This window comes from Chenopodium album, chromosome 24 (assembly GCF_948465745.1).
Source record: "Chenopodium album chromosome 24, dcCheAlbu1.1, whole genome shotgun sequence".
NCBI lineage: Eukaryota > Viridiplantae > Streptophyta > Magnoliopsida > Caryophyllales > Amaranthaceae > Chenopodium > Chenopodium album.
This window is the reverse complement of record NC_137857.1, coordinates 14,482,674-14,554,762: the sequence shown is the minus strand read 5'-3', so window position 1 is coordinate 14,554,762 and position 72,089 is coordinate 14,482,674. Positions and strand designations below refer to the sequence as shown.

Sequence of the window (72,089 nt, the reverse complement as noted above, 5' to 3'; positions counted from 1 at the left end):
ATTGTCAAGTTAGCACCACGGCACCACCACCATATTGTTCCCATATGCCCCCCTTTAGCCAGTTTAAGATATATACAGTCTTATTCTCACAAATAATAAGGCAATTTCCGATATAACCACCTTCTTACAACCAACTACTTCTCTTTTTCCTCATATTAATTGGTAAATCCTCCTTACTAATGTAATTTTGCACAGCCTTTCCCGACAAATACTTGTAAATCAACATATTTCAAAAGTACAACAGTTAAATATTGCATTCAAACAATCCATTTGGTAGTGGGTTATAAATACTGTGATGTTAAGTACAATTTAGCAACTAAAGTAGCAACCTAATGTCAATACTAATGCAATCCCATCTCCAAACTTGTATTTTTCTTCACATATCTCCATTAAACAACTAACACCCACTGACCCACCAATGGCAAGCAATAATACATAGTAATTAAAATTTGTGAATAATAACATTGATTTTTCTTACAAATTTATAAGTATATAAATCATTCTCATCACCATAATTTATAACGGCTTATAAAAAGGGTCTTTGTTAAAATTCATAATGCAATTGACAGTTCGAATGTATTATCTAATGGAATTGACAGAATAATAACGATTACATATGTTAAGCAAATCAAGAAAAGAAAATACAAAACCCAAAAGCAAAAGGCTAAATATATAAAAGAAGGAAAAGAGAAGAAGAAAACCTGAATGATGAAGAAGGGGTGGAAGTAGAACGAGAAAGAAATCTGAGCTCAGAATTGACGAGACGAAGAAGAGTGCCCTTGCAAGAGGCAGTGATTTTGGAGAGTGGCAAGTGCTGGATTCTGTCCAACACTGCTTCGCATCTTCTGGTTGCTTCCATTGATTTGCTTTGGGTCCACCAAACTGGGTTCATAACAGAAACATGTTCATAATCGCAAGGGTTCCTAAATATATATATACCACCTTGTTTCACGTTATTTGCAATTTTTGTCAAAAATATCCACTATTCCCTCCCTTATTTACTAAGCCTATTTTCTATTTTTTATTGGAATTAAGTCACTTAGAGATTTCTTAACAAGATTTAAGGCATGTTCTTATACGTTGAAATTCAGTGAAATTCAGTTCAATTCAGTTCAGTTCAACTCAGTTCAATTCATTTCAGTTCAGTTCAGTTCAGTTCATGTCTAATAATATTACTAATGATATAAAGCCAAATTTCATTCTTTTAAGCTCTTATTACAACGACGATAATAATAATAATAATAATAATAATAATAATAATAATAAATAAATAAATAAATAGTAGTAGTAGTAGTAGTAATAATAATAATAATAATAATAATAATCAATAAATAATAATAATAATAATAATGATAATGATGATGATGATGATGATGATGATGATGATGATAATCAATAAATAATAATAATAATAATAATCAATAAATAGTAATAATAATAATAATCAATCAATCAATAATAATGATAATGATAATAATCAATAAATAAAATAATAGTATATTTTTCTTAAATATTTTAATATGTATATTTGTATATTTACATATGTATAATAATAAATAATCAAAGATCACTAATCCGTAGTTAAATATCACTAATTAATAAGTTCAGTTCAGTTCAGCTCAGCTTAGCTCAGTTCAGTTCAGTCAATGAAAACAGGCCCTTAATTGGTCTTTGTGATAACAATTTGGCAAGTTGGTTTTGGATGCAGATCGGGTCCAATATTATTTCAAGCTTATTCTACAAGCACCTTCAAAAATGTGAACGACTTATGAGAGGATGATTCCGACAAGCAATTATCAGATTGTTCTGTTTTAGAAATCACAATAATGTTCTATTTTGTTTAGTTCAAATCACCTATTATAACTCTTATTGTTCTTTTAGGATGCATGTCCTTTGTAGTTGAAAGTTGGTGACATATTTGTAATTTACAAGTACATCATTTTCTATATTTTATAATTGATGATGTAGATCGATGTCGATTAAATTGGACCTTACGTGGTTTATTTAGATTCATAATCATTGTATTTATTTAGATCGATGTCGATTAAAAGTACATCATTTTCTATATTTTATGGTGCTTCACATTAAAAAAAAATGTAGCGTGGGTAATGGCAGTAGGGTCATATGCTACTTCTGCAATTTTTTTTTAAATAAAATAAAATGCTATTCCTAATCGACGTTAAGATTTTCCGGTTACCAATAATATACTTCCTCCGTTTTCTTTTACTTGCAACATACCTTTTAGGCACGCAGTTTTAGGAGATGATTAGTGAGGGTAGACGAGCGATTTTATCAGTATAATTTTTACATGAAGATTAGAATAGGGTTAAGTATCATTTGTAAAAATTATAATTAATAATTTATCCGTTTACTTTACATAAACCCGACCTCAAAACACGTGCCGCAAGGCTGTGTTGCAAGTAAATAGAAACGGAGGAAGTATATCCATATTGTAACCGGCATAACTTAATGCTAGTTCCGAATAGTATTCTTTCTAACTTGGAATATAAACTCTTTGTAACTGCCGTTAGGTTAAACCAGTTACGAATAGTACGTTATTTGTAACTAACATTAGCCGGTTATGAATAATTTTCGCTAGTTGTAATGGTGGCATTCGCAACCAACAATGTCAGTTACAAAAAGTCGACAATTACAAATAGTATTTTTTTTTTCTACTAGTGGTGACAATTAGATTTTTGTTTAGTATTATAATGTCTATAAAACTGTATTATGTAACACCCTAGAAATTCCTTTCCTTAAAAATACCTGTTTTACTCTTTTTTTAAAATACGAAACAGGAAATTCTAAGACATTACCGCCACCGTGAAAACAGCTAAGGCAATTATCAAAGTCACACAGCGGAAGACTAAATTCAAAACCAACCAAAACAAGTCAACTTAAAAGTAAACCAAACGAAAGTAAAGTTAAAACCAAAGTCAAACGAAGTCAAATTAAATCAACCTACAACTTGGAACCGTTATAGGCCCTTATTAAAACCAAACCAAATCCAAAACTTTGCGTTAGTCTCACACATAACAATAATATCATAAATAATCAAAGCATAAAACACATCATAAACTAATGGAAACTAGCATTATTCGCTCTTCGCTCTTCACTCCTGCCCCGTCATGAATATGCTTCAACACCTGAAAAGTTTATCTCTACTTGTTTCCACTACTCTCCATTAAAAATGGGTCATTATAGGGCCAAGGTAAAGATATGGCCAAAACAAACACACACAATCTGCAAAGCTAAGTACGTAAGCGCAATTAAACACACTAACATGCTTTCACCTATCAACACACACTTACCTCAATGCACCTGTTTACTGGCACACACAACATTCAACAAGACTTTTCTACTAGACACTAAATTATTTATTTAGCATTGACTACGCATCGAACGGGTTTCCCACTCTACCTCCCCCAAATAATTGAGGTTACTGACACGGGAGCTAACCATACCAGCATCAAAACCACACATAGGTGGTGGAATTCCTGCGCATAATAATAATAAAAAGGAATGTACAGCGTCCTGTACTCCAGTAGAAGTTATGGTTAAATATAAACCCCCATAACTCCCCCCATATGTTCATACTCAAGGTATATACGTTCCAAGAGTTTTGGTGCGTAATCTCTTTCAATTTACATTGTTTACAGATTATTAGACTTGGTGATGACTCTCAAACCATAATCATTCAATCAACAATAATTATTCAATCAACCAAACACACCAATTTAATTCTTGAATAATTAGTGACCACATAATATTTAATGTTGAACCCTTTTTAAATATACCTCGGTGTCAAAGACACCTTAAACGCATAAAGACCACAAATCCTATCCCTCGGTGTTGGAAACACCTTAAGTGCACTAAGGCACCAAAAATATAATTTAACCATCGTGTACAAAGACACTTAAATAGCTCTTTCCTCATGCTTAAAGCATCAACAAAATTATATGAAAAATTATATGAATCATGAATAAATTCCTTTTCAATATCTCAAACAAAATTAAACATGTAGTTTAATTAATCATGCATTCTAACATGCCATAAATAAAAGTATGGTTCATACACAACATGCCAAATAATAATTTTTCAACCATTAATCCATCACAAATAAATCATGCTTTCCAAATTTAATCACCAATATCAATAATCCACAATTTCCAATCATAATCTTAGCATGATACTACTTGGGATTAATTAATTCAAGTCTAACATGATACTACATCATCAACATATGTTAAGTAGTACCTCAATTAAGCTCTTAAAATGGCCAAATACACTACAACACCTCTCCAATCAAGTCTCCTACATAAAGGGACAACAATAGTACAATACTACATTAATTACCCTTGTATACACAATTTCCAGCAACTTAAATTCACTTTAGACTACTTAAAATAATCTGAAAATTATAGTAAAACCCTTAATTAAACTCCTCTTAAATGGGTAATTAAGGGTTTGTTTGGCCAAGCTTCCGAAAAACAACTTCTGTTTCCCAGAAGTAGTTTTCCAGATTCTATTTCTAGGGAAACACTTGTAATTGTAAGAAACAAATTTGTTTGGCCCATCAAAAATCAGAAGTGATTCTTAGATTGAGAAACTATTTTACCTTGTTTGGCCCATATCAGGTTTTTTTTTTAAAAAAAAAAAATTATTTGGGAGAATAAACTAGTATTAATTTCTTGTACATTGTTATTAATAGTAGTTTTTTTTTTCTTTTAATTTTTGGTTAGCAAATTGTTTATAATTGCTTGTAAGATAAAATTTTAATTTAAAATTTTGAACAATTCATAAGTCTAAATACTTAGATTTTTAAATTTCATATTAATAATTCATATCCAAAAGTTTCATACGTTCATAATTACAAACATAATGTCTAATATAATTATTCCTAATAAAAGATCCAATAATGTTACAATCAACGACTCATTAGAGAAGTTGCAATATTGTAGCGAATAGACTCCATACTAAAATTATCCATTGATCCATCATGTTCTTCAAGAGTAGTTACCGGGTTGCCTCCAATATCCACATCCCCTTCAACTTCAGGTATATAATAAGGATCTGCATCACATTTATCAAATTCCAAATCTTCAAGCGCATGTCTTCTTATATAGTTATGCATAGCCATAGTAGCTGCAACAAGTTTCTTTTGAGTTTCCAACGGAAAGCTGGGCATAATTGATAATATCCTCCATCTTTTTTTCCAGACACCAAATGTTCTCTCTATAACATTTCTCAACGACGAATGTGAATAATTAAAGACTTCATAGAAACCATTTGGAGGTTGTGTTGAACGACGAAAATCAGGAACATGGTATCGTTCACCTTTGAAAGGAGCCAAAAATCCTTTCATATTCGGATAACCCGCGTCAACAACATAATATTTTCCTGTACATTGTATAATATTAGATAATGACACCATAGTATATAATAATGGTAACGATTATACACATAATAGTTTCATAAATATATACCTTCGGGTGGATGAGGGAAATATTTCTTGGGGTCTTCCATTGCATCCTTTAAGATTCGATTATCATGAACAGATCCCGGCCATCCAGCAACAAAATATGTAAATAACATGTCAAAGTCACAAATTGCTAACACATTTTGTGTAGGGATACCTTTGCGCCCTATGTAAGGGATTTTATCCTCCTCCGAAACAACACATGGAATATGAGTTCCGTCAATGACACCAATACAATCCTTGAAATGTGGCCAATATTTATAATTATTTTGTATCTTGGTTGGAACCTCCTTGAAGTTTGGATTAGAAGGTCTTACAATATCTATAGAAAATCTTGTCATTGCTTCAAGAACTTCATTGAATTTTCTACTTATCGTTTTACCAGAATGTTTAAAGCGATTTTGCATATTACGATTAGATTGAAATTGTGCACATAAATATATATATATTCCGAGTGCTTCTTCAGCAGGCATGGTTCTAGTTGACTTTAATCCATATTTATCCACTAATAATTTTGCAAGACTATAAAACACATGGGGTTCCATTCTTAATATCCTATAACTTTCACCTGGTGTAGATAAAACCTCTTACAACCATTGCCATCCAGAACATAACGAAATCCTAGTAGGTTGTTTACATAAATATTTAAGATAGTATTTGGTAAGTATCGTTACCCCTGTGGCAGCATATAACATCATTTGTTTACCCCTCAGTTATTCTTGAAGTACTAACTCTTCATCGTCTTCTTCTTCGGAGGAGGATTCATCCATTACATCATCATAAGTACTTCCATTTGAACTAATCTGATTTAAAAAAAACAAGGAACCAATTAAAATTGTTTACTTTAAAGTAAACCTTATATAACAAAGCAACTATAAAAAGCTAATATTACTCAAGAAAGTATAATAATAATGATATATAACAAATACTAAGAAAATCAAAATAACTGATATAAATAAGAAAGTTAGTCTGTTACAACACGGTAATTAAAGAGAGTAGCAATAAAAGCATAAATACAATGTTTCATAACAAATAAAAAAAAAAATTAACGTTGAGAAGCTTTTTTCTCCCTTTCCAATTCTTGCTCAAGCCAAACACTCCGTATATTTTCATCATCTCTCTATATTCTCGTTTCACAAATAAACGAGTTCCTAACATATAAAGCTCACTTCCTATTTCAACCCCTGGTGTTGTAGCAAGCAATGTTAGACACTCTCCAATGCTACAACCAGGAAGGTCAGTTCTTTTTGAAGTTACAGTAGCACTAGATTGAGAAAAATTCTCCATCGCACCAACAATACGTTTTAGCTCATTTTGCATGAGCTTAGCTGTGCTAGTTAACTTTAGATTTCTTTCCTTTTTGTGTTTTTTTCCACTTTCTTCCGATGTTGTATTGACTTTGGTCTTGTCAATGCTTTCACTTTCAAATTGTTGAGATACTGTTTCATTGATACTACCATCCATAGTAATATCCACTTGCTCCTCATCTTCTATTTCTTCGTTGCTTATGGTAGACGAGTCTTCTATTTCAGTATCATCTTGTGAATAAGGGTTCCATGAAGTTGTAGCAGAAACGATTATTTTAGCAAACATGATCTCTAACTCTGTTAAATTTTGGATTTCAGCTTCACGAAATTTAGCAACACCCGGACTGGCCTATACAAATAAATAAATGTAATTAGTTACAACTAACTACTTGAAAAAGGAAACGTAGAAATCAGATTATTGTTATGCTCACCTGTTCTTTGAGTGCCCACCACTGATCGGATGCAACAATTGTATTTTTCTCATGATCCCATCCTAACCCTGTCTCCTTTTCTATGAGATTCTTCCATGTAGTGTACTCCGTTTTTAATTTCTCCCACTTGTTTTTTAATTGTTTCTGGTCATACATTTTACCAGACCTTTGTTGGAACTTTATAACCACATTATTCCAACCAATTTTGCTAAAATGAGTGTGTGGTCTATTCCTTGCATGGACCTCTTCAGCACAAACCTCACAAAATATCTTAGTTGTTTCATCAGACCAAGTTGCTTTTGACCTCTTTACTTGTTCGTTAATCTAAAGACAAACAAAGCCATGAAATGTTGTGCATTACGCATAAGCTTCACCAACCATACACACAAAATAACAATGCAATCTGCCTCCCAATGTCACACTTTATAAATTCTACTAGCATTATATTGACAAACCTTACAACAAACAAGCATTTATCATAAAACAATAATTTACCTTAGACATCATATCAACCATTCCACTATCACCATCCAAAATAATTTGGCACCAATACAAGCAATTTGAAAATGAAAGAATCCAATTCGAAAAATTCTAAAACAATTAAGAAAACTTCATAAAACAAAGAAATTGAAATAATTAGTCAAACCTGTTGAAGCTAATAAAAGAAATAAAGAAGAGAAAATAGTTTTAGAGAAACCGAAATAAAATGATGGTCATATTCCACACACTTGTATAAACAGATACATTACATAAGACATCTACCATTCCAAGAAGCTAAAAAAGTAAACAGAATAATAAATTGCTAACTAAGGATATTAGTGAGGAATAAGATCACTTCAAACCTCCATTAAAACACTAGTGCCTATCATAAGAAATGAAGTATCAAACTTATAAAAATTAAAGAAATAAAACTTAAGTACTTAACATATTTTAGGGCTTAAATTATGTAAAATTGATGAGTTATTTACCCCATACTCTTTCATCCAACAACAACATCTCATGATTAGAATGTATAAACATAGCCTACCTAACCTCCCACTAACAACATACTCCTAATTAATTTATCCTCACAGAAAATGGACCCTTTAACAACAACTAGCCATAATTGGTTTGAATCAATCATCCAACAAAACCATGTCATTTGAAATTCACTACGGCACTACCCAAACACTTGTAATATTAATCCTAGTTCATCCAACTCAATTGAATCAAAATTGAAAATACAGAATTTGAAATGAAACGCCTAAATTGAATCAAAATTGAAAATTTCAATACCTAAATTTTGGACCAAATTCACTAACCTCATTGGCAGAACTTCTTGTTCGTGACATATTGGGATGATTTGGATGAGGAGAACCACTGAGATTTATATCTTTCTCCTATTTCAAAATCAATGCAAAGAAATTAGGGTTCTACCCACAAAAGAGAAGAAATTTCCATAAATAAAAAAAAATTAATACCTTATTATTGCTTGGTTGTGTCCTCTTGGGTGGACGAAATGGCGGCGCCGGTGGTCTAGGAGGACCAGATTGCATGTCGTCGGTGATGATTTTTGGCCTTGAGGGTTGAGGGGTTTGTGTTTCAGGAGAGAGAAAGAGCTGATGTTTATGAGAGAGGAGAATAGAGAAGAGGGGTTTCTTTTTTTTAATGGGATATAAGAGGTCTTTTTGTGAAATGTTAAGGATATTTTTGTCCAACAAAAAGTTTCATTAAATGGGAAAATAGCTCCCCGAGAAACTGATGTAGAGAAGCTCAAAATTGGTGCTTCTCATTTTGCCCACTCTAGAAGCTGTTTTGGGCTTCTTGAGAAAGTGTTTCTGTTTTTTAAAAAACCCTTGTTTGGCCCAGTTTCTATTTCTTAGATAAAGAAACCCTTGTAGAAACTAGGCCAAACAGTTACTAAACCCTTTTTCATAAAACCATCAAAAGTAGTACTTTAGGCAAAATTCCAGCATTATAATTTAATCAAAAACCCATTAAAACTTCATCAAAACTCCATAAAGATACAATCATTAAGATCTTATATTACTACAATCAATGGGTTTTTTAAACCCCCAAATCAATTGTAAGTTAGAACCACAAAAACCAACACTTTAATAATTAAAACCCTACTTTTAATACTTTAGAAAACATGACAATTAAACACTTTATAATCCAAAATTTACAATGTTTAATCATCAAAACATAATTATAAAACATACTAATCATGTTTAGACAATTAAAATCTATACCCAAAATATAAAATACATACATTAAAGGAAAAATTGTCAAAAATAATACAAACTTTCACCCATCCGCTAAAAACTAGTTGAACTTTTGACTTTTTCTAAATAATACAAACTTTGGGGGGTATCCGCTAAAAACAAGTTGTGACCGGCTAGTGACTTGATTAATAGGTAAATGATACACATGTCATTGTTTTATTGGTTTGATAATTTAATTTGATTGTTATATTTATTTAATGTTTTTATTTTTAATAGATTAAATTTTTTTTTATTATTATTATTTAAGAAAAAAAAATTCTCTCCCCACCAGCCCCCTCCCTACTCATTCCCCTTCCCCGACGGTTCAGTCCATCAATTTTGCCGGCGTCTCAATCCCTTACCCACGCCGGCAACCCATTTTCGGCATTCCCACCCCTATTGCTCCCTTCCCCGACTCCCAACCACCACAAAAACCCACAAAATCCCCCTCCCTCCCTACGATAACCCACGAAAAGGTCGAAAACCCCAAATTGCTCCTTCGACCACCGTCAAAACCTTATCGACTGAGGTTTTCAAGGCTGGGTGAAGGGGCAATTGGGGATTTTCGTGGGTTTTTGTAGGGAGGAAGGGGATTTCATGGGTTTTCGTGCAGAGGGAGAGGATTTTGGGGGAAGGGGCTGCGATTATGGTGGTTTGGGAAGGGGCAAGGCGACGACGGGGCGAAGCTGCTCGGCTAGCGCTGCCAGAGATGGAAGTGGAGAAGGGAAGATGCAGGTGGGGGGGGGGGAGGGTCGATGGTGGTGGGGAGGAGAAGTGGCTGGTGGTGGGAAGAAGAAAGTTGTAATACCCTAAATTTTTTTTTTCTATTTTAAGTTTCGGGACGAAACTTGTTTTAAGGAGGGTAGATTGTAATACCCGTATATTTTATGATTTTACAAATTATAAAATTAGAGTTGTATACTTTAAATTTTATTTTCTTATCTTATTTGATAGTATTTATATCCTTTAACCCTACATTATTATTTTATAATAAAAAAAAGAGCCGTGTATTTCCTTTGGCTGTGCGTGAAACAAACCAAACCAAGTTATTATTCTCTTAATAAACCTTGAGCCTTTTGATTATTCTCATGATTCTTCCACCTAACTTTATCATGTAATTTTAATGTAAATATCCAAGCCCTCACGTACTATATATGTAGGCGTGAATCGCAAGTCAGGAGTCGAAAGTTAGTGCAATACTTTGCTATAATATTTGCCTAATTGTTTCCGGAAAGGTAATCACACGCATATTGACGAAGTTATTTAATAATTAATTATTGTTGTATTGTTTGTATTTTGATGTGTAAATTTAAAATTTTGTTATTAGTATGATCAAGATTTACATATATATAAGTGCGTGGTATTATATGATTTGATTGGATATGAGTATTGTATTACTTTTACTGTTTATGATTTGTTATTTCTAGGGTTTTAATGTTGTTGCTATAGGGAGTATTGTTTTATTGAGGTTTTAGGGTTATTAATGCAGAATATTATTTTTGGGTTGAGATATGATTATATGTGGGTTATTAGTATGTGTTTTAAGGGTTGAGATATTATGAACCGAATTGTTTGTTATTTATTTGGGAACATGTGCCATTGTTGAGATTGTTTATGAATAATTATTTGATCGATGTGTGAGATCAAAAGGTTGCGAATTACTATATTTTATTATTGGTTTGAGGCTCGGCGTTATAGACCTTAGTCCTTGACATGTTGGTAATGAGATAATGATCATAAGTTAAGAATGAGTTACAATCTTTATTAATTATTTTTCTATGGTCCCCTACAGTGGGAATTGGCCCGTATGTGGTCTGGTTTAAGGTATTTTCTAGTTATTGGGAGTATTCAAGTTTTTATACTTGTTGGTTTTATTCGAATTACCCATGTGCAAGGCTAGGTATTGAACAATGAGCATGGTACACTTATGGGTTATATGAGTTGATGATTGAGTAAAGGTTCGTATTATTATTCGAGGTTGAGTTGATCAATGGTTACTTTTCTCAGAGTACAATGTGTAATGCAGTTTGAACTACATTGTTTAATTGAGCTAGTAATGTTGATTATTTTGCTATACTCTGTATTCTGATATGTGGTGATTACTCAGCCTTTTGCTGACGTGTGTGTGTTATTTTGTTGTGCTACTTGTGTTTGCGGCCATGTCTTTTTCTTATGATGGCCCTGCGACGATCTATTTTAGAATTTGTCCTTAATGGTGAGCAGAAAGATTGTTTAAACAGGTTGATCAAGTGATCGTAGCTAAAGGAGCTCAAGTGTTTCGATTAGTTTGTTATAACGAGTTTATAAAATTGTACAAATAGCTCACTTAGATTTATTGGGTTGTAATTATTGGGATTTTGTAAGCCTTAACACTTGACAGGTTGTCGAGTGTGGCGGTAATACCTCCGATTTAGGTGTATGCTTCCGCAATTGTATTTAAAGGTTGTCTATTTTTTTCCTCTATTTATTGTTTATTATTAGTTAGTAAATCGGGGGTGTTACAAAAGTGGTTTTTTTAATTGCTTTTTTTTTTTGCTGCAACCTTTGCTGTTAACCTGAGTGAGGTGAGAGAGGAGAGAGAAAGAGGAAGACTTATGTTGTGCGACGGCAAAGGCAAATGTTTTAATTGCTTTTTTAATTATTAATTAACTATGGTTTAAGTGTTAATTATGAGTTAACTAAATTATTAAATGAGTGTTTTTTTTTTAAAAAAAAAACAGTTTACCGGTCATTTAGGTTGTAGGTCAAATGTCTCGTTTAGAGCGGATAACCCAAAAGTTCGTATTATTTAGAAAAAATTGAAAGTTTGACTTGTTTTAGCGGACCGGTGAAAGTTTGTATTATTTTTGACAGTTCTTCCTAAATTAAATTAAAAACAAGGAGGAGAGAGAAGGAGACCACCGTGGGTGGTGGCCGACCGGCTGGGCGGCGGCAGGTGGCCGGTGTGGTCGCCGGTAGGGATGACGTGGCACATGGTGGCAGAAACTTAGGGTTGTGCATGGAGGGCCATGCGTGAGGTGGGATTTGCTTCCCAAAATCCTCACGTAGCAACAACTAAAACAAAGGAAAAGAAAGGAAAAAGAATTTGAAAAAGGAGAAAAGAATAAGAAAGAAAAGAAAATAAGGAAAAATAAAGAAAAAGGAAAAAAAGAATACTTACCCCAAAATATGATTTCTAAGTCTCTTTGTGTGGGAAAATTTGGGGGTTTTGGGAGGTATTTATAGAGTAGAGAGTATAGGGTTAAGTTTAGACTCAATAAATAAATGGGCTTGAGTTGTAAAATATTTGACCACAAGATTTCAAATGAGGGTTGGGCTTTATAAAATTTGTGGACTTGAATTATAGAATAGGTAGCCTAAATGTATAAATAGAATGATTGAGTTTACTATGAAGATGGACTATATTCGCATTGAATAATTAGTAACCCAAACATTAAACCTTGTATTATTTAAATCCCATAATAAAATAATTTGACCCAAAAATATAGTTTACAAAAAAAATAAATAAATAAATTATAAAGTACATTAAAAATACGGGGTATTACACATTATGTATAAAATGTTTTCGATCTAAAATTATTTATTTAACGAGATGAAGTTGGAATTACTCAGTTTATCTGATTTTGGGAATTTTCTCTCTTTTCTTGTTTCTGATTTATTTTGCAGGTTATGTGTGAGGAGACTTAAGAATAATTACGTAGCTAAGACAATTTAGTTTACTTTTGAACTTATTTATTTTCTTTTTAACTAATGTGGAGCTTGTGTGAGGAAACTACAAAAGCTTGTGGAGCTTCACTATTTTTGCTTCATTCTCTATGTGCAGTGTTTTGTACTTCTTTATTGAATTTTAAATTGGAAAAATTTTTAAATACCACCAACAAGTGTACCCATTTCTTATAAAACCACCAACAATAATTTTTTTTAATTTACCACCAAATATTTTTTAAAACCTTAAAAATTACCACCTGTTTGCCCAATGATGTCATAGTGGGCCCCACTCCCTTTCTATTTTCTCGATTCTCACCTCCATTATCACATTTTTGATAACATATATAATCATGGAATTGGTGGCTGCATTGTTGTTTGGCATGAGTAAAAATGATGAATTCAAACCCTAATTGCCGCACTAATCGCAATTTTTTTGCAAATTAAGTAGAGAAAGGGAAGAAGAGGGAAGAACAAAGGTGATAATTGAGAGAAGAGAAGGAAGATGTGGGAAATTGAAGAGTGGGGCCCACTATGACTTCACTATAGAGGAGTTGGGAAAGTAGGTGGTAATTTTTAAGGTTTTGAACATTTGTTGGCGGTAAATTACAAAAAAAATTGTTGGTGGTTTTGTAAATAAATGGGTATAATTGTTGGTGGTATTTTTCAAATTTTCCTTGTAAGTAGTATTACGTTTTTTTTTTAATTTTTTTTTTTTAATGTGGGGGGACAAATGTCCCCTCTTGTCCCTGCCTTCCTATGCCAGTGCCTGCGTGGCTCTTTAAGACCTGCAACGCTTTTCCCCTGCTCTATTCAAACTTCACAAGATCCTCATCCTTTACTTCAAGAGCCTTCCTCTTTTCACTTTGACTGCTTTCCTTGTCTTTAGACACGCTTGAACCATCACCATAAGATTATAACCCCATCTTCTTCCCCTTCTTAACACTACTTTTCTTCCTCTCCTTTCCTCTCAGGTTCTTCTCAGGTTCCTCCACAAACATGATAAACAGTTGGGAAACAATTCAGACCAAAGCCCCCCCCCCCCTTTTTTCACCTTAATCCTATTTGTCTCAACCACTTCTCATACTTCCTCATCTTTCATGACCTCCTTACCCTTGTTATGGTTTTGGTCTCTCTATCATTCTCTAAGCTAAAACTGCAAGCTCAATAGGTTATGATCCTTCTAGAGTATCTAATTTCCTTGAATTTGTCCTCCTCATATACTCTAGGTGCGGTGATTAGACCCTTGATTCGGATTATTTCAGCCACAACTCGATTACCCAAGGGGATGGGTAGAGATTGCACTTAGTTGAATGAGTTGTTTGAGTCTAACAAATTTGGAGGGTTTAGATTTGACTTTAATGGATTTACCCTAGTGAAAACATTTGAATCTAAGCAAGGGAAAGAGAAACTTGGGTGAAAGAAATTCAGAGTGGATAAAAGTTTGAGGACACCCGAATAGAAGAAGGTTTGATAGGGATTGATAATTCTCCATATCGGAAAGCAACAACTCATGTGTGTTAGACAGAATTGGATAAAGACTAGGGGGAGTTGAAAGCATGTTGGGACAGGAGGGGAAAGAAAACGAGTATTTTGAATAACTTGGGAGTAGAGCTAGGTAAAGTGGTGAAAAAACAATTAAATTAAGAGAGAATAAGGCACTGGGACAATACAAATTCCTCATATACTCACTCATCATAGCTTCTAAGAACTTAAAGAACTCATATAAAGATATCTTGAAATATAAATAAGCAACCATGTAGAACCACCATAAATGAAAGAAAATTGTAATTTGCATGACCCAATAATTAGGGGAATGGAAAGCAAATTATAAAGAAGCGTTGGGTCTAACGTTAGCATTCGATCAACCCTCAATATTGACGCTAAGAAAGTAAATTTACTAAATAATCCTTGACAGGTTGACAACTCACTAGAGGTGATCAACATTGACTCGACCCAACAATAGGGCAGGTTTAGACAAGCATAAAAACGCATTTTTTGTTATAAAGCCTGAACTCGGCCCAAGAAGCCCGCTACTTTTTTTGCAGATTTGTGCACGAGGAATTGTGTTGTAGCCTGCCGGCCCGATTTTTTATCACCTCTACAGCTCTAATTAGTGAACACTAGACCCTAGTGTAGGGTCTACTACCTACACCCCCATGCAAGTTGCTCCCACTAACTCCTCACTTCCCATATACTATCCACTTGCAAGTTGCTACGGTAACCATCTATACCCCACACACTACATTATGTAAAAAAAATTGAACCACCATTCAAATTCTCTCTCTTCATTCTTTTCATTTTATTTCTCCATTTTCTCTCTCATCAAAATCTTCAATATTTGCAAATACATTTCAGTAAAAAGTTATAATTCTCTATAATAGTCAAGCACAATGTCTAATATATGAGGCAAATTTACACAATCGCTAGAAAAAATACCAAAGCAAAGTCGAAAATCGAAATTGTAAGTGTTTTTGTTGATTTTTGAAATGAAAACACAAGTATAATATCATAGTTTTTTTTACTGATTTTTGTTGCAATTGTGTTTTCATGAAAATAAAAGAAACATCCAGCTTGAAAATGTATAAACATAAGTATGATGATATAATTTTACTTCTTTTTGTAAAAAAAAATGGGGAAAAAAGTAAATTTGTGGTGTGTTATTAATTTAAAAATTGCTGGACTCAAAAAGTTAAAAAAAAAAAAAGAGTATAATTGTCACAAATTTCTGGATGATTTAATCTATTTCATATGAGTATAGATTTGTAAATTTAGTTCGTAGTAGAAAGTTCTATTTTTAATGAATGTTCATTTTCAATTTGGTAAATGTTCATTTATATATTAGTACGATATTATTCACATGTTAATAGATTATTAATACAATTAATGTTCATTTATATATTAGCACATGATCATTCACATATTAATGTTCGTTCGTTTTATATTTTGAAGTGGAAAATTCTTTGATAAATGTTCATTTTTTATTGGTAAATGTTCAATCACATAAAATTATATGATCAAATGCATATTAAGATACATTTATTAGAATTTTGATATATGATAAACATGTTTTTATATTACTAATTAAAGCACCCAATTATATCATGAAGTAGTTAATTTTACAAATTTAATAAGGAATTTCAATAAGAGTGTGTGCTATGTTGTAGTTGTCATGGAAATGATTCTTACATACAATTACAATAAGGAGTGTGTGCTACCTTCAAAATTTTTCAATAACAAGTACAAAAATAATAACTTTTATACATTTTATCTATGATAATGCTCCTTAATTAAATGTTCAATTATAAATAATTGTATGTTCAGTTTTGAAATATTATATGTTCAATTACAAATATTAAATAAATATGTTCATTTTTGAAATATTATATGTTTATTATAAATAATTGTATGTTCATTTACAACTATTAAATAAATATGTTCATTTTGGAAATATTATATGTTCAATTATAAATAATTGTATGTTCATTTACATTTATTAAATAAATATGTTCATTTTTAAAATATTATATGTTCAACTATAAAATTATACGAGTTATTATGATATTAAAGGCGAATGGAAGTTAGTGAGAGAAAGTTAGTGCTCTGTTCTTGCTTGCTCTGTTTTTTATCTTTTTGTTTTTCCCCTCCAATGGAGGGGGATCCCTCTCCCTCTACTGCTGCTCTTAGTGCTAAGTTAGATGCTGCTAATCCTGTAAAGGAAAACAAAAGTTTCAGGGAGGTGGTAGCCACCTCTTCAGAATGGTTTGATCAAGCTCGGAAGATAGTCATTGCTTCAAAGGAATGGGATGATCATGAAGATATTGCCCCTGATGGTAATCTGACAGTTCAATTCATCAAGGAAACTCTATCGAGGCTTCGACAACCATGGAATTTAACGCTTATGGGTAAGGCTGTAGGTATCAATATAAGGCAAGAATTCATGGCTAAGCGTGCACAAATTATGTGGAAAATCAAGGGTACTCTTGAAACGATTGACATGGGCAAAAGTATTTTCTTGTTTAGATTTTCATCTCAGGATGATTATGAGCGTGCGCTCTTTGGTGGTCCCTGGTTTATTTTAATTTGATCACTATCTTATGATCACTCAATGGAAGCCAAATTTTCGTCCTAATCAATCCTCCTTTGAAAAAATGGCGGTGTGGATTCGTTTCCCTGAGCTACCAGTCGAGTATTATGATAAGGCTGCCTTGTTTGAGATAGCTAGTGTTGTAGCAAAGCCGATAAGAGTGGACTATGCAACGGATAAGCTTACTAGGGGAAGATATGCCAGAGTCTGTGTTGAAGTGGATTTGCAAACACCTTTAGTCACAAAGGTGTGGGTAGGTGGCGCGTGGCAACAAGTAATATATGAGAATTTGACTTCGTTGTGTTTCATCTGAGGAAAAATTGGCCACGATTCTGCTAAATGTTCTGAGCTCAGTTGTGGCAGAAAAGGGAAGCAACAACAAGCTTATCCTGTTTTAAATCAAATGACACCTATTAATGTTAATGGGAGTAATTTAGATAAAATTTTGGAGGGTAATGTTTTCAAGGAATTAGGCCAAACCTCAAAGTCTAATGAGTTGGACAATTCTGATAAGATAGAGGTGGTTACTTTGTCTGCAGCCCAAGTGTCATCTCCAAAATTAATCCAACAAGCCCAGCCCAATTTGGAGGAGTATGGACCTTGGACTATTGTGTCCAATAAGAGGAAAACCAAAAAAGTTCAGCCTAATCAAAGTTCTAGTAATATTCCTGTTAAAATAAATAATGCAAAACCTCTTAGATTAGAAAATAGGAGTGGTCCCCCAATTTCAAAATGGTTTAAAAAATCATCAGTGCATGAAACTACTAGTGAATCAGCAAAAAAACCTTCCAACTCCTCTTCGAATGCCGTGCTAGCCCCTATCACTAGCTCTGTTTCTACTCCTCTGCAAGAAAATAATCTTTTGGATTCTTCAACTTCCAAATTTCAACATGCAGAAGATTGTGCTGAACAAGTGTCAAAAATGGTGGTTGATGACACCTTTCCTTCTTCTAATACTATGCCTTCTAATTATCCTTCTACTATACATACTACTTCTCCTAGTGTTAAGCAAAGTCAAGTCCCTTTCAAAGAAAACCCTATCACTGTTTTGCATGAAATTTCTGTCAAAAATGGAGTCGAACAACAATTCAAGCAACCCTCCCAACAATCAGAATCCGCAAATTCCCACCTCTCACCCACCATCCTTGAAACCGTGGGAGAGCAGGAACATAATGCCGGTGACGAGGTATCAACGATGGAATTCACCACCACCAGCATCATCCCCGATGCGGAGAGTGACCCTAGGCCTTCCGAATTACGGTGCGATCGAACCGGAATTGATGAATTACGCTCGACAACGCAAACCAGACAACAATCCTCCCCTGCTCAACCTATTTCCGGAGACACGGGTGTCACATTTCATCCCACCTCCGGCGCAACCTCGTCGTTATCCATCCCCCCCGACGGAATTGGAGGGAGCACTGAGGCTGCTGGACTCGCTGCGGCGGAGGGAGGAACAATTGGTTCAGACTCCACCAAGGAATCCGGTTCACGGGGGTCTTCCACTTCCAAAAAGAATGGAGGTCGTGCCCTTGGTGTTCGTCACGCGAGGGCACAACATAGAAGTTCCGTGTCGCCGTATAGCAATGTTCGTTACCAAGGAGGAGGTAGTCGGGGTTCAACTTCAAGTGAGTTATTTCCCTCGCTCGAACGGTTGCCCGGAGATTCCGTGCTGCTAACCCCGATCAAATTGGAAGATGTTGGTCCCATGCAAGCAATGGAGTATTCGGAGGATTGGAAGAACTTCTTCCTCCCAACTTCGGTTCAAACGTTTCCGACTAGTTCATCTTCTTCAACCCTCGTTCGATCAGTTCCTGCTCTTAACATGAAAATTATAATTTGGAACGTGCGAGGGGCAAATAATGAGGAATTTGTGCCTCATGCAAAGGACATTGTAGACTCTCATCACCCAAATATTTTTGTTTTCTTGGAAACAAAGGCAAATTCGTTACGTGCTGCTCAAGTCTTTAAGCAATTAGGGTTTGACAATTATAAGGCAATTGAACCAAATGCAAGTAGGGAGGGTGTTTGGCTATTTTGGAAGGATGGAGTGGATCTTCTCTTCTTCACTGACAAAGGTAATTTGTTTCATGGCCTCTTTCATTTTCGAAATGATACTCCGGAGGTTGTCATCACCGGCATGCATGCATCTAGTGTGCCTAAGGAAAGGCATTTGGATTGGCAGAAATTGAAAGATTCAATTCCACCCGAGGATACTCCTTGGCTTCTTTTGGGAGATCTCAACGAAGTGACCAATCAATCTGAAAAGTCCGGTGGTAGGCCATTTAGGCAAAGTCAATGTAGGGATTTCAAGGAGTTTTCTAATAAGGCTGGAATGGTGGATCTTGGTTTCAACGGAGCTCCTTTCACATGGACAAACACTAGGCAAGAAGGGGCTTGTATTCGACAAAGGCTTGATAGGGCTCTTGGGAATCTTTCTTGGTTGGATATTTTTCCACATACAAAGGTTTATCATCTCACTCACACTAATTATTCAGATCATTGCCCTCTTTTAATTGATTTATCTAATCCCACTGTCAAAGGTCCCTTCCCCTTGAGATGTAAAGAGGTGTGGCTCGAGCACCCTAATTTTGCTTCCTTTTTTGTTAATAACTGGAACTCGGTTGGTTATAATTTCCTAGAAGGTTTAGGTAATTTTACTAGTAAAATTAGATCTTAGAATCATAATATTTTTGGTAGCATTAAAAAAGAAAAAAAGAAAATAATTGCTAGATTAGATGGGATTCAGCGGTTTTTACGATATAATAAATCTTCTTTCCTTGAAAATCTAGAGCAATCGTTATTAAAGGATTTAGAGGATATTCATAAAAAAGAAAGGATAATTTGGGCGCAAAAATCCGGGATTAATTAGAGAAAATATGAGGATCATAATACAAAATATTTCCATATTTTAGCCAAAATAAAAAAAAGTCAAGGTAAAATCTTAGCACTTAAGGATAATAATGATGTGTGGGTGAAGGATAATGCTCAATTAAAGATCTTAGCAACAGATTATTTTAGGGATATTTTTTGTACCAAGTTACATCCGTGTATATCTCATTATAATCATGTTCCTAATTTTTGCTTAACTGATTCTAATCGTGTAGCAATGACTAGAATTCCTTGTTTAGATGAAGTTAAGGAGTGTTTATTTAGGATGAATCCTATGAAATGTCCTGGTCCGGATGGTGTTCAACCAAGATTTTATCAAGCGTTTTGGTCAGATTTAGGTCCTTCTATTCATCAGTTTGTGTGTGACTGTTTTAACTCGGGTGAAGTTCCTGCTTGTGTCAATCAATCTTATATTGCCTTAATTCCCAAAATTGATAATCCCTCGAAAATTTCTGAGTTTAGGCCTATAGGATTATGTAACACTAGTTATAAACTTATCACCAAGCTGATTTCGGATAGAATTAAACCCTTTCTGTCTAATATTATCAATCCCCTGCAATCGAGTTTCATTCCTGGAAGGGGTATTGAGGACAACATAATTGTGGTCAAGGAGGTGGCTCATGTTTTTAAAAAGGCAAAAAAAAGGGAAGAATGTTTGTGCTCTTAAGTTGGATCTTACCAAGGCATATGATAGTTTGGAGTGGAAATTTATTGAGGATACTCTTTATTTTTTTAAATTTCCACCCTCTCTCATCAAGCTAATACTTAACTGTATCTGTTCCCCTAGTATTGCAGTTTTGTGGAATGGTGAGATTTGTGACTCTTTTAATCCTTCTAGGGGTATAAGGCAGGGTGATCCCTTATCTTCATATATTTTTGTGCTTTGCCTAGAGAGATTATCAATTATGATTGAAAATCAAGTTAGAAATGGTGTGTGGAAACCAATAAAAATGACCTCTTCCATTTTCTTATCTCATATTTTCTATGCGGATGATGTCTTTCTTTTTGGAAATTCCTCAAAGGAAAATATCAATGTGATGCTAACAGTTATCAATGCTTTTGGTGATATCTCAGGTTTGAGAGTGAATCAAGCAAAGTCTTCTATCATCTTTCCTCCTAAGATGAATCATGTAGTTCGAATTAGCACTGCTCATTTTTTTGGTTTTAGATGTACCACTTCTTTTGGCAAATATTTAGGTATTGAGATTAGTCCTAATAAGCTTAAGATTTCACATTATTTGGGACTTTTGGACAAAACCATAGATCGAATTAAAGGGTGGCAAGCTAAACTCCTAAATCTAGCTGGTAGATGCACCTTAATCAAATCGGTTTTAAGCTCTTATCCTGTTTATAACATGCAAACAAATCTTATTCCCTTTACTGTTTTGGATAGGATAGAGCAAGGTTGTAGGAAATTTCTTTGGAATAAGGTTGTCAATATTCATTATAGCCCTAGATTAGGTTGGAAGTATGTTACTATGCCTTTAGCAGCAGGTGGTCTTGGTATAAGAAGGCTTAGGGATTGGAATTTGTGTTTTATGGCAAAATTGGGATGGACTATTTTGAATAATCCTTCAAAGCTTTGGGTTCGAATTTTTAATGAAAAATATTTAAAGAATTCTGCTTTATTTGATTGTGTTTCCAAAGCTTCCCATTCACAATTATGGAAGGATATTCTTAAGGGTAGAATGCTTCTTGCTTCGAGACTTAAGGTTGGTATTGGTAATGGTACTACTACATCTTTGTGGTATCACCATTGGGTGGGTAGTGGTCCTATTTTCACTAGAGTTATAGGTGTTATTTCCCCCCTCATGGCCAATTGGTTTGTTAGTAATATTATTGTTAATGGTGTGTGGCAGTTACAGGATATTGTTTATCTTTTGCCTGATGATTTAATTGCTGAAATTTTATCCACACCTATCTCAACTGTCTCGAATACAGAGGATTTTATTCATTGGACTACTTCAAAATCGGGTGAATTTACCATAAAATCAGCATATCATTCTCTTATCTCATCTTCTTATTATCCCTTCTCTTATTTTTCGGCTTGGAAATCACTTTAGAAAATTACTGTGCCTTCGAAATACAAAATGCTAGTATGGAACATAGTGCATAGTATCCTTCCCGTAGCTGAAAAATTAGCAATTTTCCTCCCTCACATTTCTCCCTTGTGTGCTAGATGTAATTTAGGCAATGAATCTCATATGCATTTATTTAGGGACTGTATTTCTTCAGCAATTTTGTGGAAAGATATTTTTCGCAAAATCAAACTCCCTGCTGCTTTCAATTTTCATCTTTTCTATGATATGGATTGGTATGAGTGGCTTAATTATAATATCAGTTTGGATAATCATTGGAGGATGACCTTTGCTATAGCCTTGTGGCATATTTGGAAGCAAAGAAACACTACTGTTTTTGACTTAAAAATGTACAATTCTAGAGTAGTGTTTAGTCGTTTTATTATTGATTACCAATATACTAACCATATTATGCAGGGTAAAGCCATTGCAGCATCTGTTGCAAGCAGTTCCAACCAAAGAAAGCCATGGAATCCACCTCCCAAAGGTTGGGTGAAGATCAATACGGATGGTTCTTGGGTAAGAATTAACGTTGCTGCAGGAGGAGGAGTGGTGAGAAGGGATGATGGTTCATGGATTATGGGGTTTTCGAGCAAATATAATGCAATTTCAGCCTTTGCTGCAGAAATTCTAGCTGTTAGGGAGGGTCTAGAGATGGTGAAGAGGCTTGAGATGAAGGAAGTGGAGCTTGAAGTGGATGCCTTATCAATTGCTGTCATGTTGCGTTCTGCTGGGAACAATCTCCACCACGAGCTTGCTGCTGTGATAAAGGATATTGAGAAGACAATCGAGTACTTTGATGTTTTTGAGATCATTCATGTGCAAAGAAACCATAATGCTGTGGCTCATGAGTTAGCAGCTATTGGTTTACAGATGAGTGTTGGTCACTGCATTCACATGGCATGCCCTGAGGTTATTCGCCCAATTTATAATGTTGAATTGGCTGCCATTGCTGCTGCACAGGAGGAGCTTCAGGAGGTGCAGGTGGATGATTAACTCCCCTGCCAAACTAAATCAAAATTATATCCTAGTCAATTGGTGTAAGTTTACTTTTAGTGCTAAGTTATTTTCTGCTTTAAGGAGGGGCACTGGTATTTTAGGAGCAACAATTTCTAATTTTCTGTTTCATCAGTTTTTGTTTGCTTCTGCTGTTCAGCCTCAGATTTTGTTTTCGGATTGGGGCTTTGTTTTGTTAATGTGGATTTGTGTTGTAAACATTATTATAAAGTGATATATATCGTCTTTTATGTGTTAAAAAAAAAACTATAAAATTATACGAGTATACTGTTTATAAAAAAATTTAAAAATTATACACTTCTTATTAAAATCAGAAGCAAGCTTTTTATCAATGGTGATATGAGTTTCTTTATATTTTCCTTGTTTCTTAATCCTTTGCACTTTCCCCCTCTAACCCACTCAACTAATTAAGTCACAATAACCATTGTTGCCTCATTGCCCCATGACCACTGCTGTCTCGCTGCTGCCTATCACCGCTGCCGCCTATCACCGCTGCCACATAACCACTATCATCTCGCCACCACCGCTGCCATAACAATTGCAATTTGTTTGTAATTGCTTCGAATAGGCTTGCAATTTGCTTATTGAGTTGATTGCTTGTGAGTTAGGATCATTAATTGCTTTTTTAATTTTTTGAAACAAAAGATCATCAATTGCTTTATTATAATTGGTACCATGGAAATCTCTTCACACTCTTTATTTTATACGGGTATAACAATTTTTACATGGAATCGAAACTCAAAACATTGAATTAACTTGCAATGGTATATAACAAAAAAGAAAAAAAGTAAACACAAAAAAGAACAAAATGACGTCACTTGGGAAGGGAGGTGTAGGTAGCAGAAGCTACACCTACACCGGGGTGTAGTGTAAAATTTTCACTACAGCTCACCCGAAAGTACATTTTTACAGCAAAAGAAGAGTGGGCTGGGCTTTCCAATTCCAATTGTTTTGGCGCGTCCACTTCCAAGTTCCAATTCTCCTTTTACATCGATTATATCGTCCTCACTCTTTTATTCTCCCTACTTCCTAACAACTTCACCTCCCTCTTCTCTCTCTCTTTGAATCTGCAACTCCCAACTTCAACTACTTCAATTACTACAAACTTTATCATCGAATTTGCGAACTCAAATTTCACATTGTAGAGATCTCTCATTGTTCTTCTTCATTGACATATTCTCTTGTGGTTAGTTTTATTAATTTCGCCTCACATTGTTTGTTTTCTATTTGAATTTGAATTAAAATTTGCATACTTCAATTGATTTTGGTTAACTATTTTTATTAATTGCAGGTATTTGATCGGTGAATATGGATGCATTTTTGGTTTGCAAATCTGTAACTGCGCCATTTACTACTAAACCTGTAAGCTCAAATTTTTAATTTTTCATGTTTTGATTTTGGCTATGATTTTATCGAAATTTTGATTGTAGCTTTATTTTGCCGTTTCGAGTTCTGTAGAATGAGAAATGATTTGCCCTTGAATTGTTGCACTTGGGCATGCTTGGATTGAGGGAAAATTATGAAATCGAATATAAGGAAGGAGGAGATAGTAATGGTGTGATTGTAAGGGAAATTATATAGTACTCATTTTGGGTATTAGTTACACTAGTGGAGGGTGGGTAAGTATTACCCTCATTATGAGGATAAAAATTCTTCCATCTCTCTTTTTTCTCATGGCACAACTATCTTATTTTATTTGTAAATATCTTCTGTCCTACAAAACCAACTGCTAATTACTTGTGTTTTTTCAAGTTTGACTTTTATTACTCCTTAATATATTACCTCCAATCCAAGCATGTCCTTAGTATAGTAATTAGTATTCGATGAGACAAGAAGTTGGTGTCACATGTATTGAAATTTCGTGTTTCTTTAACTATTTGTATTAGTAACTTAATACATAGCATATCATTGGACTAGGTATGTATTGTATGTGATTAATATTTCGGGGCTATCTCTTTAGCCACCCGACATCTTCAACATACAATTGGTTGTACCTTGCAAAACTCTTAGTGGTTTGCTGATTAGCATGAATGAGTAAATTGGTTTTTGCTCATTTGTACAAATGAAGGAGTTAATTGATTTTGCTTTAAATACCCATTACTAGATTTGCTCATATGCTAATTAGAGAAATTAAGCGAATTGAGCAAAATTAATTATCTCATTTTGTATGAGCAAAAAAATTGCTCCAATTGTGCAAATTGACGTATACGATAATTGGCTATACATTTACAACTGGTGAGGAGAGGGTGAAATGGGAGAAATGTGTTTTTAATTGTAACTTATTTGATGTATGAATCTAGAATTGAATTAGTTGCCTATTATATTTATCACTTTGGAAGCAGCTTCTGGACTAGTATAAGACTATTAGGATCGATTGGTTAGGGGCTTGGGATAAGGCTGAGTACACTCTGACTAACCAAGACTCTCCTCATGTGTTGCTCATAATGTGTAGTCTAATTTTTGAAGTCTTTGTCATATAGTTGGAAAATATAATAATACCATGTGTTTGTTTTTTAGATCAAGCATTTGAATGTGAATTTAATGGTATGCTCATGGCTCATGAAAATATTTGGTAAATGGTCTTTTAATTGTAGGGCTTATGGATGAACCAGACCAAAGGATTCAGCAGTGCTCCATCTAACTTGGCGATAGGGAGCCGGGTTAATTTTCCTGGGCAGTCAGTTAAGGTTCTTAAGATTAATCGTAAAGCTAGAAAGTGTGGTGGAGCTCTTGCAGCAACTTGTCGCAGTGAAAAAATTTTGGTAGCTAATAGAGGTGAGATTGCAGTCCGTGTGATCCGAACTGCTCATGAGATGGGCATTCCATGTGTTGCAGTCTACTCAACCATAGACAAGGATGCACTCCATGTGAAAATCGCTGATGAATCTGTTTGCATTGGTGAAGCTCCAAGTAATCAATCGTAAGTCACTTACGATAAGATATGATTCTGCTCTATATTTTTAACTTAATTGTTGTTTCTTTAGTGGCAGGGAGGTGCAATGTGATTCATCTTTCTCCTACATATCCATGATATAGGGTCTAAGTAATCTGTATGTTGTTATAATAATAACAAATAGCTATCTTCTATTGCATCAGTAACTTGTATCCCTTTTGTTGGTACTGAGGGCCTAGGACTTTTGGAGAACATGCAATATTTGAATCACTTAGTAGAATAGCAATGTGTTCCAAAATTTGTTGATAAAGTAGAATGGAATGCTAATATATTCTTTGTATGGCGTCTTTGATTACTTATCGACTTTTTGGATAAAGCAAAAAAATAGTGGTACTAAAGAGATAACTCTTTTTATGGTTTATCAAATTATGAACTTCAGTTTGAATTGCAGCCCTTTATGAGAGATTCACTTGTCAATTAGTTTGTTTGCTCACCCGTAAAAGCTCATTAAAATATACATTTAAACTTTTAAAATGATCACTAATATACATTGGACATATTGAATTTGGATCCAGAATTGTTATCCTAATAAATTATTTACTGGTTAAAGTATTTTAAAGGAACCTAATGAACATCACTCCTCCCCTTAAAAATAAAGAAAGAATGAAAGATAGGTAAATAGGTAGATAGATAGAGAGGGAAAGTGGTTGGAGAGGGAAGGAAGGAGGAAAAATGATATATTTTTCTAATTTAATAATCTTTTGTTACTAATTCATTTCCTACAGATATTTGGTGATCCCCAATGTTCTATCTGCTGCTGTAAGTCGTGGATGCAGTATGTTGCATCCTGGGTATGGATTTCTTGCCGAGAATGCTGTTTTTGTTGAGATGTGCAGAGAACATGGAATAAATTTTATTGGACCAAATGTAAGTTGTCCTAATCATATTATGTTTCGATTTGTTGGTTTTTATTGTATAGATTTACACATTATATGTGCATATTGCTGAGAGTACTTTAATAAATTCATGTATCTGTAAAAAGTTTTAAGAAAAAGAAATTATAAAAAACACTAACAAAGATATTTCTTGACTCTTTTTTCAAAAAAAAAAAAAAAGATTATATTAGTTGTATAAAAGAAAAATATTATTCATGCTTTATTTCATTATTCGGTTATGTGATGGGGAAAATAAGTTAATAAAGATTGGGATAATGTAATTAGACAAGATCGGATATATAAATCTTATAGCTTCATTGACTTGTCTTAATTTTTGATAAATTGTTATAAACTTGTTACTCGCATTTAATCACTCAACAAGGAACATTAGAAAGCTTGAAACTTCGCATTGATGAAGTGAAAGTTGATTACAAAAGTAGTATTGTTAACTTACAAATTTTAAATTTAATAATTTTAGGCTACTTTAATTTATCAATGTCCTAATTGTAAGATCTGAATACAAATATGATTAATTGTTTCTTAAACGCTGCAATCCTAATACCTTTTGCGTTCCTTTAATCATTGTCAACTCTATGTGTGCATATGTCCCCTTCCTTTTTCTTATGTACTTTGTGTATAAATTATTTTTCCTTTCTTAATGTTCTACTTTAATCTCTATTATTATATAATTTTCTTTTTTTGAATTTTTGTTAATTTTTTTTCTTCTTATATTCTCTTCATTAGTTTCAACCATAGAATTATGATAATTACTGTAATGATAAATGATTTACTATTAAAGATTTAAAGGTGTAGCCATAATTTTAAGACTAGAGAGCTTTTAGTAAAATGTAGAAAAATAAGTATTGTAGATGATCTTATGTGTAAAACTTTTGATAATACTTCCTACCAATTTTTTTATCAACTATTGAGTATTTACTTGCAATTATTTGACTTTTAAAGATTTTGTACCAATTGTTTATATATTTATATTTTACTTTTTTGTTTATTGTTTAAACTTTTTCTATCATATATAAATTTTCAAAAAGTTGATATTTGATTAATGGATAAGAAAGAAAGAAAAAGAAATTAAGAGGTGGAATGAGTTTGAATCTTTTAAATGAAGTACTTTTTTTTTCAGTTTGTTTTTGTTGTAGATGAGATATAATGTTATGGATATATATAAAGTGTTGGTTGTAATCAGATTTGTTTCCAAGTGTTGCCACTTGTAGCAAAGTCGTGTATACTCTTTTTCTAGTGTGACAAAACTAAATGATTAATACAATAAGACAGATATTTGTTTTTAGTTCCTTTAAATTCTTTTGTATAGGGACTAACTAAAGAAATGATTGAGATGTGGAGTTAGGTCGTGGAGATCGGGCCTCTACCAGCCCACTTGTGGCTTCAGTCGCTTCACCCCTGTTTATAGAGAATTGTATCTCTACTTATTTCTGCATATCATACCAGCCAACATCTAAGTTCAGTTATGAGTGATGATCATAAAGTTTTGAGGGGCATGCTATATAGCTATATAAGTTACCTGTTGGAATATTATTTACTTTTGTTGGCATTTGGAAGCTTGTTGTAATATTTCATTGCAACTTTGCAAGAAACACTGATTTCAGGAAAATCATATATAACATGTCTAAACTTTTTGTTCTTTTATTTCGATTGCAAATCTAACATAAATTTACTATTTCATGAAGCATTCTTACTATTTTGCAAGTATAAAGAGGTTCAAACTTTCAAATTTTATTATATACAAAATGTGAACTTCCAAACCCTTAGTCTAAGGCTAGCTGTAGAAAGTAAGTTGCTTTTCCAGGAACATGTATCACTTAAAATCCCTCATTTTTCCCAAAAATAGTATTTGAAAATGCATCAGATACCAAAGTTAATTTTATTTTATTTTATTTCCTACCTGGATTTCAAGATTTCTAAAATATTATATCTTCCCTTTTTTCACTGATATCTCTCGTTTTGAATTAACAAGCTTCTTAATCTGATGAAAACATTTTTTATATGTTGACATTTACATAAATTGGTTTAGAAACACTCCAGTACAATTGATACTTTAGAATTATCTATATGCTTTAAAATTAAAACTTAGATTTGACCGAATACAGTTGACCCCTGCACCGCTCAGATTCTGCACAACGAGCAACGAGCTGTTAAAAAGGGGTGAATTTAAGGTTTTAAGCTCTATAGGCTATATTGTGGGCTTTTAAGTTGTTTTGGCCTATACAATACTTCAGATGTCATATGTGTCCTATCAATTCATACCCTTTTCAAAAAGGTTCAATACTAGTAGTATGGAGTGGAATGGAGAAAATTTTAGTTTGACACAAGGTGACCTTCTCTTTGTGGACAACATATTAAAGGAAGAGCCTGAAATTATGACTTAAGTTCTGTATAACTCTTATATACAGGGAAATGATGTGTCTCATTTAATTTCTCTTTAATCCTTACATGTCTTTTGGTGATGCTTGTTTAATTTTATCTATGTAAATCTTGTAACTGCCATCTTCCACCTCAACACTCAAGAAGATACGAAGTATAAACTTGTTTTACACTCTAATACTATTGAAATTATCCAGCCAGATAGCATCCGTGTCATGGGTGACAAGTCAACTGCTAGAGAAACCATGAAGAAGGCTGGTGTTCCAACTGTTCCAGGAAGTGATGGATTGTTGCAGGTAAAATTGATTGCCATTACGTTTCATTGTACAATTGATTAAAACTACTTTGAGTTCTAGCACTTGGTCATCTTTTCTTGCAGACTTAGTTTTCTAACATGTAGCTATGTCTTTTGTAATAATGTGCAGAGCACAGATGAAGCAATAAAGCTTGCTCATGAAATTGGTTTCCCTGTTATGATTAAGGTACTACTTTGCATTTCTGGAATATGTTAACATATCAAATTTATTTTGAACCCTACACTGAGAGCATGCATCTGTATGTTCCATCCTTTTCTCCAAGAATAAGGGTTTTTTTTTTTTTTTTTTTTTTTTTGGGTGGTAAGCCTCTTTCTTACTAACTCACAGCAAATATGCTTTTGGGTTGTTGATTAGATATTATGCCCATGCTATGTACGTAATATGTTATATTATGACATTGAAAAATTAATAGCAAAAGCATTTAACTAATTTGATTCTCCTCCTAGCCTACTAGGTGGCATTGGATATGATGTTGTCAATTATGCTCCTATTAAAATGGAGATATGAGTACTTGTGTGGTTTTTTAAAGCACAAAATTCTTTTCTGTACACCACTTTTCACTTTATTTAAATAAGAGTGTGATTCTATGATTGAAGTTTTTGCTTTTATTTATCTATTTAAATTTTTTATTTATTATATTATGCTGGCTCATTATTATTCAGGTGTCAGATATGAACATAAAATTAGGTTGTCTTCATCTTCAAATGTTCAGATATTCATCTTGAATGGGCTTTGTTTTGAAGACCTCTACATCTAGTTTTTGCCATATGTATGATACGATGCTAGAGAATTCCAATTTCTTTCATTTTTCTTAAGTATTGAAATTGGAGGATCTAAAAATATTCTCCATCAAAAGCTCAAATATCATGTAGGTGTATTAAAGTGTTGCCCACTAAAGCTTTTAGATCTTATACTCATGTTGATATTGTATTCTCATTGCAACAGATACATCTGTTTAGTAATTGTATTTGCTGAAATTTTATCAAATAGTCTGTGCTTTGGTATCAAATAAATATGTTGTATTTTGTACCTTATGCATGTGGTTTGGCTTTATTCATAAAGTGTGTGCTTTGTAATTTGGTAACATCATTACATTCTATTTGTTGCCCGGCATACAATGCCAAAAAATCTTCATTATTCCCAGAGAATCTTAAATTTTTTTGTTGGAAGGCAACTGCAGGGGGTGGTGGCCGTGGGATGCGTCTTGCTAAGGAGCCGGATGAATTCGTGAAGTTGCTGCAGGTGATAATAAATTGCTTCTTTTTTTCAAAATATTTGTACATTTTCATCGACCAACGCTGTTTTTTTAAAAGCTGTAACAACAGTCCAGTGAGTCTTCTATTTCATGCTTGAGAGTTTTTATTTACTCTGTGGATGCCTGATATTGGTGTATGTATGTCCAGACAAAAATTGGTATTGTTGCTTCTTTCTTTAACTTTTGACGATTTTCGTACCAGCAAGCTAAGAGTGAGGCTGCAGCTGCATTTGGAAATGATGGAGTGTACTTGGAGAAGTATGTACAAAATCCAAGGCATATTGAATTCCAGGTATTCAACAAAAAAATTATGGTGTTTTGGTTGGTTTATATGCTGCTGTTACAACTATGACATTTGCTCTGTATTGCTGGGGCATATATGAGTGCCGGATGCTATTGATGTTTTGCTTTAGGACCTAGAACACAAAATCTTATCTATTTTCTTGTAGGAGGTTTGGGTAGGGTTAGTGAGCCTTGAGAAGATACACTCATTTTAATCTATGGCTCAGGCCAGAAGCTTAGTCAACCTGAAATTAATATTTTTTTAAAAATTTATTTCATTTTTCTGCTCAGTGGATGGCTTTGAATAAATTAAATATTTTATTATTTATGATTAAAATGATACTACACTAACTAAAGAAAAAGTATGATTTGATGTGATACAAAGTGTTGTATTGTTGATGGGCTAAAAAAATTCAGAGATAAGTAAATTCTGGGGCTTTTGTTTGGACACTTGTCTTTCTCTCCTTTTATAAATTTAAATGGGAGGATGTAAGTTAGTTTTCCATTTCAAGGAATACATGTAAAAAATTCTATTGATCGAATTTGTGTTTGTTAGTCTTCCTTTTTTGTCTTCCAATTCTTATCAAATAATAAAGTCTTCAACATCTGCTACTGGTAATAAGTTACAGATCTGTATACTTATTTCACCAAAATAAATAAAGTGTTGTGGAAAATTCTAAATAAGTCGAGTTTAATACTTTCAATAGGAGTCAAATGAGGATGCGTCTTTTTGGATAGGTGGTTTAGTTTATGAGTTAAATTGTATGAGTCGCCAATAAGGCTATTACGTTGCATTTCACTTACTCATTCTAATTGTATATTGCTATCCTTAACAGGTTCTTGCAGATAAATATGGAAATGTTATTCACTTTGGAGAGCGTGATTGCAGTATTCAGGTATGTCCTTTGATTTTAATTGCTTCCTTCCCGCATGCAACCAAGTCAATTTTTTTTACTTCTTTCCATGTAGGCTTCTTTTGTGCTGTCAGATGTTAAGCTATTTGTTTTTTGATCTGGATTTATTCTGCCTTATCTTTGGGATGGGTTGAATAAAATGAATTCAAACTTAGTTATTTGTGGTGAAACTAACTCATTGCCAGGTTTTCTTAAATCTAATACATGGACCTTAAAACTCTGCTGCAAATTAGAAGAGAGAAATATTTTGTGGCGCTAGTCTGGAAGTTTCTGATTCATTTGTGCTGTAGTAAAAAAGCAAAGAAGAAAAGTGAAAGCATGTTTGAATAAAATGTCAACGAATAACTAAGGGAGTTATTAAATTATCAATAGATGCATTTGGGAGCAAATCATAATATAATTTCTCTCTTGTGCACAAAATATGAAGTTGTCTTTGGGATTTTTTTGGTTGTTATGTCTTATGTGTGGGCTCATATTGCATTAGCCCTTAAGAGTAGGAACTTTTCATTGTGCATGTACTACGTTGGTGGAGCATTGTGTCATTTCACCATTTCACGTGAAGACATATCATCTTAGACATGATCTCTCTCCCATTATATATATTTTTTCTCCCTCAAAGAAATTGGACATGTAACTCGTGATATAGAGGTGAATGTGTTGATTTTGTGAACGGATATTGCAACCTCCAGCTTAGTTATCCCTGAATAAATGGGAAACAAGGTTTTGTATCAAGTTACATGAGGGTAATTTAAGTGATTTTAGTCGCCTCCCTCCACCTCTCTCATTTTACAATCCCTATTGACCTAATTTTAGGCTCTATCCCATGACGATTGACAAAACCTCCTCCTCTCTTCTTATACTCCATGGTCCCCATTTCTTCTTCTTCCACCTTATTTTCCCTCTTGACTCCTCTAGCTCTACAGCTCTTTATTGGAACCTTATCCCTTTTGTCAATGGTGTTGGTTTAGATTCAAAACACAAATGGTTGAATAAGGCAACAAGAGTTTTCGATCAAAACCCATTATGGCCTAAGACCTATAAAAAGATACATTATTTGGACATAGGTTTGAGTATCCAGTACAGGTATGGACAATTTCGAGTGTGAGGTAAGTCCAAAAATTTTGGACACAGGGTCGTTGTTCAACTTTGGACACGCATACAGGGATACAACTTTAAAATTTTTAATAATTTTTTAGTTAATAACTATTTAGATAAATTATAAGTTTATAATTACTCCCAAACGAAAAGCCCTTCCAGCTTCTTTGTTGTCCTGCATGCAAGATTTTTCTTTTATGTGTGTATTAATTATTAGCTGATGACTTAAAAGACACATATCACTCACACCTTAACCGCAATTCCACTCATTTAAAAAAGTATTACAAAAATTCAGCTGTTGACCACTTATAGATATCTATATATCATCCTGATCACCTACTTTCGCCTTGATGTTCCTTCAAACCTTCACAAGTGTAGGATTTTTTATTTTTATTGCTGGGGGGGGGGGGGGGGACTGCAACTACAGTAACAAATAACTTGCTTTCCCTCTCTACGTCGGCAGCAAATCACTGGCGATATCATCTTTCCTCCTTAAATATTTCTCCTCCGCAACCTTGTCTTTGTACAGTTGTACCTGATGACAACATGGTGTGTCCTGGCTGCATGCCATACCCTGTTCCATGTCGGGACAACTTGGGTATGGCAGCATTTTTGCCTTGTCCGAGTAACACACAGATACAAGCAAGGGACAAAACCAGTAATAAGTGAATATGGAATTGTGGTTAGGGAATATAAACTTACAAAGAAGAGGATATTAATTGTGGTTGAATGATGAACCTGTTCCAAACCTGTTCTTTATCACACAACCTTGACCAAGCGAATGCCTGGATCCATTTTATCAATTTCCCTCTCAACAAGTTTTAAGCAATTGGATAGATACTTATACAAAAGGGCTACAATTCTGGATGCATAACAGAGAAAATGAGAAGCCCCTGCCTGCCATAATTAAGATCCACCCCTGAATGGAGGTAGTAGTACCTAAATCTTATGTATTCTATGAATCCACCACTTGCGCTGCATATTTTCTTATGAGAATAAATTGAGTTTGGCTGAAATCCTCCGATCTGCATATGTTTCCACCTTACTAGTGTGCTAATGTTTATTTGGCTGTCTTTCTATCCAGAGGAGAAACCAGAAGCTACTTGAAGAAGCACCTTCTCCTGCATTGACTCCGGAGTTAAGGAAAGCCATGGGTGATGCTGCTGTTGCTGCAGCAGCATCTATAGGTTACATTGGTGTAGGAACAGTGGAATTCCTTTTGGACGAAAGAGGTTCTTTCTACTTCATGGAAATGAACACCCGAATCCAGGTAGACAGAAATCATGAAATAATACAGTATATAATATCTTAATTTGATAGGTTTGGTGTATTACTTGATTTTTATCATTCTTGTATGAAGGTTGAGCATCCAGTGACAGAAATGATATCGTCAGTTGACTTGATTGAAGAACAAATTCGAGTGGCTATGGGAGAGAAACTCCGCTACAAACAGGTATATATCATTATATTTCTGTAAGAATATCTCTGCATAGCTATTGTGGTGCTTGATTAATTATCACTTGTCAATTTACAGGAAGATATAGTGCTAAGTGGACATTCAATTGAATGCCGAATCAACGCAGAAGATGCATTCAAAGGATTCCGTCCTGGACCTGGTATGGAATTTTTTTTGTTGCATTGCCTAGAGTCATACTTAGATCCGTTCTATATTCCCATTCAAGTTATAAATATAAATACTAGCATTTCCAGAATCTGTAATGATCTAATTTCTCAGCCACAAGACCCCCTTACCCCTCTTTGTGTAACTATTTGCTCTCCTCCAAGTCTAAGTTGGTTGGGAAGGAATGGCTATCTACATGCTTTCAAACTTGATATTTACTGTCAGCACCACAGTGGCCATGATTGATGCATGTGCATGTTGAAAACAATAAGGATGAGTTTATATTTTGAAATTCTTCAAAATTATATATATAGAAAGATCTTCTGTCATTTTCAATGAACTGTCATGGACTAAGAGATAAAAAATTATGACCAAATTGGTGTCAGTTCCCTACTAAGATGGATACATCTCTTCTATCCTGTTCAACAAGCTACACCAAGGTACAAAAGATTGATGCTGACTTATCATTTTTATTTCAGGAAAAATTACCAGTTACTTGCCTGCTGGAGGACCGTTTGTGAGGATGGATAGCCATGTTTATCCTGGTTATGTTGTTCCACCAAGCTATGACTCTCTACTTGGCAAGGTATGTCTACTAGTTCAAACTTTCTCTGTGTGACATCGAAGATTCTCTCTCCCTTACCAGCTTTAAATTTATTCAAAATTTATTATGTTGGATATGCCGGTTCTCAATTTTTAATACGGATTTAAGAGTTTTTTATGCTTTGTGCTTGTGGAAGAGATCAGTCCATCTTAAGGGTCTTTTTAGTTTCCTTTCCCTATTTTTTAAGTTATCCAAATAGGAAAATAATTATATTCTGCTCTTCCCCTCTATCCTTTTCACCAAAATGGTATCTGAAGTTTATGGTTATTTCTATTATACTTCCTCTGTCCTTTTTATTAATTGTACCATTTGGACTTTTTCACTATGCATACATGTCTCTTTGACTATCTTTTGTGTTTAATACGCAAGAAAATATTTAGTCATGTGGGAATGGGATCTTATTAGATACATCTTGATTCATGCTTTCTAAATATCAAATTTTTATATTTTTACAAAAGCAAATTGAAGATATTAATGAACAAAGTTTTGCATTGGCAAGTGTGAATTTTAAATGGCGCAATAAAAAAGATATTAAAAAAAAAAACACTGGAGAAAGTATGATCTTCGAAAGCTCACAATACCTTTGCTTTTTACCAATCTTTTTTCTCTCCATTGATGTTAAAATTCTCATAAATCCTTTGTATTTACCTTCTCTATCTCCAATGAAACTCCGAATTTTCCATTTTATATATTCCCTATGATATTGCCGACCGTTTGAGTTTCTGGGTTAGGTCCACCAACTAAAATATTGTTTTGTTACCTTCTTTTCAAATTTTTTATTCACCTTTAGTCAACAAAGGGCCACCTATCCTCTGACCTGAAAAAATAAATATTGTTTATCCATTATAATTTACTTTCCCATCACCAAATTTCTCCCATATCTATGTGCCCAAGAGAAGTGAGAATATCTTTGGGGGACAGAGGGTAGTAGTTTTGTACCCTAAAACAAAGTATTTAACTTGACTTTTGTTGATTTGATAAGCATGTTTTTCTAACTCTTTCCACTTTTCATGTATTCCCATGTTTCTTACAATTCTACCTTGGATAGTTTTATGTCACAATGTGCTTGATATCTTCACATTAGTGTCATTTGTATTTAATTAACATATAGCATCTTTATTTATTGTAGCTGATTGTCTGGGCTCCAACTCGAGAGAAAGCAATTGCACGTATGAAGAGGGCTCTCGATGATACAATTATTACAGGTATGTGTGAAGTAACTCTGCTGAAGATGTTATAAAATTCAGCACATGTTTGTGGTTGTTTAAACATATTTGGCTTGGTTGAAGAAATTAGGACTTGGCAGGCTGCCAATAATGCTTTAGAGAATCTCATACTTATGTTCTGGCAAGTCTTTTCGTATATAAAATTTGTGGTCTCATCCTTTCATCAGTAATCAACTGATATTCTACATGCAGGGGTCCCCACAACTATTGAATACCATAAACTAATTCTTGATATTGAGGTGAGTACTTATCTTACAAATTTTGCTATCATTTTTGGCATTATCATTTCTTCTTCATATTGAGGTGAATTCATCTTACAAATCCCATCTTATCTGATTCTTGTATCTTTGCTTATTTACAGGATTTTAAAAACGGAAATGTAGATACCGCTTTCATTCCCAAGCATGAACAGGAATTGGCTGAGGTAGGACTTTTGAATAAACCCCATTAATTTTTTTCAATGTTTTATCATGTGTTTCCCTTTTGACGTTGAAGGGCTAATTATTTATGCTAATCCATTATCCCAATGATATTGGTCACAAAAGCCGAGAGATCTATTGAGTGAAAGTAAAAACATCAGCCTCACACTTGCCAGATTAGATATAACAGATGATTTTGTAATTTTTTTTTATTTTTTATTATTATTTTTTTTCGGTAGGGAGGGTGGGACACAGAGAAAGGGTGGGGGCCTGGGGATGGTGGTGGGGTGGGGTGGGGGGTGGGTGGGAGGTGGGAAGGAGTAAGAATGGCTCTAAGTAAAAGAGTTAAGAGTGATATTGCTGGGACTTCGGATGAAATTTGAAGGATAACAATCTTAAATTGGCAAATGAAAGCTATATCTAAGGGACTATGATTTAGTTTTCTCTTGTTGTGGGCCTACTCTATTCAATGAGCCATACCACATAATCGTTTTATATTCATCAAATTAATGTCTGTAAGATGAAGGGACCTTTGACGTAAAATTACACGTATTAGGTATATTCTTTAATCTCTGAGTAAGTGAGTAGCACCATAAACCTCTAATCTATAGCATCAATCTGTATAGGGGGGAAGGTGAGAAGGAGTAAGAATGGCTCTAAGTAAAAGAGTTAAGAATGATATTGCTGGGAATTCAGATGAAATTTGAAGAATAACAATCTTAAATTGGCAAATGAAAGCTATATCTAAGGGACTATGATTTAGTTTTCTCTTGTTGTGGGCCTACTCTATTCAATGAGCCATACCACATAATCGTTTTATATTCATCAAATTAATGTCTGTATGATGAAGGGACCTTTGACGTAAAATTACACGTATTAGGTATATTCTTTAATCTCTGAGTAAGTGAGTAGCACCATAAACCTCTAATCTATAGCATCAATCTGTATAGTAGGGTTTCTAATGAAAATTGAAATCCTGGCAATGGATTAAATTCCAGTTGTCCAGGTTAATTAGCACTAATAATCTATAGATTTAGTCACTATTTGGAGAGAGTTGTTTGAGGTCAAAGTCATCTATATGGTACATGGGTGTTTTGCGTCATATTATCGTTCATATAGGGTGTAAGAACATGAATCATCGCCAATTTGTGCTACATGCAATGGGCAGTTGGGCACAGTACATGTGTCTTTTAGTCTGTTGCTCTTGCAGGATTCCTGAAGGCATCGTGGCCTAGCCATAGATCATTCTTTGCAGGTGCAGCCAATCAAGTGGCCAAAACCTGACTTGCAGTCTGTTGATACTGTGTGCATGTAATAATTCTGTATAATTAATTGATTATATAATTGAAAGAGAAATTTTTCTCTTGATCACTGAATAAGGAAATGGCAATGGGAAAGATGCTTCTTTTCAGTTGAGTTTATTGCATAAACAACTAGCCTGTCAAATGTTTTATTAGCACCCTGCTTGAGCCTGACATTGTTTTTATACTTGATGAGATTTCGAGGTAAATTGGACTGAAATTGTGGTTGCCAACCGTCCACAAGATTGACTTTCAGTAGTTTGCTAGCCAACTTTGCTTGTCAATATATTCATTGCTTTCCATTTATAAAATTTTCTTGAATTTATGACATTTGATTCTGGCATTGGTCAGCATCTGAATCGTTAACTTTTCTTGAATGCAGCCCCAAAAGATTGTTCCTGCAACTCCTGCCAAAGAACTGACTGGTGCAACTGCCTAAGTACTGCTTCGGTTAGGCACTGATCTACCTCTGTACCTGCATCCATTGAATCACCTCTTCTTTTTCGTAATGAATTATCTTCTCCAAATGAGGCAACAAAAATAGGCAGCAAATCCAGCTGGAAGAACTTGGGCATTTAACATCAATATATAGTATCCCTCCTTCCTAGGTCCCTGAAAAATAGAAAAGACTATTGTATGAACTACAAATCATTTATAAAAAGTTTGCTACATTATTAGCTCATCACTAGTATGTTTTCTTTTTATATGGGAGATTGATTATGGTTTCTAAATGAAGATGAAGGTTATCTGAGCACTTGGAGTTGAAAAATTTGCATCTGGAGGTCTCAGTGCTGTCGAGTTTAATCAATTGTTTAGATTTAATATTCGTGGGATTTTGCATGTCGAGTGCTGTATTTTTTGCATTACACAATATATACTTCATTTTTTTTAGATGTAACACTTCCCTTATTTGAAAGTTAAGAAATAGCAGCAATATTTTTAAACTGTGGTAACTGGTAAGTCATATATGTTGTAAAATACTTTTATTTCCATTATTGAAGCCATTCATCCACAAATTAATTACCGGAGTCTCATTTTTTATCTCCAACTCCAAGTGGTCATACCCATTGACGCACCATCTGTGTCTTCTCTGATTCTGAGTTACTATCACTCTCAATCCATGAGACTCCACCAATCCAACATTCATTAAAACCCACCCTCCACTAGTGCCACTGCTCAGCGGTGCTGAACACCATGTTGTCGAGAAATTGACAAGAAGAAATTGACAAGAAATTATCAGAAAATTTAGCACCTTTGAGTCATCACCCTTCCCTGTTTTCTCTCCTCTTGATCTCCTTTCTTGATTATCGGAAAATACTTCATAAATCTCCATCATTCCCAAATCAATCAAGAAAAGTGAAGAAACACACATAATTATTATAGCATTTTTCTCACAATTGATATAGAATGAAAGGGAAAAAAAAGATTAAATTAATTTTGAGTTTTATAAAATTAATGCATATTTGCAAAATCTAGGCAGGAGGAGAGAAAGTGAGCAGAATTATGAAATTTTCATTATCAACTTATTTAGCATTGAAATCGCCCAAATTGGAGCAAAAGAAGCTTGAAGAGTTGGATTAATATTTCTTAGTGTTAAATGGAGGAAGATGGTTGATCTCGTCTCTGTTAGCTGGCATGGATCTTGAAAGAGGAAGGAGAGAGAAGTCGCAGCCCATCATTCAATAAATTACTGTAAACCGGAGTTCTTGTGACATCACCTAATATTCCCATTACCTTTCCTTCTTCCTCTCTTTTTGCAACCATTGATGTTCTAAAAATTGCTAGCTGAGCTATAAACAATCTTAGACTTATTACAAACAACACTAGTAGAATGGAATAGTTATTTTCACACTCAATCTTCTCTTCAACTTTTCCATATCTACAAACGTAAACTGCAACGCAAATGGAAAAATAGCGAAAGAGGTGAGGATCATGGCGTTGTGGTAGCAAGAGATGATCATGATTTCAGGAGTCGCCAAAGCAACTAAACAATGCAAATTGAAGATATAAGCCCACAAATTGTTATTGAAGAGGGTAGACCACTCTTAAATGCAGCCTCTCCACTTCCCCTGATATAAACTCACAATATTGGAAAATCATTTCCTCTATAAAAGTAAGTGTTATAAACTTATGCTATAAAAGTCCTGAAATCTACTTTAAAGCACATCAGTATTTCTATGGGATAAGTAGCCACTTGCCCACTTCAGCCTGATTTCATGGTGTAGAGTTGCTGAATTGTATGCCCAGTCCGTCAAGAAGTCATCAATTTTACAATCTAAAGAGCAATGGATGCAGATATATGAACACCTCGCGTCCAAGTTTGACAGGCAACAACTATTATGAAACACCATGCACCGGCATCCAGCAAGCGCGATAGCCCTTAAATTCAAAGCTCCCAACCCTTTTATCACAGATAATGAGCCACTATATATCAAGCTCCTCAATTGTCATCACTTTCATCAATTTCCTGGAGAAAAGCAAGAATCAAGCAGAAGAATTTTAGCAACCATCATTACTAGTACTTAGCAGGTCATGAAAGCATTATAAACGTTTTTTTTCCCTTCGGAAAGAAAACATTACATATGTAGTGCTGTTAGTGAGCCTGAGGCCTGACATAACCACAAACACCAGAATAAGAGCTAATCCAGACAATAGTAACCTGCCTTGACACATAACCAAGCTGCCTCCAAAATCTACTAGATTTTGAATAAAGGGACCCACAAACCGATATAAAACTAACCTGTACAAAACGAAAAGCAACCTCATCACCTCCCCCCCTCCAACCACCTCCGGGAAAGAAAAAAACACCTCATCCTTCCTTTAGCTAGTTCCTTGCAACAATAAACTATTGTTTGGATAAGAAGAAATGGTGATAAAGGGAAGGAAACAAGTCCCCTTGTTGGGTTAAGAGGATAGGGGAGGGATCCAACTTCCCTCTCTTAATCACCATCCCTTGATAATTGGAGTGATTTGGAGGGCAAATGGAGCTCCACCTTCCCCCTCCCCTTCCTCGTCTTTCCCTTTCCCTTCCCTTAATCTTGCTATCCAAATGTGTACAACCTTAATAGGCCAACTATTCTGTCCATAATAATTCTACTCAAGTGATGTGGTCCATAATCAACTTAAACGGAAAATGTTCTAGCAAATAAATTTTACAATTAAGAACTAAAAATCAACAAGGATGGGTTGAACCCCCAACATTTGTTACTGTCTTTCCTCTGCACACAATGACACAGGTAATATAAAGTCGAAAGAAATAAAAAAAAAATGTAGGACGTGACCTCTGAGGCACTTGAAGATTCCTCAATATCATCTTCATCTTCAACCTACAATTGGTTAAAAACAAATAAAAAAATAAAAAAAATAGTAAAATTTAAAAAAAAAATAAAAAAATTACAGAATATTAAAGGTAGCAACAACTTTAATTTCACAACATCGTATGTGTCAAGGAAAGATGCTAAACTACCAACAACAACAATAAAACCTTAGTCGTCTTAAAAATGATTTTAAGGTCAGCTAACATAAATCGTCACAAGGAACCATCCACAAAAAATGCAACAAATAAAGTAAAGAAATGAGTCAAGGAAACAACTCAAAGAAAAATGAGAAAGTGAAAGTGGAGAAAACATAGGAAGCAAGAAAATAATAGAGGTGTAATGTGGAAACCCTAAAATGGGATGAAAGAAATTTTTTGAAATTTATTTTATTTAATTTTTTTTTTTTTTTTTTGAAATTTTACATCAAAGGTTCAAGGGTTTGTTTGTTTCACCATATATTTTCTTGAAATTTTCTTATTTCAGGCAGGTTTCAAATAACTTTAGACAAAATCATTTATGATAATATAACTTTAGACAACATAAGTTGAACCAAATAGAGCCTATGAGGTGTTGTGACTCATGTGAGGGAAAACAAATGAAAAGGTTTCAGAAAACCTTTAGAAAGAGTTATGGGAGGTAATTTTGCAAAGCACAATGAGTAAAAAATAAATAAATAAATAAATAAAAATAAAAAATAAAAATATACAAAAAATTAAAAAGTATAAATACATATAAAGTCATGCCATGCCATTGGCATAAATTTTCCCCCTCCACTTTATTCTGGATAGGCTTCCTCCCCTCCATTGCCATGCCATAACTTCCTCAATCCTCAATAGGCTTCTATCACTCTCAATCCTTCTCCAAGGTTTAACAAGTATTCAACTAACCTCGCTATATATTTTGCTGTACATGGAAAAACCACCTAAGGCAATTCGCCCTCGCCTTAATCTCAATAAGTGTAACCCTACGTTTTTTCATAATTATGTCTTTCCTCAGTCTAACCTTTCTAATTGACCACACATCCAATGTAGCATACACATCTCTGCACATTCATCTGAAAAATGTGACGAAGTTTCACTATTGCGTGGTGTCCATAAGTTAGAGCATGCCAAACTATCATGTAGGAGAATTTTCCCTTAAATCTATGAGGAATGCCGAGATCAAATAAAAACTTTATAGCACTCTTTCACTTCAACCAAACCAACTTTGTATGGCAATATCTTCATCTAATATCCCATCCTTTTGGATAACAGATCCTTGATAGCAAATAAAGTCAAAACCTTGGAGCAACGTGATCGACCCTACCTCCCTATCTCTAAGTCTGTTAAAGTAACACTTCAATTATTCCATCCTATTACTCCCTCCATTCCTTTTTAATTATCATATTTGCAGTCTGCACGGTCTCTAAAGCTATTTTGTAATTAGTATATCTCATGCAACATATTATAGAAAAATATAAAAATTATATACTTTATAATTAGTATATTTTCTATAATATGTAGCTTGAGAAATATGACAAGAATTTAACAAGATCACACATAGCTATGCTTTGAAATAAACATCTATTCATAAAGTATTAGATTCCCTTTGCATTGGAATCTCCAAAGATTTCAAAAAGGACAAATATTAAGAAACGGAGGGAGTAGTATGCTAGAGCTTAAAGTCTCTAAAATCCAATATTTGTCTCCACAATTCCACTTACTCTCTACACATTATTTTGTCTCATATATCAACACAATATCTTATCGCAAAGTCTCATCCCCAAACATCATGCAGCATAGCATATTGTCTTAAATTGAACTCGTTAGTTTGTTCATATCTGGCAAAAGGAAGAGAGATTAAAGGTATGTTTAGTTCACATTATTATTGCTTATATTATCCTATCTAATTGCGTACTTGATAAAGTTTTGACCTTAAATATTCAAGGGAAAAAAATATCAAATGGGGTTTTATTAGATTTATATTAACATGTATTTTCTAAACACATAAATTTTTCATCAAGAAATTAGCGATAGAATCACAAATAAAAATGATAAAGCCTGATTTGAACTTATTTTTTCTGAGCTAATCTGAACTCATCTTTTTTCTAAACTAATTTGAAAAGTAATAAGGTCAATAGAGCTGAAAGGCTTGAACTTCTCTAGACATAATATCCGGGTAAGTTGGGGCATTTAAGGATGGGAAGAAGCGGGAATAAGAACAAGTCAAATAGTCAATTCCCACATCATATCTCCATTAGATTTTACCTAAAAAAACCATCCATACCACATGTTTCACAGTGAATGGTCACAAAATGTAGCATGTTATATCAACCTTTGTGGCAATGATAATATGATGAATACATGAGTGTTTGAATTGAATACCTCAAGTAAAACAGCTTTTCGTTTTCTTCTATCATTTTTTGGCCCTGCAGCATATGAGCAGTGATAATTTATTTTATTGAAAAACAATAGAACAAAAGCAAAAGGCTAAAAATGTGCTCACTTACAAGATACAAACCTCATTTACCAAATAATTTATACTAAATTACTATATAGTAAAAAAAAAAAAAAATGTAAAAAAATAAATTAAAAGCATAAAACAAGAAATGCCTCTGTTTTTCATCTAGAAAACTATATTTATCTAAATGGAAAAAGAAAGTCCAATTTTTGCTTTTTACAGATTCATCAAGGATTTTACTATAAGCTCTATCAAATTCATTATCCTTGTTTCATATAGGAAAACGTGAAATTAGCATATCCTTCAACTTAGCAAGAAAAACCAATTAAGGAATTTCAGGAAGCTAATATGGAATATGATTTCCGCGGGCAAAAAAAAAAAAAGGGTTTTTCTACACAGTAACCCTGTTTTTTTCACTTTTCTATGTTGTGCCCCAACATATATGACTTTCTACACAGTAACCCCAATATACTTTTTGTTTCCATACGGTAACCTTGCCGTTAAAAAATTCCATTAGTGGGGCCCACTCTCCATTTATTAATATTATTTTTATCGAATTGGTATTCCGTCAAAGGTTTCGGGGACTATTTTGGCCCTAAGGGTCCAAATTGAGCTCAGATTTGGCAAAAAAATAACGTAGATGCCTCGTTTTGCTTATTAAGAAATGTCTCGATTTACGTGTTGACATTTTAACACACAAAACGAGACATTTACGTTATTTTTTTGTCAAATCTGAGCTCAATTTGGACCCCAAAGGACCAAAATAGCCCCCGAAACCTTTAACGGAATACCAATTCGATAAAAATAATATTAATAAATGGAGTGTGGGCCCCACTAACGGAATTTTTTAACGGCAAGGTTACCGTATGGAAAGAAAAAGTATATTGGGGTTACCGTGTAGAAAGTCATATATGTTGGGGCACAACGTAGAAAAGTGAAAAAAACAGGGTTACTATATAGAAAAACCCAAAAAAAAAAAAGAAAAAAACTCAATTTTTTCACACAGAGACAAGCTGTTCCTAATGATTAATTCATTTTTACTGTTTATATGCATATATATATTTGTGAAAAAGAATATTACTTTCACAGAAAATAAAGATTACAAGCTAAGAAAAAAGGCCAAGTCTAAACAATCCATCTAAGCAGCTAATATGACATGTACATACCTGATTTTTTGTCTTGAGTGACGGTTTCCACTTTCTTCTGCTCTGCAACCTGTACAACAATTTGCATCTTCCCATCAAAGATGGTGTAAATAATGAAGTTTTAACTTCAATAATGTTGGTCAACTCACCTTCACTTTTTTGTTTTTCGATTTTGAGCTACTCAGCTGCATCTTCTCACTAGAAACTGAGATAGATCAACAATTTCACATATCTGAGCATATGTATAGTCATTGAAAACTTCAATAAGAATGTAGATGGAAAAGGAAAAGTGGAGACCTTTACAGGAAGCTATCTTTTCTAAACTTCCGGATGTATTCTGAAAATGATACTTCAAATAAGATATTATTGCAGTATATATAGAGACAAATGCGATACAAAGAGAAATATGAGCTGAATGTACAATGATTATGCTTTATGCTTGCCTTTGCTTCAACTTTCTTGAATAGAGTTGATATAGTGGCTTGAACTAGTGAAGTACGAGATGGTACATTAGTTCCAGAATTTGACAAGGAAGACAATGGTGGTTGTGCTGTGTCTTCAGAGTTGTTTTTCACTACTGACCTCTCTGGAATACCAGGATCCTGATCATCCGAGCATGACTTTAAATTCTGTGCTTAAACATTAAGGTAGACAAATTCTGGTATTACAAGAAAAAAAGAAAATCTGAAACACAAAATTAATTCAGCAGGAATTGCAACTATTAGTACCAAATAAGTATTTCACATAAATTCTTAGAAGTGAGTGTACGAAAACTCAAAACAACCAGTATTAATGTTGCAAAAGAAAACACCTACAAGGACAAAGCACAACATATCCCCAAATCTGAAAATAAATACTCGCTTATGTAACACACAACTCACATGTACATTAAAGTGCTCCTGCATCTGAGGAAGCATTAAGAATAAGGGGTACGTGCTAGCAAAGGATTACAAAAAGCACATGACCTTTAACCTCACGAGTTATATAAGCAAGTATTATAAATAGTCAGATTGAGTGGGGCACTGGGGCATGGTCATGCAACATTTCAAAGGTAAAGAAAACCAGCACAATAAATTTCCTAATATAAATTGAAAGAGAACAAGAAGGATATTCGCAGTGTCCTCATTTACTTCTCCAGACATATCACTGACACTCTCAGCAGAATCATCTCCTGAAGATACTTCAGAAAAACTGGGAAAAAAAAAAGGAAGTCAGCAACATCAGCCTTTTTTAAATGAAAGTAGAATAAGTGATGAAGTCATAGCAAAAAACAATGATGATGATTATCATGACACTGAACACTAAGCTGAGGATATGGACACTAACACTAGCCAGGATAACAGCAGAAACTACTTCCTCCGTTTATTTTAGTTGCATCACTTTAGTAATTGCGGACTCCTAGGCAATTTTTGGAGTATATAGAGATAGAGAGAAAAAATAAAGAGGACCCATGTGTTAGGAGAGATACAAATAGAATTTATTACTAAAAAGCGAAAGTGATGCATCTAAATTGAAATTTCCATTTTTAGATATTGATGTGCTAGGCATTAGCATGGTTTCCAGCAGGATAAATGGCGGAAAATTAGGAAGAAAAAGATGATTATAGTATTAAGATGAGAATTACAGCTAATTGAACGATAATTCCACTTTCGAGAGGTGGATTTTCTCCCAAGTATAAGCTTTCGAGAGGCTCGCTCTCTCCCAAGAACTAACTGTAATAAACTGAGTTCGGTCACCCAGTGATTTCAGATTTTAAACAGCAAATTAATAAAGGTGAAAGCTTTAAATTGATTAATAATAGTAAAAGGGTTACAAACGATAATTTAATAGCTTAAGGCTATCAATCTTCGAAAGTGAGTTTAGCTCACAACTCTCCAAAATGGCTTTAGGCCATAACTCTCTAAAGGGTTCATACCAAATTTCTGCCTATCTATTTCCTTCCCTTCCCTCTTTATTTATACTAAGGACTATTAACCCTAATAAACTAATGAAACTAGAATACCTATACTACCCCTCCAAGTTAGTCTATTACAATACCGGCCCCCTAAAGTTCCACCTTGTCCTCAAGGTGGTTTATGATCGGCACTTGAATGCCGGCCTTGGCAAGTAAGATCACTATTCCAGCTCTTGAATAGGCCAAGGATAAGAGTGGACTGCATTGAGGATTGTTGTTTCTTGTTGGACAAGAGCCGTAACATAGCAGGAAAATGTAGCAACATGCCACGGGAAGAAATTGAATTTTGGGTAGAGTAAGTGGTGCATGCCTTCAAACAGTAATTGTGCAAGTAGGGGAGAATTAAAGTGTAGCTTGGTAGGAAATGAAAAATGATAGGCTTAAAATGTGGGAATAGTTCATAAAAGTGCTGATTGATAAAGGATTGCAGGGTAGAGATGGGCCATACTATCATGGGCTTAAGTAAAGGCCTTAATTCATATAGTGAGCTATTGTTAAACTCATTAGGGTATTTGAAGAACACTGCCACATAATTTGAATTGGCTGAGTAGATATCACGTGTTATCCCTACACCAGCAGGGTCAGCACTTTCATCACCCCTTGCCATGTCATCAACACTCACATTTACGATTTTACCCTTACTAGAGTCTTCTACTGATGGCTTCCTCTCCAAGCTAGCACGTGAATCAACAAGGCCTCTTCCATTAATTTCTCTTTCTGGATATTTCTGAAACCCTCTAAGCAACTGCCACCCTTCATAATCTCCACCATCAGTTCCACCGCCGACACAAGCACGTGGTACTATTCCGACCAAGACACCACTGCCGGTAAAGCCATCACAAAAGTCACCGCCCCTTCTTACCACCCTCCATGGTGACAACTCGATTTTTCCGGCATTCTCGCCTCCACCCCTGCAGCTTCTGCCATCACCCCTGCAGCTTCTGCCATCACTCCTGCACTTTCCATCACCCTTTTCTCCGGCGAACCAACAACCTGGACCACCACCAGATCCACACGCACCAGACCCTCCTTTCACAAAGCCGCCTCTATCTCTGTTGAGGCCACCGCTTGTGGTGGTCTTACAACCACGTTCACCTTTTCCGGCCATACGTCCTGGACCACCACCGGCCCAACTACCATCGGCTCCACCTTTCTCAAAAACTGATCCTAACCAGCCACCACAAAAGATACCAGCCTTGTCCCCTCGTATAGTATCGAGAACACCCCCAATGACACAAGTTTCACCACCAATTTCGCTATCGGAGCCGCAGCTACCAGCACCACCACACTCGAAAAATCTGGTTGGTTTCCCTGCGACACTACCAAGACCACCTTTTAGTCCATAATCCTCAAATGGGTTGAGCGCACCCTCTACAAAACCTTCAGGCCCACCAACAACACCACCTGGGCCGGTATAACCACTACCGAAATCTCCCTGCCTTCCACTTTTCCTTGAACAACTCCGACTCCGTTAACCGACTCGTCGTTCAGGTCTAAGACCTTATCTACGCAATTCAACTCACCGCCAAGGTTTTCCGAACTACCAACGGTAACACCCCCTACAAAAATTCCCTTATCCTCCTCTAATCTAGGGTGTACCTGCTCCTCCACTTCATTATCTGGGTTTTCAATTTCACCTTCGAATTTTGCTTGAGAATCTCCTTCCTTCCTATTCATTGGAAAAGAAGCTTTGTTAGTGATTTTGTCCAAATTTCTTTGAACATTTTCGATGATTCTCTTCGTGCTTTCCTCTATCTCCTTTGAGAATATCTGAAGTGACACCTTCGTTTCCACTTCGAGTGATTGTGGCAGAACTGGAGTTGGTTGCTTAAGCCAGGGCGTTATAGATGACGAGCCGAAACGACTCGCCCACACTTTCTTCAGAACCCACCATTCCCGTATTGGTAGCCACCTGTGCTCACATTCAAACCACTCCAACGCTTCGCCGCTAAGCCCTATAATGGCAGCCTTCAATTTCACCTCCTCGTCAAATTGGAAAATTTGGAAAGTGTCTTCTGGTTGAAGTACCCAATTATCCAGATTCCTACCATTAAACTCAGAAAGTTGAAGCTCACGTCAGACTCTTCATTCGTCATTCAGATATGAAATTCCACGCTCTCTCTTCCTGGAAATGTATGTGAATCCCTCCTGGATCCAATTTTGCATAAGTTCTGATGCCCCTCTTTCAGCAACAACAAACACCATTTTTTTTTTTTTTTTTTTTTGTAGTGGTGGTTTCCGGCACCGGACAGCCAGGAACACCGCTCTGATACCAAGTGTAATAAACTGAGTTCGGTCACCTAGTGATTTCAGATTTTAAACAGCAAATTAATAAAGGTGAAAGCTTTAAATTGATTAATAATAGTAAAAGGGTTACAAACGATAATTTAGTAGCTTAAGGCTATCAATCTTCGAAAGTGAGTTTAGCTCACAACTCTCCAAAATGGCTTTAGGCCATAACTCTCTAAAGGGTTCATACCAAATTTCTGCCTATCTATTTCCTACCCTTCCCTCTTAATTTATACTAAGGACTATTAACCCTAATAAACTAATGAAACTAGAATACCTATACTACCCCTCCAAGTTAGTCTATTACACTAACCCTCACAATATTCAACATATCCTTATTCCTCCTAATGAGGCCTATTCCCCAAGTCACTAATAATAGACTATGACTAATATGTCCTTCCCCTAAACATTGATTCCTTGCATGATGCATCTTAAAAAACGGAGGAGGTATTAGAATAATAGGCTTATTTCAATCAGCTCTAGCATGTACAGCCAAAGCAAACAAAATGGAAAACAAGTTTAATTTCTACATAAGTAACAAGAGGAGAAATGAAAGGAAAAAAAAAAACCGAGTGGCTGTAGGCAAAACCTACAACCTGCAGAACACTCAGATAATGAGACAGAGACAAACACAACGAAGAGGACAGATGAAACGCTCCCTCACCTACCTAATAATAACCCTAAAGTGAAAGAACAACTGCTACTTTTGGTCAGCTACACTAAATCTTAAGCCACCATTACAATATATTGCTTAAATCTTCTGTGAGCTCTAACTCAGCCATTACTTGCCTTGTACAACTTTGTTCCAACTCTTCAAAGATAATGCCACCTGCTTTTATAGCCCCATTATGAGGGACTTCTTACGGAGCATCTGTATGATTTATCTAAACTTCACACACTTAAGTCTCAATACCAATTGAAGTTACCCTCACCTTATTTCTCATCACTTCAATATTTATTACTTTGTATATCTCTTTTGGTATATTTACACATTGAAAGAAGCATCCTTATTTCAATCCCTACTTGTTTCTAGATTTGTGTTTTCTAGATTAGCCAAGTAAAGAAACATGATAGACAATACAATATTTCCCGAAAGAAACTCCACCCTTTCATTTTGCTAAATGCAGTAGCGGAAAAACATAATCTAGTAAAATGAATACTTCCTCCGTTTCTTATTCAATGACACGTTTCATTTTGGCGCACATATTAAGGAGGAATGAAAGAGAAAATCAAAAGACAAATATACCCTTTCCCTTACCTACCCCCACCCACTTACCCTTAACCACACTGCCGTTTCTTTTTGGCCCTTGACACATTAATCAACCATCTCCATAGACTCACCAACACCTACCTTTCTTCAGCCACCATCACCATCAATATATGGACCTCAAAATTTATCTCCGATCCCCAACTCTGAAATCATCTTTCATTATCCTAATTAGCAAATCAATCAATCAAAGCCTTAATCCCATAAGTGGGGTCAGCTAACATGAACCAAATTTAATTAATTTGTGTAGTCACCAGCATAAATTTTCCTCCTCCATCCCTTAAGATCCAATCCTTCATTCTCATGCAAATCCATATACTTCAGATCCTTCCTAACTCCTTCCAACCAAGTCACTTTCGGTCTCTCTCTCCCTCGTTTTACCCCTCCATAGTCCCATTCTTCCACTCTTCAAACCGGTGCACCCTCGGGTCTCCGTCTTACATGCCCAAACCAACACAAGTGATTTTCCCTTAGTTTATTTGCAATGCCTGCCACACCTACTTTCTTGCGAATAACCTCATTTATGATTCTATCTCTTATGTTCTCACACATCCACCTTAACATGCACATTTCCGTAACTTCCATCGTTTTAATGTGCTCCTTCTTAGAAGCCCCACATTATGTACCATAGAGCAACACGAGTTTTATGGCAATCATGTAGAATTATTCCTTCAACTGTAAGGGGATGCTTCGGTCACATAACACACGTGTGGCCGCTCTCCATTTAAGCCACCCCGACTTAATCCTATGTGCCATGTCTTGATCAATGTCACCATTCGTATGGATGATCGACCCAAGATACTTAAAACATTCACTCATGGTCAAATCCTTTCCATCCAAATGAGCAAATGTCCTAAAAAAAATCAAGTCTTTGAAAGGTATGAGTTGTCGGTGCCGGAACCAATTGTCGTTTTTATGGAACCAAAGTGTAATGATAAGCTTTTGGTAATGGTGAGCGAGGATGATAAAAATAAAACTACTGGGTATAATTTTCGAATTTCGAATTTAAAGACAAACAATTATCTTCAACCGAAACTCTGAAACCAATCTTGTGGGTATGATGATGCGCGTGGAGGCGATTGAGGAGGTGAGGCAATGTTAAAGTGGAGGTGGAGGTGGCAGTGGTGCGGTGTAGAGAGGAGAGATGAGGTGTCGAGTGGACGAAAGGAGGAGGCGAGGAGAATCCCGATGGTGAAGGAAAATGGGACGGTGGAGGCGTGGTGGTGGCAATGGTGGCGGTATGGAATGAAGGAGAGAGAAAATAAGATGGTGTGAAGTGTGATGGTGTGATATGTTGGGTGTAAAGTGGAGATAGATTGGGTCTAAGAATGGGGGTAAAATTGACCATTCAATACAAAAAATATGCTTAAAATAGAAAAGTGTCAACTATAAAAAAAAAAAAACTTCCCAAAAAGGAATACGTGTCAACTTAAAAAACGAAGGTAGAATTCATTAAGATCCAACAGAAGAAGACAGAAGCAAGAAGCCTGACTCCAATAATCTCAACCCTAAATAAGCAATAAGCAGATGGCATCAGGCCATTACTCCAATCATAAAACACCAAATAGACATTTATATCTAAAATACTATGTTGCATGCTGCTTTCCTGCTTTACTTCCTATATATATTAATGGTCAGAGAAGGTACCACAACCATTAACACGTGGAGAAAACTTCTATATAACAATTTTTTTTTTTGAAGAACAGAGAATAAGCTCAAAATTTAAACCCCATAGAGGAAGCCACGTCAGTGCTCAATGCAGCAAAATACAGCTAGCCAGGTGAAATGAACAGGCATAATCACATCATACAAGGACTACTTGAATTAAAACTCATCTAGTATGTCAAATGGGAATCAGAACACATAGTACAACTGCATGGGATCAATGTTGGGTTTAATCTTGTTTTACTGCTCCTTGGCAAGACTGATCGTTATTGATTTTCTTCAGAAATATTTCGTATATAATTTAGTTGGTTATTAAATTTAACAGAAAAGATCACACGTACTTGAATTTCCTGCCAGCAGTCCTTCCTGATTGCCGGACTGGCGTGCTATTTTCTAGACCAATCAGATTTTGATGCCTCTCAGGTGATTCAGCTTCCAGCTCATCAACTGGTGATGCAGATAGTGGTTCTTCTTCAGCGAACATGGGAACTACTTTCTTAAAATCTTTTCTTCTTGTAGAAGTTGCACCAGCACCACCTTTAAAATCAACCTCAGGATGCGATCCCTAAAACCAAAAGGAGATGGCCCTATAGTAATGCCTAAAATTACCACATTATAACATACATATTCTGAATATGATTGATGAAGATAAAAAAACCTCGTATAGCTCTTTTGGAAAATCCAATCTGGCCTCATCTGGATTTTCTTCTTTCTTACCAACCCAACATGCATCAGAAAATACTATCTGCATATTAATAATCAAGAGTCATGACCCAAAGTGTAATAGTTGAAGCTGGTATAGTAGTACAATAAAGTCATTCAAAAGCAATGTCAGAATCAGTCTCCACATTGTGTGATTTCGCTAGTCATACTCAATGCCCCCAAACCCCCTAAACCTTCTGTTGTGATGAACTTTTTTTATGTATCACAAAGTCCAGAAAATTCATGTAAAGAGAGATGCTCATGTCACAAATATGTATTTGTCTAATATGCTAGCAAGACAAATTAATAGAAGTAAGCATGACAGTTGATTGATAATGGCTGAAGGTTTACAAAAGATAGCTTGTTACTTTCTATTAGTGACTTCAGGTCACCACACTCAAAAAAGTGACTTGAGGTCACAAGCTCACAACTCCAAATATGCCTCCTTTCTCAATAGCTCTCTTCCTTTTTTATATTTACATTCCCAATCCTAGTATGATTTTGGACTGTGCTTTTGTCTCAATGTGCGTAGGTGGCATCTCTTATTTGATGACTACTAACAATACAAACAAGACTAAAATGCCTGTAATGCCCCTCCCCCCAAGTCGGCTCATTAAAAATACTATAACAAAGTTATGGAAATCGATAGACCATAGACAATTAGCCAACCTTGAATCAACCGAGTTCAGTATCTTAAACTTATATTTACCTATAACCAACCAGGCCCCAGTATATAATTCCTATATTGACCGCCATAAAACCTTATGCAAAGGCAAACTTTTATTTGAGGATAGCGGGAGTATAAGCTTAATGGCTCCAATCTATCATAAAAGGGCATCAAGTGGAAAAAAATAAATAAAAATAAAGCCTCACCATGGTGTCAAACCAATCTTGACACATGACATTTTTGCCACCTCTTGAAAACTGCAAAGTCAAATAACGATTCTTCGGATACACAATGGTCCCGAACAACTTCAACCTCCCCTGTTTCATCATTCCAAAAACAAACAGATCAGAGTATAGTCCATTAAAGTTTATAAGAAGCTTGCTTAGCAGGAATGTACGCAATTTGAGTTTATATAGTTCATAAAGTTTGGGGTAGTACCCACCCTACACAGACTTGGGATTGAGTCCGATCAACATCAATACCTTTTGTGGCTCCTTTCACACACCCCAAATTAATGATATAATTAATACTTTAGCTTATTATAAATTTTCAGACCCAAAAATTAAAATCTACTAGCATTCTAACATCTTACTGCTCCGCAATTTTCTTCGAAATATGAGGGGGAAAGACAATGGATTCCCCCAAATTAATAAACGTCATAACAGCAAATTAACACAGAATACCAAATAGAGAACAAACTCAAAACCGACAGTTTTAAGAAATGCTAACAATCAGCAAGTGAGAATTCTAAATCAACACCATATTTGTTACAAAATGAAAATAATATATCAAAAAAGTTATAAAACAAATCAACGATGATCATAGTGTACTGAGTTCACTCCATAACTGATAACCAAACAAAGAACAAAAAAATAAATTATATTAAAAAAAATGAAAAATAAGAACTGCCAACAATCAACAGATGACCACAAAATCCCAAATTTAACCCATATAACACCAAATTAAGATAATTAAAACAAAACCCACAAACCAATTTAACTGAAGAACAAGAATACCTGAGGAAAATCAAGGTAAAGGGCAGGATTTTTGGAGCCCAAATCAGTGAGCTCACCAATTTTACCACCAGAAATCGGAGCTAAAAGCCCAGAAAATGAGAAAAGATAACGATTCTTCCTCTGAGATTTCTTGAGAATATCTTTACCATGGTGTTTAATGACAGTTTTAGAGGGATTTAGAGGTGTAAATTTTTTAGCAGGAGAATGTGAGATGATGTTGTTAGAGTAAGCAAGGTTTTTGAGCCGCAATCGTTCTTGTGTTTCTGGGTTTGCTTCTTCTTGTTGTTGTTGATCTTCTGCCTTCTTCTGCTTCTTTGGTCTAGCCATCACAGATTCGCAGCAGTTGTTCTGGTCGATTGAAGTTGGAGTGAGATGAGCGGGAAAGCTCAAACAACTGGGTTTGTTCGTGGGAGAGACTAAATTGTTTATGTTACAGTATATGTTCAACGAAAGCTGTGAGAGTGTGAGGTACAGACTACGGAGTAAGGGTGAGATCGCCCCTCTACGCTATTCAGCGTTCACCCCAAGACCCAACAATGTTCGAGCTAAGCAATTGACCATACATACGAGTAGTGCTGTCAAATTTCAAACCGAAACCGTTTAACTGTCCGATACCGACCGACCCAAATGAGTACTGAACCGATTAAGAACCGATTTTTTTGAAACCGAAAACCGACCGGAACCGTATTTTAGTAAACCCGAAACCGAATCGACCCGAATAATGTTAAACCGTATAAGAACCGAACCCGTTAACAAACCGAACCAAATATAAACCGAACTAAAAGAAAACCGAACCGAAAAAGAACCGAACCGTATCTAACCCGAAACCGTTTAAACTAGCAAAAAAAATGTTTACACCGGACCGTTAGCAAACTGCTACCCGTTTGCACTGAACCATTTGAAAATGAACTGATTGTAAGCCGAACTGGTTATAAACCGAACCGTTTATGAACCAAACCGCTTCTAAATCGAACCGTTTACCACTACAAGAAATCAGGCAAATAACGACGTCGGAAAACACGTTTCCGACGGAATTCCGTCGTAATCGGTTGTCGCAATACCCTTTGTTGGAAAATCAGCCTTTTCCGACGGAAATTCCGTCGGAAACACTATTCCGACGGAAAAGGGTTTGTCGGAATAGATTTTCAAGCTCAACAAAGTCCGTCGGAACATTTTGATAAAAAAAACAAAAAAAAAAAAAAAAGGGTCTGCCCCGCCACCACTCCCTTCTAAAATCACCTTAACACCACCTCAACAAACCCCGCCCTCCACTAAAACCACCACCGTGATTCACCCTACCCACCACCGCAATTCTCCACAACCCGACTTACAAAGACCCACCACCACAACACATAACCAACCCAGATCCACCTACCTAACCCTAACCCTAACCTAAAGCCAGATCCACCAATCTAAAGCTAACCCAAACCGTAACCCACCCACCTAACCCAAACCCCAACCCAGATCTACTCAACTAAACCAGAACCTGATTGAACCTTAACTAAAATATCACAAAAATTCCCACCAAAAAAAAAAATAAAACACAAAACATCAAAAAAAATCCCCAAAACCCAAACTTCAACAGTGACCACCATAGATTTCTAAAAAATCCGAAAAGGACAATTAAAATAAAAATTAAGAAAAAAAAATAGATACATACTTGAATTTGATCACTCAAAACCTCGGAATTGGGTTTACAAGGCCAAATTCGACCATGAAAACTCTAGATCTAGAGTTTTCATGGTCGAATTTGACCTTAAAACCGTCGTTTTGCACCATTGATGTTGATGTAGAGTCTGTGTTGGTGTTGTTCACGACGGTGTTGTGGCATCTGGTGGTTGATAGTGTTGGCGGTGGTAGTATAGTCGATGGCGGCGTGGTAAATCAAAAGAGGGGGGAAAGAAGATAAGGAAGATGAGAGGCGAGAGAGGCGAGAAGAAGAAGAAGATGAAAGAGAAAGGGTTTCAAAAGGGTTTCATGTAAATCTAACCATTGATTTTTTTAACCTATGGTTTAGATTGGTGATCTGTGTGTGTTATGGGAGAAAGAATCTAACCATCGATTTTTTTTAATCTATGGTTGAGAGTGGTGATCCGTGTGTGTTGTGGGAGAAAGAATCTAACCATTGATTTTTTAATATATGGTTGAGAGTAGTGATCCGTGTGTGTTTGTGTGTTGTTCATTCATCTACAAAAATATTATTCCCTCAATTCTTTAGTATTTTTTTGCCCCATTTGATCGGGATCAGTGCCCAAGACATGTATTAAAACATCTACTAGTATATCTTTATTTTCATACACGTAAAAATTATAAAAACGTTATATTAATAAAATGTATAAATAGATAAATTTAAAAAGATCACTAATGAGTCTATAACTTTGTACTAATACATACGAATAACGATGATACGAATATTCAACTATGAGATGGTTAGATGCCATGTGTTGCCTGTTCTCTTACGTTGAAATTCAGTTCAGTTCAGTTCAGCTGAGTTCAGTTCAGTTCAGTTCAGTTCAGCTCAATTCAGTTCAGTTCAGTTCAGTTCAGTTCAGTTTAGTTCAGCTCCTAATTTCCTTCTCTTATAAAATATTCATTTCAGTTCAGTTCAGTTCAATTCAGTTTAGTCCAGCTCCTAATTTCCTTCTCTTATAAAATATTCATTTTAGTTCAGTTCAGTTCAGTTCAGCTGAGTTCAGTTGAGTTCAGTTTAGTTCAGTTCAGTTCAGCTGAGTTCAGTTCAGTTCAGCTCAGTTCAGTTCAGCTCAGTTCAGTCAATGAGAACATGCCCTAATAATGTGTACATATGATCGATTGAACTAATCAATATTACCTTGTTAATTAGTCATTAGTGTTTTCTTTCATTATACAAATCAAAGCACTTTGTAATATCTTCATAATTTCATGAAAATATATAATGATAAACGAGTCATAATTATCAGTCTTGTTGACTAATCAAGTATCGAATTACCAAATTGCGAATTTCCATTTCACAAGAAGTCAAGAACTCATCAAATCATGATTATGATACTATGCGTAGTATATAAATGATTAAATAAGAAGCATATAATAACCTAATTGTAAAACAATAATACATTAATACACTAACTCTTATAATCTACTTCGTAATATACTAGTAAAATCAGTATGACTAAACTTGAAACAGAACATAATATGTATTTATAAAATCAATGAGAAATTGTTTATAATATGATGCCTAAATAAGAAATGATTCGCGACTTGCCGACTTTATATAAAACTTGTGAACGCAAAAGGTTAGCAAGTACTATCAAATTTCAAACCAAAACCATTTAACTGCGCGAATCCAAACAACTCGATAAACAATTTATTTTTTGAAACCGAAAACCGACCTGAACCGTAATTTAGTAAACTTGAAATGGAACCGATATGAATAACATTAAAGTGGTTAAACCATCGAAGAACTGAACCAGTTATAAACTGAACCGAAAAAGAACCGAACCAGTTATAAACTGAACCAAAAAAGAACCGAACTGTTTCTAACCCGAAACCATTTCCAACCCAAACCTGTTTGAATTGGGATAAAAACCGTTTACACCGCACCGTTAACAAACCGCAACCCGCCTGCACCGAACCGTTTACTACCCGGACTGTTTGCAACCCGAACCGAATCAAAACCGCTTAAGAATAAACCGAATCCGAATCGAACCGATAACTATTTAAACCGAACCAAAACCGACCCGTGAAATAATTAAACCGATTCCAAACCGACCCAATTAACTACTGAACCGATTTCAAACCGAACCGAAACCGAACTGTCAAACCGTTTTGACAGTGCTACATATGAGAGATTTGTTATATATACGCGTGTGTACGGAACATTTAAGGGTATTTGTTTGTTCATTTGATAGAGCTGGCATTGACCCAACCCTAAATTGACCCGACACCGTAGATCCGAAATTGACTCGAACACAAAGCTGACCCGACCCGACCCATACCCGATCCGAAGTGGAGTTGCCCCGAACTTGACCCATTACCTGAATTGATCCGACCTGAAGTTGACCCGATACTCGAAGTGGCCCGACACGATTTTGATCCGAACGGGCCCATAACTCGAAGCGTCCCGAACTATACCAGTATACCCGAAATGACCCGATCCAAAATTAACAAATACTCAAAATGACCTAATTGATTTAGGGCTTAATTATTTTACCCAAATAAACACTTATCGAAATTAACCTAAATAAAACAGTATACTATTGTGTGTATAACACTGTTAAAATGTGTGTGTAATTTAGTACTCGTAATTCATAAAGAGTTCCATTTGATTAGAAAAACTAGTTATTATCATTATTACTATTACTCTTAATTTCTTCTTAAGTGTTACATTGAATTATATTTTTTCCACTATTCACTTTATCCAATTTGAATTTTGACCAATTCAATGATAGTGATCATATAGAAACAATACAGTCTTGTGTACATAGTACTGTTGGAATTGTCTAATGAATATATTATTAATATTCAATTGTTATACTTTTTATTTATTGATAATTATAATACTTCCTTCGTTCTATTAATATTGCAACAAGGAGGAAATTACGCATCCAAAAGCACATTTTATATGCTAAATATCTATAATTATAACACCCCAATAATTCTCCCTTTTCCAAACCACTTGCTTTAAATAAAATAGTGGAGAACCATTGACGTGCTACCGCCACGTGTTAAAACGTTAAGGCTTTATCAAAGTATCGCAGCGGAAAAACAAACTTAAGTATTTAAAGTATCATAATTTAGAACAACGAATAAGTCAAAGCTTACAAATTGGAACCATGTAAGGCCCTTATTTAAAACCAAACCAATATTAAAAATCCAAAACATAAATGAATAGCAAGACATAGATAAGTTCAACACAAAGAACGAATACTCTCAATCACACTAATCCCTTGACAATGCGTATGTCAAATCCCCGAACTTCACATCATCAAGCTAACCTGTGCAATACTGCTCCCCAATAATACAAGTGTAATAATTGGATCATCACAGGGTCATTGAAAGGCGAAGACCATGACCAAAAGAAAACACACACAAAAGCACGCAATCAGCAAAGCTGAGTACATACAAGTTACAACGTACCAAACCTAGCATGCTCAATTAATTAAAGTAAATAACATACAATGTGAATTCAATAATCAAGACTCCGCACTTAAACAATTCAAATGACTCAACATACTTATGAACTAATTCTAAACACTTGACTCTTTATATATAATTTAATTAATTTAATTTGGAGTAAGCAATAGACCAGGTTGTCCAATCCACCAAATCATTTTGGTCCCAAATGACCATTTGAAATAAAAGTTTAGCGCGATGCAAGAATGGGCGCGACTCCATTCTCACAAAGTTAGTCTAGGATCCCATCTAACTTTCATTATAAAATAAAATGTAAATACCAAAAGAGAAGAGGACATGTTGATCAAACCAGCCTCGAAAAGCCACGGGCTACCACCGTGTACCCCAACCCATAATTGTCAATACTCTAGAAGTGCACGCTTTCCAGAGTTTTATTGCTCATCCATGTTTCACTTTACGTGATTACAATTTTAATTAATAGCCGACTCATTCAAGAAGACCATACATAACAATCATACATCAATTCATTTTTAATCTTATTTACGACAATGGTGATCACATCACAAATTGACCTTTAATTCCAATTAAACTTCCAAATTATCCAAAATTGTTGAACATAGTCAACCGACCTAGCCATTTCGGCTTAATAAACCACCTTTACTCAACATACTAACAAGTCATGATTGAGTAATAAATAAATAAATAATGACATTGTGGAATAATTAATAAATTCATTCCACTTAAACCATTCAATTCCAATCCTTTAATAATCCAAATGTGGTTAACAAACCAATCCAATAAAATATGTTTGTATCAATATTCTATACAAACAATTAATCCAAAATAATTCAACATACTTGCATCCATAATTCCATACAAGAATAATTAATTCACCAAAACATGCCTCATAACATAAATACATGAATTAATTAAATATATAACCAAACAATTTCCATCCAAATGTTCTCTAATCATGAAACTAAGTTCTTTCCTTTTGGTACCTAAACATGATACTACTTACAACGAAGTAGACATGTACGTACCTCGTATAAACAATTCTTTGCGCCACTTTTAATTACTTAAAAGTCTCCTAGAGAAAAATCACTTCCTAGAAAACACCCAGCAATAATAAATTAATACTTAACCAAAATTCCAGCAATATAAATTAGATTAAAAGTCCTTAAAACTTTATCAAAAACATGTTTTTATGCTTAATTATGCATTAGAAATCCAATAGGAACAAAAGCCCCAAATTAATTGCTCATTAGAACCCTAAAATCCCAATTTGATTAAATTAAAACCCTAGGTTTATAAATTATAAAATCTGAAAATTATAACATAATTAAAATCTGAAATTTATAAGTTTAAGCTATCAAAAACATGAATTTGATACTAAAAATATAATCTTTATACTACAAAATCAAAACCCAAAACAATTTAATAATAAACAAGATAGTAGAGCAAAAATAAGAGGAGGAGGAGGAATGGGCAGCCATGGTGGGTCGCTGGTGGGTCGCCGGCGGCGGGCAGCGGGCGGCGGTGTGGCAGCAGCAGGTGGCAGTTGGGGGTGGCAGCAATGGTGGTGAGTAGTGAGGGGTTTCTCACGTGAAGGAGGAGGAAAGGGAAAGAAGGAAAAAGAAAAGAAAAAGAAAAGAAAAAAAAAAAAGAAAAGGAAAAAGAAAAGAAAAAAAAATAAAGGAAAAATAAAATAAAGAAAATAAAGAGGAGGAAAAATAAGACTAACCTTTTGTGTGGGGAAAAATTTGGGGATGTATGGGGTATTTATAGGAGAGAGAGTGGTGTAAGGTTAGTTTTAAGATTGGGCTCATAAAATTAATGGGCCAAATAGGTAAATGAAATGGGCTAGCTTTGTTTAATAAGTAGGAAAAATTGCCCAGAATAATCCGACCTTTGGGCCGTCCGCTGAAAATAATCCCACCTTTCGATTATTTTTAAATAATCCGACCTTTATACCTCTTCCGCTTTAAATGGTCCTAATCGGTCATCCAACTTGTTACTACAAGTTACTTGACAAGTGTCAGCCAATAATTGGTAAAAAAAAAAATAGAAAAAAAATAGGAAAAAAATAACATTAAAAAAATAAAAAACAGAAAAATAAAAATAAAACCCCAGCCCAGATTCCGGCAACCGCCCCTGCCACCGGCGTCGCTCCTACGCGTCCCCCTCCCCGATTCCGGCCATCAACTCCCTTCCTCTTCCCAATTCCGGCCATCCCCTACATTCCCCTCCTCGTTCCCGGCGGTCAACCCATCAATTCTATCTTCCCCGATTTCGACCACCCCCCTTCCCTAGCCCACCACCGAAACGACGAAACCAGATCTCCTACATAGCTCAATCGCACCGAAGCCCGCCTACTCCCCTTCCTAAGTCCCGAAGTCCCACCACCTCCCCTTTTCTAGGCCCGTAACCTCAAGCTAAGGGAGGTGGTATTTCGGCGACCTTCGATTCTCTTGATGGCCATGATTGTTCGTTGCTAGAAATGGGTAAGGATGGGGTTTCAGGTGGTGGGCTAGGGAAGGGGGCTAGGACGATTTTGGTGGGTAGGATGGGTGGGGAGGTGGTTTCGGTGGGTGGCTGTGTGGGGAGGTGGTTCCGGTGGTAGGTCTGCCGGAGAGGGTAGCCTGTTTTTTTTTTTTTTTTTTTTTTTTTTTTTTTTTAATTTTCAATTATTTTTATTTTGTTATTATTTTTTAATTTTTGACTAATCACGTGGTGACACGTGTATAAACAATCCCAAGTGACAAGTGGTAACCTGTTTAACCGGTTTTAAGTTACTTGGGACCGTTGAGAGCGGATTAGGTATAAACGTCGGATTATTTAAAAATCATCCAAAGGTGGGATTATTTTTAGCGGACGGCTCAAAGGTCGGATTATTTCGGGCAATTTTTCCTAATAAGTATGGCATAAATTGTAGAATGGACAATTAAAAATCATTTTAGAACAAAATCAATAATCAACCCAAGAATAATTTGGAACTTTAAAACTTAAATCCCGGAAAAACACATCTAAGTATTATAAATAAAATAAAAATTCATTTATAATATATTTATAAATACGGGGGATTACAATAATTGTGTAAGAGTAAAAATTATAAAAAGTTGATATCGTGAAAGTATTTTATGAGACGAATCCAACAAGATCCCACATGATTATATTTTGCTTAACGTATAAATCATATTATATGGTCAAACAAGAGTGATGAATTGTGCAAAAAGTCCATTGTTGCAATATTAATAGAATGGAGGAAGTATATTATTGGTCAAATTTCTACATTGACGTAGACGAAGATTGACCTGCCCCGCATTGACCTGACCCAAACTCAACCCAACCCGAATTTGACCCGACCCGAACTTGACCCGATAATTAGGCCCGAAAACTAACTCGACCCGAATTGACCTGACTCGAAATGACTCGACCCGAAGTGTTGACCCAATACCCGACCCGACTCGAATTACCATTGACTTGAAACTGACCAAAAACTTGAATTGACCTGACCAGAATATTGATTGACCTGAAATTGACCCGACCCGTTTTCCAGGTCTATCATTTGATGATAAAATGATCAATAATCATCAAAATGAGCAAAAATTAATCTTGAATTTGTCGTGCACTCAGATGTATAAAACAATTCCTACATACACCTTAGGCTATGTTTGGTTTGTTAACATTTTAAGCCCAATAAACTATTTTCTTTTGCTAATATAAATATCCCAACCGATATATTATTTTTTTAATAACATTTATAATGGTCACAGTCAACTGTATTGGTTGGGCTTAGGTTTTCAACAATCAGGGGATGTAAAAAAGACAGCAAAAAAATCAAAGAAGAGGAGAAATTGACATGATTTACACAAAATTAGACCTCAACCCTCACAATTTTTCTAGTCTAGTAAAACACGAAGTCACCAATTATATGTTCATTGTATTGTTCATATCGAAGGCTCTCTCCCTGCTTTCCTACTAAAATATTTCTATCACCTCTCTCCTCTTCTCCACCGTGGTGCCATGTTACACATTTCTCTATGCTTATATATATATATATATATATATATATATATATATATATATATATATATATATATATATATATATATATACACTAGAATGAGAAATAAGAAATGAGAAAAGGAATCTCCAACCTTAGATTTTAGTAACCACCAACGACTCAGATTAGAACATTAAAAATTCACCCTTCTCTTTCATCCCCCTCCCACGTTTCTATTTCATATGTATGGCTGGTTTCCTTTTTTTCTCTCTCCTCTCTTTTCTCTTACCCTTATTTCTGTTTCCTTTAAACTTATCTTTTTTTTTTTCATTTGCATTGGCTCTTAATTTATGCAAGCAACAACTCCCACCGACTGAAGACCAATTCAAGGTAAATATTTCCCCTTTTTTTCACAATTTTACTTTTAGGGGTTCCCAATTAAAGTTATTGGGGTTTCCAATTAAACGTTTCTTATTGCTTTTGATCAATCATAATTTTAGTTTCAGGGATCTGCAATTAAATATAGTTTTTGATTTTTATTTTACAAATTCTACAATATTAGTTAATTATGGTTTTTAAAAATTGTTCTTTTTTACCCAAAATTTGTGTTTTTTGATTCATTTGTTACGAAACCTATGATACTCTTGGAAATGGTTAGTGGCCTAGTGCCTTGATATATTGGCTGTTGTGCTTACTGATTAGTGGAATAAGAAACATATTTATAGGCAGAGTTACTCTTGGTTGTATCATTTTTTTTTTGCATTCATAAGTTGAATTTTCGGATATTATTATATAATAAAAAATGATTTTGTGAAACCTATTAGCTCAAACGGTAGAGCATTGTGCATTTGCACAAGGTTGTGGGTTCGATTCCCTCATGGGTTATCAATTAGTCGTAATTTGTTGTTTCCTGAGTTATAGTTTTGGCAATACTGCATTAATCGTATACTGAAATCAATATAGCAATGGAGCATGTAAAAATGGAGCTGAACCAAATAGAAATGCAGATAATAATTATTCAAGATATATCTGTCATTCAATCCCAATTACAAAATCAATTACATGTCCATGTGAGACAAAAAATGGAATAGCTCTGCAAACATTCAATAGCCAAATTAAACCCAACACCGTCTGAAGTGCCTATATCTTGATAAGCATCACAAGCACCAACTTGTAAGGGCAAAAGGTAAAATTATAAAATATTTTAACATAAAAAAAATAAAAAAAATAATGCTAACATCATAAATAAGAAATTATATTGTTAATAAGGAATAACTAACCAAAGAAGAGAATCAAGCCTCTTTCATAGGGCAATTGCGACTATCATGTTGTGCATATTTCCCACATGATTTACAGAGTCTCTGTCGCTTTTGCTTATCTTCAATAGCCTTCTCTTTCCCACTTGGAATTCTCTTGCCACTTCCTTTAGTTATTGAATGCTTTGGTGGATGAATATCATTTTTCACTGGAATGGTAGACTCCACATATGCTTCCAAATCATTTGTCTTGCTATCTACACAAACATTGGTACTCTCGAGCAAAGATTTTTTTTAAATCTATGATCCCATTCCTTAAAACACGAATTTTATCAATATCATAACCGACCAATTCTGCACAACCATGAAAATCTTTCCATAACTCAGATATTTCTATATTAGCAAGTTGAATTTGAGAACAACCTTCATCTACAACAGTATCCATATCAAATATAAGTGAGCAAGTTGCACTTTTAGTCCATCTGGGAACAATATAATATGATGGTATTGCATCAATTCCTCTGCCCTTGAAAACACAAAGAATATGACGACATGGAATGCCATCTTGTTCAAATAACTTACATGAGCAATGAGCCACATTGTCCAAAGTATTATAAGATACAATTCTTTGCTTTGGTTTCCAAGGATTACTGTCATGAACTTCAAATATTATACTTCCATTTTCCTCTTTGGTCTCCTTAACTCCACAATACATACAAGAACACCAAAATTCCTTTTGAAAGACATAAAAATTTGCATGAGTATAAATATCTCTTGCATGCTTTTCTATATTATGATTTGTCTTCAATATAGGAAGTGAATGTGATGTGTCATGATCAGATTTTTTTTGGTTATGCCTCTGCCTGTCAATAATACTTTCATATCGAACCCAAAATTCAACCAAATTGAGCCACTTATCTGTAAGACTACCAAATACTGAATTTTCACTTTCAGAAATAGAAGTTGTTCTAAATAAACCAGCCAAGAACAAGTCTTTGAAGTATGCAGGTATCCATGAATGTCGTATCTCGTACATAGAAGAGAACCACTCGTTTTTTGTGAGCTCAAACTCATTAACAACTTGTGTCCAACTATGCTCAAATTCTTCTGGAGTCTCTGATTGCCACACACATGATTTAAATTTATCTTGAAAATCCTCGTTACTATTAAGACTTCCACCTACCTTCTCAGAAACTTTTTTTAAAATATGCCACATGCAAAATCGATGAGAAGAGGTATCAAATATATTTTTTATTGCAGCTTTCATTGCTGGATCCTGATCAGTGATTATGCATCTAGGTTTATGACCACCCATTGCTTCTAAGAACTTCTCAAACAACCAATTAAAGGATTCAGTTTTCTCATCACATAAAAATGCAGCACCAAATGTAATGCATTGTCGATGATGATTTCTTCCGGTAAATGGAGCAAATATCATTGAGTATTTATTTGTTCCATATGTCGTATCAAAAGAGACAATATCACCGAAAGTGGCATAATTTTTTCTCCCAATGCCATCAGCCCAGAAAAAATACTTTAACCGATGTTCATCATCTACCTCATATGCAAAATAATAAGAAGGATCAAGTTCTTTTTTTCTTTCAAAATTCTCTTTAAACATCTGTGCATCATAATCACTGATCATAATTTTAAGTCCTGTTTGATAATTTTAAAGGTCTTTTTGCGTACATCCAACTTTATCACATCCTCCAACTTGATGTTTAATCAACTGATATGCTTTGGCAGGTCCTATATTGGCTCGACTACATGTGAATAAAACAGCCTTATGCATAGAATTAACCTTTCTTGCCGATCTCAAAAGGTGTCTCTTTGTAGGAGTTGCAAGTGCATGGGTATGGTGCTCAACAAACTCCTTAATCTCATATTTACCCTCTTCCGTTCGCTTGATTTTGATTTTGGCACCACACCCTTCTCTTGTTTCTTTAAACCTTTTAGATTTACCCCCATTCATAGATTGATTTGTAGGTTGATTATAACCTTCTTTAGAACACAAAAAATATTTCCATATAACAAAACCAGTCTTCTTATCTTCCACCTCCGTCGAAGACCTAACGCTAAAACCAATATTATGTGCATACCGTTTGTAAAATTCTGCTCCTTCATCTAAGTTATTAAATATCATTCCTAGTGATGGCTTGACATTATCCATTGCCTTGATTGCCTTCATAAGGGGTAACAATAAACATGTATCGAATAAGTAAAAGATATTATAATTGATGATGTAATTAAAAAATACATTATTATAATTGATGATGTAATTAAAAAATACATTAATGGTGTGCTATTGTTAGATACTACAGAGTATGAAATTTTAAGCATTTTTTATTAATGAAATAAAAATTGAATGTATGTACCTATTCCATATAAACACACAAAGACAATAATCAATCAAAGAAAACCCCAAAATCATGTACTATCTGGTTAACCACTTGATTTGATATTAATAAAAAAAATATGCAAACAAACGAACAAGAATCATTCAAGCCAACAATTATCAAGTCTAGGTATTATTAAAAAAAAAAAAAAAAAAAAAAGCAGTCCATACCTCAATTGTGATTGAAATTGTTGGTCAAAGCAGCAAGATAATACTATTGTAAAGGTGCAATTTTTGTCGTTTTTGCCGATCACATAATTTTTTGGTCAATTGATCAATTAAAGGAGAATGAAGAGCTTATTGAAAAAAAAGGAACTGAAATGGAAACGTGGAAGGGGGATGAAAGAGAAGGGTGAATTTTTAATGTTCTAATCTGAGCCGTTGGTGGTTACTAAAATCTAAGGGTGGAGATTTCTTTTCTCATTTCTTATTTCTCATTCTAGCAAATCCCTATTCTACCAAGTATAGCTGATTGACTAGTGCAAATAAGCTAATATTAGTGTTTGGTGATAAGCTTATTGGAAGAGCTTATTTACCTCAATAAGTTTTTTTTACAAAACGTTGGTCATAGTAATGTTTTGAAAAAGATGATTGACCTGGTTTAATTTAATGACCAATTTGCCATCTTATTTATGACCAAATCTTATCTTTCACAACTAACCAGCCAAACAAATCATTTCACTTTTTTTCACTTCCCACTGCCACTCCATTCTCCATAGTAATCTCAAGGTAAGCTTTATCAATTATCTTTGCCTTAATCTTCTTTGTTTCGATATTAGTTTTTTTTTTTTTTTTTTTTTTTTTTTTTTTTTTTTTTTTTTTTTTTTACTAATTGTTCATGTTATGCCTAGAAAACGAGAAAAGTAGAGAAAAAAAATGCTTTGTTCTCTCTCCTCCTTTCACATACAAAAAACCCCGTTTGAAACATAGAATTCACCGGAGTTCAGGCACTGCGACCGATTCTACGGTGAGTTTCCTTTTCCTTTTTCTAGTTTTCTACAAATTGTGATCCAGTGTGGTGAAGTTAAAGCAAAACTAAGCCCTACAAAGTGTTCGAACTCTGTTTAGTGCTACCCTCTTCTCCTCGGAAAGGTTAGTTTGTTTTTGTCGGTTCCCTGATATATAGATAAGGAGACAAGGAAGCCTTGTTCCACCAGGAATTCTCACCTCTTAGAAGAAGGATATAGGTTATAGATCTGTGTTCAAGGGATGAAATTGACGTTTTAGACACCTAAAAATGTCTCCCCAAAACCAAGCCCGATGATGAACAACCTTTCACCGCCATTATTGGTCGGGTTGAGTATTTAATCTTGGAGTGCTTAAACCAATCCAATTCATAGCCCATTTTCCCCAAACCATAATTTATTTCCTCTTTTCGTGCCTTTAAACCCAAAATAATTCATTTCGTGTCCATTAAAAACACAATTGGTATTACATACACTTTAGTGCACCTACAAATAGGTGCACCAAGCCCAAATAATAGCCCAGTAGCTATATTCACCAAAAAAACATGCCCAATACATACCAGCCCAATACTATTCAGATTTTTATTAAGAAAAAATTATTTCCTCCTCTCTCAACCCCCATATAAATTTTTTAATTTGTTTGAAAAATTATGTTTCATCTCATAATTTCAAAATCTTTTCTCATTTATTTATTTATTTTAATTTTCTCTCTCCTCTTTCCATTTTTCTCTCTCTAAAAAACTGTTTTACTGCCATGGATAAAAACAAATAACAGTTCTAAAAGGTGGACATTACTTAAATTTCTGTAAATTTGCTAATATAATTCAACAAATTTCAAAATTCATGAACATAATTGTCGTTTTAATTTTTTTTCTTTCAATTTATTTTTTGTAGAAAATCAAAACTATGTTCTCCTACTAATGAAGATGAAGAAGTGTACTTAATTTATTACTCAAAATCCCATTTTTATCTTAAATTTTCATTTTTGGAATTGATTACTAAATTAAACCCTAAATTTTTTTTAATAGTCCAATTAGTCAAATGTTCAGCTCAGAACACCAAAAAAGAAGAAGTTAGATGATAGACCTAAAGGAAGTCCAATTGTTTGTCAAAAAATATTGGAAGAATTAGACAAAGAAATATCATAAAGTCCAATTAACAGGTATATTTATGTTCATATAGTTTCTGTTTGATGTTCATATACGTTGTGCTTTATGTCCATATATTATGTGCTTTATGAAGTAATAATTTGTTTAGAAATTCAATAAATTACGTTCGTATAATGTAATAATTTGTTTAGATATTATTTATTTGCTCACTTTGCTGTTTGATTTTTAATTATCAGATCGATCAAGTACTGAACAACCACAAGAAACTTATGAACAACACACAATAACCGCTGAAGAACCCCCACAAACCACTTACTTGCCCTCACAAACCACTAATCAGCTGCCAGAAACATCTGATCTACCCCTATAAAATACTGATAAGCCCCAAAAAACACTAATCAGCCCCGCAAAAAATTGAATAGCCCCTACAGACATTTGAACTACCCCCCACAAAACACTGATCAGCCCCCAAAGACATCAGAACTACACCCACAAAATATTAAACAACCTTACTTCTTAAAAGCCCCTAGAAACCAATGAAAGCCCTCTGAAATCATTGAAAAGCCACCAGATAACATAGATAACCCACCAGAATCCGCTGAAAAGCCCCAAGAAACAAGTGAAAAACCTCCGAACCCCCTTCAAAAACCTCTGAACCCCCCTTTAAAGACCACCTCTGAATGGCCTTTTAAAAAACCTAAAGGAAAAAATTCCTATAACAAGTAGAGTAATAAGAAGTAAAAGCTCCCAAGAAGCAGGTTAGATTGAAGAAGCACCAGAAGTTCAGGAATCAACAAACGTTCAGGAATGAACCCCTTACAAAAACTTCTGAACCCCCTTATAAAAACTTTTGAACCCCAACCACAAACCATTGAATACCCTATAAAAACTCCTAAACCCCAACCACGAACCATTAAACACCCTACAAATACAAAAACTTTTTAACCCCAACCACGAACCATTAAACACCCTACAAAAACCTCTGAACCACCTACAAAAACTTCTGAACCTTAACCACAAACCACTGAACACCCTACAAAAACATTTGAACCCCTACAAAAACTTCTGAATCCCAACCATAAACCACTGAACACCCTAAAAAAACTTTTAAACTCCCCTACAAAAACTTTTGAGCCCCAACCACAAACAACTAAACACCCTACAAAAAAGTCTGAACCCGAACCACAAACCAATGAACACCCCACAAAAAATTCTAAACCCCCTACAAAAACTTCTGAACCCTAACCACAAACCACTAAACACCCTACAAAACTTCCGAACCCCAACCACAAACCACTTAACACCCTAAAAAATCTCTGAAACTAACCCCTACCAAATTATTTGAACCCCAACCACAAACCACTAAACACCCTAAAAAACCTCTGAAACTAACCCCTACTAAATTATTTGAACCCCAACCACAAACCACTTAACACCCTAAATGTAGGGAATATTTCAAGCATTATAATAACCCCAAACTTGAACCCCACTATGATCATACACTTAAGTACGGTGGCGTTCCAAAGGGAAAGACAAAGAGCAAAAAGAGTCGCCAACAAGTTTTAAGGAACTTGTACCCAAAAGACAATCCAAAAGGACCATCAACTACTCCATAAGGTCTTGAACCAAATAGGGTCCGGGGATGAGGGTACGAATCCAATCTACAAAAGAAAGGACCCGCCCTATTAAATAGGCCTCTACTTTGTTCTGCTCGTATTCATGCGCGCTTTTCGAATAACATACAAACATTATATTGAACCTACCCTGTTTATCTATGTTGGTTGAATATTAATGCACAAATAATACTATTATTGGCGATCACTTGAGTTAAAATCACATTAGCCTAAACCAAATTATTAATTATCTTATTAAGTGTGATTCCAAGTACAAATTCCCTTTAAACCTGCATAAAAGGTGTGATCAAGCAATAACAATAGAAATATATCAAGCAACATAATAATAATCGATAATAGCATGATAAGGCATAATAAAGCTTAAAAATAATAGCAAGATCCTAGGCATGATACTAATAAGATTAATAACAAGTCCTAGCATGTCACTAAACAATAAAGATCAAAGCTTTAAACCTAAAATGGTACTAACATGATATTAGAAAGATTAAAGGCACCCTAAACATGACACTAGAAAGCATAAAATAACATCCTAACATGATACTAGGAATCAAACATTAATAAGCATGCAATCTACATTGTGAAAGAAATAGGGAGTAAGCTAATCTACTTACTTTGAAGCCTTGTACCTCTTTCTAATAACAAAATACACAAGT

At 34.8% G+C, this 72,089-nt stretch overlaps 5 protein-coding genes across 6 annotated transcripts in view; 1 reads left to right on the top strand and 4 right to left on the bottom strand.

Annotated features, from left to right (window-relative positions):
• LOC145611404 (uncharacterized) overlaps window positions 1-893 on the bottom strand; it is a 10,212-nt gene extending 9,319 nt beyond the window's left edge. For both annotated transcript variants that reach the window (XR_014106378.1, XM_081666733.1), the window contains exon 1: window positions 702-893. Coding sequence is in view for 1 of the 2 variants with exons in the window: in XM_081666733.1 (XP_081522859.1) it covers window positions 702-892 (191 nt within the window). In the remaining variant the exon portion in view is untranslated. The remainder of the gene's footprint in view (window positions 1-701) is intronic.
• A 5,299-nt stretch (window positions 894-6,192) lies between these two features.
• On the bottom strand, window positions 6,193-8,752 carry LOC145610587 (uncharacterized). Its single transcript, XM_081665899.1, has 6 exons — window positions 8,678-8,752; window positions 8,519-8,596; window positions 7,713-7,808; window positions 7,218-7,541; window positions 6,530-7,135; window positions 6,193-6,282 (listed from the first exon to the last, which is right to left on the bottom strand). The coding sequence occupies exons 1-6, from the start codon at window positions 8,750-8,752 to the stop codon at window positions 6,193-6,195; spliced, it is 1,269 nt and encodes a 422-aa protein (XP_081522025.1).
• A 15,488-nt stretch (window positions 8,753-24,240) lies between these two features.
• LOC145610004 (biotin carboxylase 2, chloroplastic) lies at window positions 24,241-39,389 on the top strand. Its single transcript, XM_081665248.1, has 17 exons — window positions 24,241-24,425; window positions 24,531-24,601; window positions 25,834-26,159; window positions 26,918-27,059; window positions 29,662-29,760; window positions 29,890-29,946; window positions 30,952-31,023; window positions 31,239-31,328; window positions 32,155-32,214; window positions 34,412-34,597; window positions 34,688-34,780; window positions 34,862-34,943; window positions 35,428-35,534; window positions 36,682-36,757; window positions 36,971-37,017; window positions 37,140-37,202; window positions 38,881-39,389. The coding sequence occupies exons 2-17, from the start codon at window positions 24,548-24,550 to the stop codon at window positions 38,935-38,937; spliced, it is 1,611 nt and encodes a 536-aa protein (XP_081521374.1). The 5' UTR covers window positions 24,241-24,425; window positions 24,531-24,547; the 3' UTR covers window positions 38,938-39,389.
• A 739-nt stretch (window positions 39,390-40,128) lies between these two features.
• Window positions 40,129-55,468, bottom strand: LOC145611244 (DNA-binding protein RHL1-like). The gene is made up of 12 exons (XM_081666553.1): window positions 54,960-55,468; window positions 54,150-54,260; window positions 53,233-53,319; window positions 52,916-53,139; window positions 46,511-46,590; window positions 45,843-46,030; window positions 45,697-45,736; window positions 45,549-45,604; window positions 45,421-45,469; window positions 44,179-44,222; window positions 41,780-41,824; window positions 40,129-40,965 (listed from the first exon to the last, which is right to left on the bottom strand). Exons 1-12 carry the CDS (start codon window positions 55,284-55,286, stop codon window positions 40,939-40,941), a joined length of 1,278 nt encoding a protein of 425 aa, XP_081522679.1. The 5' UTR covers window positions 55,287-55,468; the 3' UTR covers window positions 40,129-40,938.
• A 9,901-nt stretch (window positions 55,469-65,369) lies between these two features.
• On the bottom strand, window positions 65,370-66,978 carry LOC145610586 (protein FAR1-RELATED SEQUENCE 5-like). Its single transcript, XM_081665898.1, has 2 exons — window positions 65,679-66,978; window positions 65,370-65,590 (listed from the first exon to the last, which is right to left on the bottom strand). The coding sequence occupies exons 1-2, from the start codon at window positions 66,976-66,978 to the stop codon at window positions 65,370-65,372; spliced, it is 1,521 nt and encodes a 506-aa protein (XP_081522024.1).
• Window positions 66,979-72,089: the final 5,111 nt, after the last annotated feature.

Bases quoted from the DNA above. Each gene is read 5' to 3' on its own strand.
- LOC145610587 (XM_081665899.1), bottom strand. From the start codon at position 8,752: ATGCAATCTGGTCCTCCTAGACCACCGGCGCCGCCATTTCGTCCACCC. The intron at 8,597-8,677 runs GTATTAATTTTT...ATTTTGAAATAG, and splicing joins CACAACCAAGCAATAATAAG to GAGAAAGATATAAATCTCAG. The intron at 7,542-7,712 runs GTAAATTATTGT...GTTTGTCTTTAG, and splicing joins TGGTTGATATGATGTCTAAG to ATTAACGAACAAGTAAAGAG.
- LOC145610586 (XM_081665898.1), bottom strand. From the start codon at position 66,978: ATGATCAGTGATTATGATGCACAGATGTTTAAAGAGAATTTTGAAAGA. The intron at 65,591-65,678 runs GTTATGATATTG...ATGTTTGTGTAG, and splicing joins TGGTTGTGCAGAATTGGTCG to ATAGCAAGACAAATGATTTG.
- LOC145611244 (XM_081666553.1), bottom strand. From the start codon at position 55,286: ATGGCTAGACCAAAGAAGCAGAAGAAGGCAGAAGATCAACAACAACAA. The intron at 54,261-54,959 runs GTATTCTTGTTC...ATGATGAAACAG, and splicing joins TTTACCTTGATTTTCCTCAG to GGGAGGTTGAAGTTGTTCGG. The intron at 44,223-45,420 runs GTATGTACATGT...CATATGCTGCAG, and splicing joins CACTCAAGACAAAAAATCAG to GGCCAAAAAATGATAGAAGA.
- LOC145610004 (XM_081665248.1), top strand. From the start codon at position 24,548: ATGGATGCATTTTTGGTTTGCAAATCTGTAACTGCGCCATTTACTACT. The intron at 27,060-29,661 runs GTAAGTTGTCCT...GAAATTATCCAG, and splicing joins TAAATTTTATTGGACCAAAT to CCAGATAGCATCCGTGTCAT. The intron at 37,203-38,880 runs GTAGGACTTTTG...TCTTGAATGCAG, and splicing joins ATGAACAGGAATTGGCTGAG to CCCCAAAAGATTGTTCCTGC.